General features: G+C 39.4%; 1 protein-coding gene and 1 pseudogene across 3 annotated transcripts; one reads left to right on the top strand and one right to left on the bottom strand.

The window, feature by feature from the left end:
• Positions 1-8033: 8033 nt before the first annotated feature.
• On the bottom strand, positions 8034-8210 carry LOC132424161 (DNA-directed RNA polymerases I, II, and III subunit RPABC4 pseudogene; annotated as a pseudogene).
• A 15944-nt stretch (positions 8211-24154) lies between these two features.
• On the top strand, positions 24155-69147 carry SENP2 (SUMO specific peptidase 2). 3 transcript variants are annotated; one of them, XM_060010991.1, is made up of 18 exons: positions 24463-24477; positions 26665-26720; positions 28647-28841; positions 30191-30324; positions 30978-31044; positions 32868-32958; positions 36203-36371; positions 38479-38582; positions 40270-40364; positions 40944-40995; positions 43477-43540; positions 45312-45488; positions 47242-47373; positions 48814-49017; positions 50013-50092; positions 52165-52249; positions 61799-61894; positions 63393-69147. In XM_060010991.1, exons 4-18 carry the CDS (start codon positions 30274-30276, stop codon positions 63453-63455), a joined length of 1530 nt encoding a protein of 509 aa, XP_059866974.1. In that variant the 5' UTR covers positions 24463-24477; positions 26665-26720; positions 28647-28841; positions 30191-30273; the 3' UTR covers positions 63456-69147. The 3 variants fall into 3 exon arrangements, with proteins under 3 accessions (XP_059866973.2, XP_059866975.1, XP_059866974.1); XM_060010990.2 differs by lacking the exon at positions 28647-28841 and having other exon boundaries at positions 24155-24477; XM_060010992.1 differs by lacking the exons at positions 26665-26720; positions 28647-28841 and having other exon boundaries at positions 24387-24477.
• Positions 69148-72089: the final 2942 nt, after the last annotated feature.

Genomic DNA, 72089 nt, shown 5'->3' with positions numbered 1-72089 from the left:
TAGTTCTTCTTCCTCCTCCCCCTCCCCTTTCTCCCTCTCCCCTTTCTCCCCTCCCCACCCCCTCCCCTCCCCTCTCCCTCCCCTCCCCCTCCCCTCCCCTCCCCTGCCCCTCCCCCTCCCCTCCCTTCTTCCTCCTCCCCTTCTTCTTCTCCTTCTTCTCCTTCTTCTTCAAGGAAAAATAGATGAAAAAGCTTTAAATAGAGAACTAGGCCTGAATCCATCCACCTCAAATTTGGAAATAACTGAATTTGTGCTCCATAGCTACAAGGTAATTTAATTCTCTCTCTGGTAGAAGTACTTGCAACACTTACTCAGGCTTGTGATGGTGGTCCGAAGAACTGAAAAATAGATGAATAAACACAGAAACAACTTAAGAATACATTTTCATAGGCAAAACATAGGCAAAAAGCATAGGCAAAGCATAGGCAAAATTCACTAGTCATTTAACGTTGTTTATGAAGTGACAGCATCTCTCATATAAGTTTATCAGTTTTCTCATATAAGTTTGAGAAATTATATGAGAAATTATACTCATATAATTCTCTGCGCCTGCACCCCATTCCTTGTAGGAAGTGGATTCTAGCAATGCTCTCCAAGTAATCAGTACATCAGTATCACTGGGGGAACTTTTAAAAGTATCGTATATGGATTTCTGTGTCACACCTCAGACCTAATGAATGCCAAGACTCCCTACCAGTGGTCCACTGACCTGTGTTCAAATCCCATGTCTTCTACTCACTAGTTGAGTGGCCTTAACCAAAACATCTAAGTTCTCTAACTCTTCGTTTTCTCCACTGTAGAATGAAGATGATAAAACTACACATCTCACCAGGTTGTTATATGGATTAAATGAGATATTGTAAGTCAAGTTCTTGGCACTGTGCCTACTACCAAGGGTAAGTGCACTCACCACTTGGTAACTATTGTTATTACCTAACTGGTCACACAGTCACCTTTCCCTCCCCTCAGAAGGCCACACAGTTCTAAGAAGGATTAGGTGGACAAGCTTTGTGGGAATGTAGGAATGAAGAGGACCTTTTAGCAGTGATGTTTCAGGTGAATAATTTTAGCCACCACTTGTCTGTTTTGGTATTTTGTCTCCTGCTTGGAGAAATAAATTAAGGATACATAAATAAGAAAACCAAATAGGTGGCCTGTTAGTTTTTCTTTTTCTCCATTTGCAGTAAGCTTTACTAATTTGAAAACAGCTGCCCTCTGGAACAAATGGAGAATTGTTTCACATTCTGTTAGGAACGTGTTATGGAATGCATTGCCCCTGTTGGCTCAGTGTACTTGCCTGATAAAATTTGTTGAATTCCTATCAGTTTTAGTACCATGCCAAATGTTTATCTAGACAGAGCCAATGTACATTTTCCTGGAAACTAGCCAATTATAGGAATAAGAATCATTTCCGTTGGGAGGCCTCTTTGTGTTACTATTAATGATTGTCCTGCTGGGGGCACAGAAAGTCCCCTAACTTCCTAGCTGTGTGCTCTCTTCTACTTCCAGCATTCAGGACAGCACAAGAATCAGTGGGAGAACTCATCCCCTCTTTTTTGGGTAGTGAAAAATATCAAATATAAAAAAACATAAAACATTCTAAAGGATTGGGGGAGGAGTGAGGAAGGGCTGAACAGAAAATGGGTGATAAAGGGTTAGCACAAGGAGTCTTTGAGAGGTAGATTACTTCCTTCCCTTGATTGTAGTGGTGATTACAGGAATCTACACATGTGATAAGGTTGCTTAGAACCCCTCCCCCCCAATACACACACACAAATGAGTGCATACAAAAGTGGTAAAATCTAAGTAAGGTCTATGAATTGTATCAAAGTCGATTTTCTGGCTTTGATAGTGCAATTTCTGATAGTTTTTTGATAGTTTGATTTTCTGGTTTTGTAACTTCTTATATAAGATGTTACAATTGTGGGAAACTGGGTGAGTGTACAAGGGACATGCCTGTACTATTTTTCAACTCCCTATGAACCGATAATTATTTCCAAATAAAAGGTTTTAAAAATTCCAAATGATCTGCCAACTCCTAACCATTTGAATGATAACATTTATTCAAAAGTATTCTAAGGAAAACCATTTCTTCATTTCTCATCAGCTAGATAACAATGAATAATGGTCAGTTTTCTCAGTACTATGACCCTGATAAATGACAACTCAGGAACATTAGAATTTTCCTCATTTCCAGTTTAGTATTATGTACTGGCTTTTTTTTTTTTTAACCTAGAAATCACTTGCTACAAAGAGCACTGTAGAAAGAGGCAGGTAAGCTTCCAAACAGAGGGACAGGAAAAACAGGTATGGAAGTGTAATGGAACAGAGGGGAGGTGGTTTTATAACTCTCCTTGACTTCAACAGTCAGAAAAGTTGAACTGTGTCCCCTCCCACCCTGGTCTAGGGCTCCAAGCTGGTATATGACTCACTATAATGTCCTTTTGTCTTTTCATCTGCATCAGTGGCCCTGCAGTTTCTCACTTGAGGTCCAGGTTTGGAAAGACAAGTCTGTTTCCTTGAGTCATATTCTATAAGGAGATCAGGGTAACTTTCTCCAAATCTATGTATTTGTTTAATTTCATTAAAAAATATACTTATTTGCTTATTTCTTTGGCTGCACTGAGTCTTAGTTACAGCATGCAGGATTTTCGTTGTGGATGTGGGATCTAGTTCCCTGACCAGGGATCAAACCTGGGCCCCCTGCATTGAGAGCATGGAGTCTTAAACGCTGGAACACCAGGGAAGTCCCTGTTTCATTTCTTCATTCCTTCATTTATTGAACATTTCTTGAGCTTCCATTAAAAATATAATAAGGAAAAAGTAGGAGATGGCTCCTTCCCTCAAGGAGACAGACACAGCACTATCACTACTACTACTTCTACTGCTATTACTACTACTGCTGCTGCTGCTGCTACCACTACTACAATGCAATATAATATAGAGATTTGGGTACACATTCCATAGGGGAACTGAGGAGAAAGCAGTGAGGTGCTAGGAATCCCAGGGAGGAGCCACTGGAAAAGTTTCACACAGGAAGAGTCTTTTTTTTTTTTTTTAACATCTTTATTGGGGTATAATTGCTTTACAATGGTGTGTTAGTTTCTGCTTTATAACAAAGTGAATCAGTTATACATATACATATGTTCCCATATCTCTTCCCTCTTGCGTCTCCCTCCCTCCCACCCTCCCTATCCCACCCCTCCAGGCGGTCACAAAGCACCAAGCTGATCTCCCTGTGCTATGCGGCTGCTTCCCGCTAGCTATCCACCTTACGCTTGGTAGTGTATATATTGAGCTGGGTTTCAAAGACTAGGCAGCAGTTTACCAGGTGAAGAAGGAGGAAGCAAGGCATTCCAGGCAGAGGGAATGAACTTGGAGGCATAAAAGAAGTGTGGATTGAGAGTTCGGTGTGTATGAATAAGAAATGATAAAGTAATTTGAAGACAGGTTGTGAAGAACTTTATGTCATGCTTAGGATATTGGCTTTTTATCTTCAAGACAATGGGAACTAGATTTTTTTCTTGTTCACCTATTTATATGTTAATGTATTACTATTACTTAATAATACAAACAAATATAAATATTATATGATCATATATAATAAATGTAATAAATAATATAAATATAAAATAATATATTTATGCTAACTTACTAACATTATTATGTGAATAATTTTTTTGGTAGTTCATTACAAAAAAAGAAAGAAAATGTCTACATACTACTTTTCTGGCCTAAGAAGTATTTTTCATTGAATAGAGCTACTTTGTTTTAGAAAGCATGACTTCCTTACAAACAATGTATTGAACAAAATCAGTGCAAGTCCACTGCTCTCAGTAACCGCTTGTTTTTGGAGTGCTGCTCAGAACATTTCAAAGAGAGACTGCTCTAGCAAGGCCTTGCACAATGGCAAGACAGAGGCAAAATGCTTTTTACTTACTAAAATTTCATTAAGAAAAAAAGATCAACAAAAATTTCAGGGGAATGTTCAATACTTAAAGTCCATTGGTACTATGTTTTTTAGATTTACTTGGACCTTAAACTCTTGTTTTAAAATACTGATATTAGAGTCTGGTTTTTACTTTTTTTTGGGGGGGGGGGTTTACTTTTATTTAGCTGGCTTCCCAAGCATTCGTCTTGAGAATCCTGCACCTTCATTGGACAGTTATTCCCTGGAGCATGCACACAAAGTTCTCTGTACAAGACTCTATGGAAAAGTCTACTCCTGGCATTTGGAAGGTCTATCCTTGTGACTTATGGCTTGGGCATCCATTTGGAACCATTGTGAACCATTTGAGGGGCTCACGCTGTCTAAATTAAGAGAGTACTTCTTACCAGGTGGCTTCCTCCTCTTCTGGCTGCACCTCACTTTCAGCTGCTCCCAGAGATACCTGTCTGTCTTTTTGAGGTTCTCCCTAGGGCCATCCAAAGTAAATTTTAGCATTGCCACATATTTTAAGTCAGACTTACTCCAAACAAACCTCCCAAATTTGGTGAAAGTCAACCAAACCATTTTTAGTGATTCAGTAACAGAAAACTAGAAATGTAACTTATAAATTACTTTCCTTAATAAATACGAACAACAGGGCTTCCCTGGTGGCACAGTAGTTAGGAATCCACCTGCCAATGCAGGGGACATGGGTTCGAGCCCTGGTCCGGGAAGATCCCACATGCCGCGGAGCAGCTAAGCCTGTGAGCCACAACTACTGAGCCTGCGTGCCACAACTACTGAAGCCCGCACGCCTAGAACCCATGCTCCACAACAAGAGAAGCCACTGTAGTGAGAAGCCCGCGCACCGCCAGCGAAGAGTAGCCCCTGCTCGCCAAAACTAGAGAAAGCCCGCGGGCAGCAACGAAGACCCAACGCAGCCAAAAATAAATAAATAAATAGACAAAAAAAAATTAAAAACAATAATATAAATTTACCTTTCTTAACAACAAAAACAAAAAGCAACAAAAGAACAACAATGACAACAAAAGACAGAAAAAGAGAGATCCTGAAAATACATAGAAGGACAGGGTAGGGCTTCCCTGGTGGCGCAGTGGTTGAGAGTCCGCCTGCCGATGCAGGGGACACGGGTTCGTGCCCCGGTCCGGTAAGATCCCACATGCTGCGGAGCGGCTGGGCCCGTGAGCCGTGGCCGCTGAGCCTGCGCGTCCGGAGCCTGTGCTCCGCAACGGGAGAGGCCCCAGCAGTGAGAGGCCTGTGTACCGCAAAAACAAAAAAAAAAGGACAGGGTAGAAGAAGAGGCAGCTATTGCAATGATGTGAGAAATGATCAGGCCCTGAAAGACAGTGATTTTGATGGGTTTGTGTTACTGAGTTGGTCTAATTGATCTCGGAGAGACAGCAGTGAGCAGTCCTGAAGAGAGATCTTAGTTCCCTGCCCAGGAATTGGACCTGGGTAGCCTGGATGAAAATCAGGAATCCTAGCCGCTAGACCACCAGGGACTAGAGGCTAGAAAGAAAGTGGCCCTGGCCCTTTCCCCCAGTTGAAAGCAAGAATGTTTCAAGGAGGCAAAAACTGTAAAAATAGGTACGAAGTTTATTATTAGAGACACAGTACAAGGTATGGCAGAGCACACAGAGCATAAAGTTTGTTTATTTAAGACAGGAACTAGGCAGAAATACATACCCAGAGAGAAAGCTTATGGCCATCCTGAACAAAGAGTGTAGTAACGAGGTGATTTAAATTAATATTTAAATAGGACAGTCCTTCCAGGTCTTTGTTTACCTTTGGCTAATTATCTTGTTTCTTTTTTCACACCTGACTGGTCCTAGGACCCTCCCCAACATGTGTGCGCAACTTTAAAAAAAATTTTATTTATTTATTTTTTTGTATAGAAATGTTTTATTTTTTGAATTTTATTTTATTTTTATTTTTTATACAGCAGGTTCTTATTAGTCATCCATTTTATACATATTAGTGTATACATGTCAATCCCAATCTCCCAATTCATCCCACCACCACCCCCCTGCCGTTTTCCCCCCTTGGTGTCCATACATTTGTTCTCTACATCTGTGTCTCAATTTTTGCCCTGCAAACCGGTTCATCTGTACCATTTTCTAGGTTCCACATATATGCATTAATATACGATATTTGTTTTTCTCTTTCTGACTTACTTCACTCTGTAGGACAGTCTCTAGATGCATCCACGTCTCTACAAATGACCCAATTTCATTCCTTTTTATGGCTGAGTAATATTCTATTGTATATATGTACCACTTCTTCTTTATCCATTTGTCTGTCGATGGGCATTTGGGTTGCTTCCATGACCTGGCTATTGTAAATAGTGCTGCAATGAACATTGGGGTGCATGTGTCTCTCTGAATGGTGGTTTTCTCTGGGTATATGCCCAGTAGTGGGATTGCTGGGTCATATGGTAATTCTATTTTTATTTTTTAGGGAACCTCCACACTGTTCTCCATAGTGGCTGTATCAATTTACATTCCCACCAACAGGGCAAGAGGGTTCCCTTTTCTCCACACCCTCTCCAGCATTTCTTGTTTATAGATTTTCTGATGATGCCCATTCTAACCAGTGTGAGGTGATACCTCATTGTAGTTTTGATTTGCATTGCTCTAATAATTAGTGATGTTGAGCAGCTTTTCATGTGCTTCTTGGGCATCTGTATGTCTTCTTTGGAGAAATGTCTATTTAGGTCTTCTGCCCATTTTTGGATTGGGTTGTTTGGTTTTTTTCATATTGAGCTGCATGAGCTGTTAGTATATTTTGGAGATTAATCCTTTGTCAGTTGCTTCGTTTGTAAATATTTTCTCCCCTTCTGAGGGTTGTCTTTTCGTCTTGTTTACTGTTTCCTTTGCTGTGCAAAAGCTTTTAAGTTTCATTAGGTCCCATTGGTTTATTTTTGTTTTTTATTTCCATTACTCTAGAAGATGGGTCAAAAAAGATCTTGCTGTGATTTATGTCAAAGAGTGTTCTTCCTATGTTTTCCTCTAAGAGTTTTGTTGTTGTTATGGTTGTAAAGAGATATTTACTGGGACTCTTGTATAGAAAGGACAAGCTCAAGAAGGAACATGGCAGAATTACAAGATTATGAAAGCCACGGTCCAGGAAAACCTGGACCAAGGAAGCACTCTTTAAAAATCTTGAGTATGGTAGTACTTCGTATAGCACATAATAAATTTATAGAACTTACTATTTGAGGATGGTAGTAGAAATACCTCTTTTTTTTTTAAATGGTACAGTTAATACTTTGAATGTGAGAGACACACAAAGCTATTAACAAAGTTGAAATATACCTAATCGAATCCTGGAACAGATGGAGTACCTGAGCATCCATATCCCTAAGATCAAGGCAAAAGCTTTAAACAGTCATCCAACAATTCAGTGTAAACCAACACATTTTTTTAATATCCTGAACGCAGAGTTTTTTACCTTAATGGCTGATTACACCTGGGAAATTGTACCTGCCTTAATAGTCTGCTTCATCCACTTTACTTCGGGTTGACTTTGCCTTACAGAAAGCAACCATTAAAGTTTATTTTCCCTTGCCAAAGATTTTAAAAGTAGTCAAGCATTATATACAAATACAGAAAGGCCTATGCCAAGTTAACAAATGAAAATTTTAACTCAAAATGAGCTATGCACACTGACAGTAAGTGCATTGGTATACTCTATACAAAATGATGCTGGAAAGTTTACAAACAATTGGTGATGTAAAACAGTGGTTTCCTAGGAACTTACTTAATCAGACCTTTAGAGGGCCCTAGCAAACTTCATTTTTAACAAGGGTGCCAGATGATTCTAGAATTTGATTAAAGTGTAGTTTGGGGAAGCACTTTAACCTTCATTGTGTGTCAGATTACATATAAAATTAAATTACAAACCATGTAACAGAACAAAAAATAATATCCTTATATAAACTATTAGTAGATACCTAAATACAATAGGGCTTTTAAAATGAAAACATGTGTGTATAGTTGTATTCATAAAGTACACTAATCAAAAGCTATACAATATTAACAGCAAATCCAAATGCAAATGAAGATATTCCTCTGAATTTCGTGTTTCATTGAGCATCAAAAAACACCAATCTTTTAGTCCTTTTCTTGTGCATTATTCTGTATCCACATTCTGTGCATCGGATTGGATCCCTTGATTTTATTTCATTTTCTGTGTGACATTCTCCACAGATATATATCATTGGCTGTTGATTTGGGAGTTGAACGTCCTTCTGGGTGTCCATTGTTGTACCCACATAACTTGGAGAAACTTCTCTGTGCTTGCAAACAGATTCTGACTCACCGCTGTGTCCCCTCTAAGAGTTTTATAGTGTCCGGTCTTACATTTAGGTCCTTCATCCATTTGGAGTTTATTTTTGTGTATGGTGTTAGGGAGTGTTCTAATTTCATTCTTTTACATGTAGCTGTCCAGTTTTCCCAGCACCACTTATTGAAGACTGTCTTTTCTCCATTGTATATCCTTGCCTCCTTTGTCATAGATTAGTTGACCATAGGTGTGTGGCTTTATCTCTGGGCTTTCTATCCTATTCCATTGATCTATATTTCAGTTTTTGTGCCAGTACCACATTGTCTTGATTACTGTAGCATTGTAGTATAGTCTGAAGTCAGGGAGTCTGATTCCTCCAGCTCCGTTTTTTTCCATCAAGATTGCTTTAGCGGGGCTTCCCTGGTGGCGCAGTGGTTAAGAATCTGCCTGCCTATGCAGGGGACATGGGTTCGCACCCTGGCCCAGGAAGATCACACATGCTGCAGAGCAACTAAGCCCATGCAACACAGCTACTAAGCCTGTGCTCTAGAGCTCACGTGACACAACTAGTGAGCCTAGATGCCACAACTACTGAGGCCCGTGTGCCTAGAGCCTCTGCTGTGCAACAAGAGAAGCCACTACAATGAGAAGCCTGCACACTGCAACAAAGAGTAGCCCCCACTCGCCACAACCAGAGAAAGCCCGCGCACAGCAATGAAGATCCAATGCAGCCAAAAATTTAAAAAAATAAAAAATATATTGCTTTGGCTATTCAGGGTCTTTTGCGTCTCCATACAAATTTTAAGACATTTTGTACTAGTTCTGCAGAAAATGCCATTGGTAATTTGATAAGGATTGCATTGAATCTGTAGATTGCTTTGGGTAGTGTATTCATTTTCACAATACTGATTCTTCCAATCCAAGAAAATCCTATATCTCTCCATCTGTGTCATCTTGGATTTCTTTCATCAGTGTCTTCTACTTTTCTGAGTACAGTTCTTTTACCTCCTTAGGAAGGTTTATTCCTAGGTATTTTATTCTTTTTGTTGCAATGGTAAATGGAATTGTTTCCTTAATTTCTCTTTCAGATTTTTCATCATTAGTGTATAGGAATGCAAGAGATTTCTGTGCATTAATTTTGTATCCTTCAACTTTACCAAATTCATTGATTAGCTCTAGTAGTTTTCTGGTGGCACCTTTAGGATTATCTATGTAGAGTACCATGTCATCTGCAAACAGTGACAGTTTCATTTCTTCTTTCCAATTTGTATTCCTTTTATTTCTTTTTCTTCTCTGATTGCCATGGGGAGGAATTCCAAAACTATGTTGAATAATAGTGGTGAGAGTGAACATCATTATCTTGTTCCTGACCTTAGAGGAAATGTTTTCAGTTTTTCACCATTGAGAATGATGGTTGCTGTGGGTTTGTTGTATATGGCCTTTATTATGTTAAGGTAGGTTCTGTCTGTGCCCACTTTCTGGAAAGTTTTTTATCATATATGGGTGTTGAATTTTCTCAAAGCTTTTTCTGCATCTATTGAGATGATCATATATGGTTTTTATTCTTCAATTTGTTAATATGGTGTATCACATTGATTGATTTGCGTATATTGAAGAATCCTTGCATCCCTGGGATAAATCCCAATTGATCATGGTGTATGATCCCTTTTTATGTGTTGTTGGATTCTGTTTGCTAGTATTTTGTTGAGGATTTTTGCATCTGTATTCATCAGTGATACTGGTCTGTAATTTTCTTTTCTTGTGGTATCTTTGTCTGGTTTCGGTATCAGGGTGATGGTGGCCTCATAGAATGAGTTTGGGAGTGTTCCTTCCTCTGCAATTTTTTGGAAGAGTTTGAGAAGGATGGCTGTTAGCCCTTCTCTAAATGTCTAATAGAATTCACCTGTGAAGCCATCTGGTCCTGGACTTTTGTTTGTTGGAAGAATTTTAATCACAGTTTCAATTTCATTACTTGTGATTCATCTGTTCATATTTTCCATTTCTTCCTGGTAGAAATTTATACCTTTCTAAGAATTTGTCCATTTCTTCCAGGTTGTCCATTTCATTGGCATACAGTTGCTTGTAGTAGCCTCTTAGGATGCTTTGTATTTCTGCGGTGTCCACTGTAACTTCTCCTTTTTCATTTCTAATTTTATTGATTTGAGTCCTCTCCCTCTTTTTCTTGATGAGTCTGGCTAAAGGTTTATCAATTTTGTTTATCTTCTCAAAGAACCAGCTTTCAGATTTATTGATCTTTGCTATTGTTTTCGTTGTTTCTATTTCATTTATTTCTGCTCTGATCTTTATGATTTCCTTCCTTCTACTAATTTTGGTTTTTGTTTGTTCTCCTTTCTCTAGTTCCTTTAGGTGTAAGGTTAGATTGTTTATTTGAGATTTTTCTTGTTTCTTGAGGTAAGATTATACTGCTATAAACTTCCCTCTTAGAACTGCTTTTGCTACATCCCATAGGTTTTGGATCATCATATTTTAGTTGTCATTTGTCTTTAGGTGTTTTTTGATTTCCTCTTTGATTTTTTCACTGATCTCTTGGTTATTTAGTAACATATTGTTCAGCCTCCAGGTGTTTGTGTTTTTTATGTTTTTTTCCCTGTAATTTACTTCTAATCTCACAGAGTTGTGGTCGGAAAAGATGCTTGATATGATTTCAATTTTCTTAAATTTACCGAGGCTTTATTTGTGACCCAAGATGTAATCTATCCTGGACAATGGTCCGTGTGCACTTGAGAAGAAAGTGTAATCTGTTGTTTTGCGATGTAATGTCCTATAAATATCAATTAAGTCTATCTGCTCTATTGTGTCATTTAAAGCTTGTGTTTCCTTATTAATTTTCTGACTGGATGATCTGTCCATTGGTGTAAGTGAGGTGTTAAAGTCCCCCACTATTATTGTGTTACTGTTGATTTCCTCTTTTAGAGTTGTTAGCAGTTGCCTTATGTTTTGAGGTGCTCCTATGTTGGGTGCATATATATTTATAATTGTTATATCTTCTTCTTGGATTGATCCCTTGATCATTATGTAGTGTCCCTCCTTGTTTCTTGTAACATTCTTTATGTTAAAGTCTATTTTATCTGATATGAGCATTGCTACTCCAGCTTTCATTTGATTTCCATTTGCATGTAATATCTTTTGCCATCCCCTCACTTTCAGTCTGTATGTGTCCCTAAGTCTGAAGTGTGTCTCTTGTACACAGCATATATATAGTCTTGTTTTTGTATCCATTTAGCAAGCCTGTATCTTTTGGATGGAGCATTTAATCCATTCACATTAAAGGTAATTATTGATATGTATGTTCCTATTACCATTTTCTTAATTGTTTTGGGTTTGTTTTTGTAGGTCCTTTTCTTCTTTCGTGTTTCCCACTTAGAGAAGTTCCTTTAGCATTTGCTGTAGAGCTGAATTTTCTTAGGTTTTTCTTGATTTCTCCGTCGAATCTGAATGAGATCCTTGCTGGGTAGGGTAATCTTTGTTGCAGCTTCTTCACTTTCATCACTTTAAATATATCGTGCCACTCCCTTCTGGCTGGTAGAGTTTCTGCTGAGAAATCAGCTGTTAACCTTATGGGAGTTCTGTTGTATGTTATTTGTCGTTTTTCCCTTGTTGCTTTTAATAATTTTTCTTTGTCTTTAATTTTTGTCAATTTGATTACTATGTGTCTCAGTGTGTCTCTCCTTGGGTTTATCCTGCCTGGGACTGTCTGCACTTCCTGGACTTGGGTGACTATTTCCTTTCCCATGTTAGGGAAGTTTTCGACTATAATCTCTTCAAATATTTTCTTGGGTCCTTTCTCTCTCTCTTCTTCTGGGACCCCTATAATGCGAATGTTGCTGCGTTTAATGTTGTCCCAGAGGGCTCTTAGGCTCTCTTCATTTCTTTCTTTCTTTTTTTTTTTATAATTCTGTATTTTAATTTATTTTTTATTAATTTATTTTTGGCTACATTGGGTCTTCATTGCTGCACGCAAGCTTTCTCTAGTTGCGGCGAGCAGGGGCTACTCTTTGTTGCGGTGCGTGGGCTTCTCATTGCGGTGGCTTCTCTTGTTGCAGAGCACGGGCTCTAGGCACGCGGGCTTCAGTAGTTGTCACACGCGGGCTCAGTAGTTGTGGCTCACAGGCTCTAGAGCGCAGGCTCAGTAGTTGTGGTACATGGGCTTAGTTGCTCCGAGGCATGTGGGATCTTCCCAGACCAGAGCTCAAACCCATGTCCCCTGCACTGGCAGGCGGATTCTTAACCACTGAGCCACCAGGGAAGCCCTGTCTTCATTTCTTTTCATTCTTTTTTCTTTATTCTGTTCCGTGGCAGTGAATTCCACCATTCTGTCTTCCAGGTCACTTATCTGTTCTACTGCCTCAGTTATTCTGCTATTGATTCCTTGTAGTGTATTTTTCATTTCAGTTACTGTACTGTTCATCTCTGTGTGTTTGTTCTTTAATTCTTCTAGGTGTTTTTTATTTAATTCTTCCAGGACTTTGTTAAATATCTCTTGCATCTTCTTGATCTTTGCCTCCATTCTTTTTCCAAGGTCCTGTATCACCTTCGCTATCACTATTCTTAATTCTTTTTCTGGAAGGTTACCTATCGTCACTTCATTTAATTGTTTTTCTGAGGTTTTATCTGTTCCTTCATCTGGTACATAGCCCTCTGCCTTTTCATTTTGTCTCTCTTTCTGTGAATGTGGTTTTCCTTCCACAGGCTGCAGGATTGTCATTCTTCCTGCTTCTGCTGACTGGCCTCTGGTGGATGGGGCTATCTAAGAGGCTTGTGCAAGCTTCCTGATGGGAGGGACTGGTGGTGGGTAGAGCTGGGTATTGTTCTGGTGGGCAGAGCTCAGTAAAACTTTAATCTGTTTGTCTGCTGATGGGTGGGGCTGAGTTCCCTCCCTTTGGTTGTATGGGCTGAGGCAACTCAGCACTGGAGGCTACAGGCTCTTTGGTGGGGCTATATGGCGGACTCCAGCAGGGCTCACGCCAAGGAGTACTTCCCAGAATTTCTGCTGCCAGTATCCTTGTCCTCATGGTGAGAAACAGCTACCCCCCGCCTCTGCAGGAGACCCTCTAACACTAGCAGGTACATCTAGTTCAGTCTCCTGTGGAGTCATTGCTCCTTCCTCTGGGTCCTGATGTGCACATTACTTTGTGTATGCCCTCCAAGAGTGGAGACGCCAGTTTCTCCCAGTCCTGTCAGTCATGCAATCAAATCCTGCTAGCCTTCAAAGTCTGATTCACTGGGAATTCCTCCTCCCATTGCCAGATCCCCAGGTTTGGAAGCCTAACGTGGGGCTCACAACCTTCACTCCAGTGGGTGGACTTCTGTGGTATAATCGTTATCCAGTTTGTGAGTCACCACCCAGTGGTTATGGGATTTGATTTTATTGTGATTGCACCCCTCCTCCCATCTCATTGTGGTTTCTCTTTTGTATTTGGATGTGGGGTGTCTTTTTTGGTGAGTTCCAGCGTCTTCCTGCTGATGATTGTTCAGCAGTTAGTTATGATTCTGGTGCTCTCATAAGAGGGAGTGAGTGCAAGTCCTTCTACTCTGCCATCTTGAACCAATTTACACGTGTGCAATTTTTTGCTAAGATGGATCCCACTGCAGAGGTCTGTGGGTGCATGTCCACACTTATTATGGGGTGGCACCTCCTTCCTTTTTGACCCCCAAGTAGCCTTCCTGCACATGTGCAGACAGGGAAATTTTCTTTGACCTCAGCAGTGGTCATCTTATCTCTTTACTTCAGCAGAGCTCAGCTTCTGCCATTACCTTTGTCCTTGGAGTGTCTGGGTGAGAACAAAGCTTTAATTTTACTCCACTTGACAAACACAGCTGTTTGTCCCAGGGGCCCATCTATCTTCTACCTCACCCCCACTTGGGCCCTAGCCCAGACAAAGCCCCCTGCCTTAGCAGGGAGGGTTCTTTTTCCATTCAGATTTACACAGCCAATAACAAAATGGATGCTAAGACTGAAATAGCACAGGCTTTAATCAATGGCCAGAGAATGGAGAAGTAGGAACTTAGTTTGAAAATCACCTTCTCCTTGCAAGACCACCAGAATCACAACTAACTGCTGAACAACCATTGACAGGGAGACACCGGAACTAACCAAAAAAGATACCCCACATCCAAAGACAAAGGAGAGGCCAGAATGAGACGGTAGGAGTGGCACAATTACAATAAAATCAAATGCCATAACTCCTGGGTGGGTGACTCACAAACTGGAGAACATATACCACAGAAGACCACCCACTGGATTGAAGGTTCTGAGCCCACATCAGCCTTCTGAACTTGGGGGTCTGGCAATGGGAGGAGGAATTCCTAGAGAATCAGACTTTGAAGGCTAGTGGGATTTGATTGCAGGACAACCACAGGACTGGGGGAAACAGAGACTCCACTCTTGGAGGGCACACACAAAGTAATGTGTGCATTGGGACCCAGGGGAAGGAGCAGTGACCCCATAGAGACTGAACCAGACCTACCTCCTAGTGTTGGAGGGTCTCCTGAAGAGGTGGGGTGTGGCTGTGTCTCACAGAGAGGACAGGGACACTGGCAGCAGAAGTTATAGGAAGTACTCCTTGGTGTGAGCCCTCCCAGAGTCCTCAATTAGCCCCACCAAAGAGCCCGGGTAGGCTCCAGTGTTGGGTCACCTCAGGCCAAACAACCAACAGGGAGGGGACCCACCCAGCCCCACCCATCAGCAGACAAGCAGATTAAAGTTTTACTGAGTTCTGCCCACCAGAGCAACAGCCAGCTCTACCCACCACTGTTCCTCCCATCAGGACACTTTCATAAGTCTCTTAGATAGCCTCATCCACCAGAGGGCAGACAGCAGAAGCAAGAAGAACTACAATCCTGCAGCCTGTGGAACAAAAACCACATTCACAAAGAGATAGACAAGATGAAAAGGCAGAGGGCTATGTACCAGATTAAGGAACAAGATAAAACCCCAGAAAAACAACTAAATGAAGTGGAGATAAGCAAACTTCCAGAACAAGAATTCAGAATAGTGATAGTGAAGATGATCCAGGACCTCGGAAAAAGCATGGAGGCAAAGATCGAGAAGATGCAAGAAATGTTTAACAAAGATCTAGAAGAATTAAAGAACAACAAAACAGAGATGAACAATACAATAACAAATGAAAAATACACTAGAAGGAATCAATTGCAGAATAATTGTGGCAGAAGGACGGATAAGTGACCTGGAAGACAGAATGGTGAATTCACTGCTGTGGAACAGCATAAAGAAAAAAGAATGAAAAGAACTGAAGACAGCCTAAGAGACCTCTGGGACAACATTAAATGCAACAACATTCACATAATAGGGGTCCCAGATGGAGAAGAGAGAGAGAAAGGACCTGAGAAATAATTGAAGAGATTATAGTTGAAAATTTCCCTAACATGGGAAAGGAAATAGCCACCCAATTCCAGGAAGCATAGAGAGTCCCATACAGGATAAACCCAAGAAGAAACACACCAAGACACATAGTAATCAAATTGATAAAAATTAAAGAGAAAGAAAAACTATTGAAAGCAGCAAGAGAAAAATGACAAATAACATAGAAGGGAACTCCCTTAAGGGTATCAGCTGATTTCTCAGCAGAAACTCTACAACCCAGAAGGGAGTGGCATGATATACTTAAAGTGATGAAAGTGACGACCCTACAACCAAGATTACCCTACCCAGCAAGGATCTCATTCAGATTCGATGGAGAAAGCAAAAGCTTTACAGACAAGCAAAAGCTAAGAGAATTCAGCACCACCAAACAAGCTCTACGACAATGCTAAAGGAAATTCTCTAAGTGGGAAACACAAAAGAAGAAAAGGACCTACAAAAACAAACCCAAAACAATTAAGAAAATGGTAATAGGAACATATATATCGATAATTACCTTAAACGTGAATGGATTAAATGCTCCAACCAAAAGACACAGGCTCGCTGAATGGATACAAAAACAAGACCCATATATATGCTGTCTACAAGAGACCCACCTCAGACCTACGGACACATACAGACTGAAAGTGAGAGGATGGAAGAAGGTATTCCACACAAATGGAAATCAAAAGAAAACTGGAATAGCAGTACTCATATCCGATAAAATAGACTTTAAAATAGAGAATGTTACAAGAGACAAGGAAGGACACTACATAATGATCAAGGGATCAATCCAAGAAGAAGATATAACAATTATAAATATATATGCACCCAACATAGGAGCACCTCAATACATAAGGCAACTGCTAACAACTCTAAAAGAGGAAATCGACAGTAACACAATAATAATGGGGGACATTGACACCTCACTTACACCAATGGACAGATCATCCAGTCAGAAAATTAATAAGGAAACACAAGCTTTAAATGACACAATAGAGCAGATAGACTTAATTGATATTTATAGGACATTACATCGCAAAACAACAGATTACACTTTCTTCTCAAGTGCACAGGGACCATTGTCCAGGATAGATTACATCTTGGGTCAAAAAAAAAGCCTCGGTAAATTTAAGAAAATTGAAATCATATCAAGCATCTTTTCTGACCACAACTCTGTGAGATTAGAAGTAAATTACCGGGAAAAAAACATAAAAAACACAAACACCTGGAGGCTGAACAATATGTTACTAAATAACCAAGAGATCAGTAAAAAAATCAAAGAGGGAATCAAAAAATACCTAGAGACAAATGACAATGAAAACATGATGATCAAAAACCTATGGGATGTAGCAAAAGCAGTTCTAAGAGGGAAGGTTATCGCTATACAAGACTACCTCAAGAAACAAGAAAAATCTCAAATAAACAATCTAACCTTACACCTAAAGGAACTAGAGAAAGGAGAACAAACAAAAACCAAAATTAGTAGAAGGAAGGAAATCATAAAGATCAGAGCAGAAATAAATGAAATAGAAACAACCAAAACAATAGCAAAGATCAATAAATCTGAAAGCTGGTTCTTTGAGAAGATAAACAAAATTGATAAACCTTTAGCCAGACTCATCAAGAAAAAGAGGGAGAGGACTCAAATCAATAAAATTAGAAATGAAAAAGGAGAAGTTACAATGGACACCGCAGAAATACAAAGCATCCTAAGAGGCTACTACAAGCAACTGTATGCCAATGAAATGGACAACCTGGAAGAAATGGACAAATTCTTAGAAAGGTGTAAATTTCCAAGACTGAACCAGGAAGAAATGGAAAATATGAACAGAGAAATCACAAGTAATGAAATTGAAACTGTGATTAAAATTCTTCCAACAGGGCCTTCCCTGGTGGTGCAGTGGTTGAGAGTCCACCTGCCAATGTGGGGGACGCGGGTTCGTGCCCTAGTCCAGGAAGATCCCACATGCCGCGGAGTGGCAAGGCCCATGAGCCGTGGCCACGGGGCCTGCGCGTCCGGAGCCTGTGCTCCGCAGTGGGATAGGCCACAACAGTGAGAGACCCACGTACCGCAAAAAAAAGAAAATTCTTCCAACAAACAAAAGTCCAGGACCAGAAGGCTTCACAGGTGAATTCTATCAGACATTTAGAGATGAGCTAACACCATCCTTCTCAAACTCTTCCAAAAATTTGCAAAGAAGCAACATTCCCAATCTCATTCTATGAGGCCACCATCACCCTGATACCAAAACCAGACAAAGATACTACAAAAAAAGAAAATTACAGACCAATATCACTGATGAATATAGATTCAAAAATCCTCGACAAAATACTAGCAAACAGAATCCAACAACACATTAAAAGAGATCATACACCATCATCAAGTAGGATTTATCCCAGGGATGCAAGGATTCTTCAATATACGCAAATCAATCAATGTGATACAACATATTAACAAATTGAAGAATAAAAACCATATATGATCATCTCAGTAGATGCAGAAAAAGCTTTTGGCAAAATTCAACACCCATATATGATAAAAACTCTCCAGAAAGTGGGCATAGAGAGAACCCACCTCCACATAATAAAGGCCATATACAACAAACCCACAGCAACCATCATTCTCAATGGTGAATAACTGAAAACATTTCCTCTAAGGTCAGGAACAAGACAAGGATGTTCACTCTCGCCACTATTATTCAACATAATTTTGGAATTCCTCCCCATGGCAATCAGGGAAGAAAAAGTAATAAAAGGAATACAAATTGGAAAAGAAGAAATGAAACTGTCACTGTTTGCACATGACATGATACTATACGTAGATAATCCTAAAGATGCCACCAGAAAACTACTAGAGCTAATCAATGAATTTGGTAAAGTTGCAGGATACAAAATTAATGCACAGAAATCTCTTGCATTCCTATACACTAATGATGAAAAATCTGAAAGAGAAATTAAGGAAACACTCCCATTTACCATTGCAACAAAATGAATAAAATACCTAGGAATAAACCTACCTAGGGAGACAAAAGACCTGTATGCAGAAAACTATAAGACACTGATGAAAGAAATTAAAGATGATACCAACAAATCAAAAGATATACCATGTTTCTGGATTGGAAGACTCAATATTATGAAAATGACTATACTATCCAAAGCAATCTACAGATTCAATGCAATCCCTATCAAATTACCAATGGCATTCTCTATGGAACTAGAACAAAAAATCTTAAAATTAGTGTGGAGACACAAAAGACCCCGAATAGCCAAAACAGTCTTGAGGAAAAAATACGGAGCTGGAGGAATCAGACTCCCTGACTTCAGACTATACTACAAAGCTACAGTAAGCAAGACAATATGGTACTGGCACAAAAACAGAAATATATATCAATGGAACAGGGTAGAAAGCCCAGAGATAAGCCCACGCACCTATGGTCAACTAATCTATGACAAAGGAGGCAAAGATATACAATGGAGAAAAGGCAGTCTCTTCAATAAGTGGTGCTGGGAAAACTGGACAGCTACATGGAAAAGAATTAAATTAGAACACTCCCTAACACCATACACAAAAATAAACTCAAAATGGATTAGACACCTAAATGTAAGACCGGACACTAAAACTCTCAGAGGAAAACATAGGAAGTACACCCTTTGACATAAATCACAGCAAGATCTTTTTTGATCTGCCTGCTAGAGTACTGGAAATAAAAACCAAAATAAACAAATAGGACCTAATGAAACTTAAAAGCTTTTGCACAGCAAAGGAAACAGTAAACAAGATGAAAAGCCAACCCTCTGAATGGGAGAAAATATTTGCAAACAAATCAACAGACAAAGGATTAATCTCCAAAATATATAAACAGCTCATGCAGCTCAATATTAAAAAAACAAACAACCTAATCCAAAAATGGGCAGAAGACCTAAATAGACATTTCTCCAAAGAAGACATACAGATGCCCAAGAAGCACATGAAAAGCTGCTCACCATCATTAATTATTAGAGAAATGCAAATCAAAACTACAATGAGGTATCACCTCACACTGGTTAGAATGGGCATCATCAGAAAATCTACAAACAACAATGCTGGAGATGGTGTGGAGAAAAAGGAACCCTCTTGCACTGTTGGTGGGTATGTAAACTGATACAGCCACTATGGAGAACAGTATGGAGGTTCCTTAAAAAACTAAAAATAGAATTACCATATGACCCAGCAATCCCACTACTGGGCATATACCCAGAGAAAACCATAATTCAGAGAGACACATGCACCCCAATGTTCATTGCAGCACTGTTTACAATAGCCAGGTCATGGAAGCAACCCAAATGCCCATCGACAGACAAATGGATAAAGAAGAAGTGGTACATATATACAATAGAATATTACTCAGCCATAAAAAGGAATGAAACTGGGTCATTTGTAGAGACGTGGATGCATCTAGAGACTGTCATACAGAGTGAAGTATGTCAGAAAGAGAAAAACAAATATCATATATTAACACATATATGTGGAACCTAGAAAAATGGTACAGATGAACAGGTTTGCAGGGCAGAAACTGAGACACAGATGTAGAGAACAAACGTATGGACACCAAGCGGGGAAGTCGGCGGGGGTTGGTGGTGGTGTTGTGATGAATTGGGCGATTGGGATTGACATGTGTACACCGATGTGTATAAAATGGATGACTAATGAAAACCTGCTCTATAAAAAAATAAAATAAAATTCAAAAAAAAAAGAAAAAAAAATAGTAATGTGCCAGTATTACTGTCTTACTTTGATAAATGTACCACAGTTATGTAGTAGAAGCAAATGGGTGAAGAGTATAAGGGAAGTCTGTATTCTCTGTAACTTTTCTGTAAATCTAAAATTACTCCAAAATAATATGTTTATTTAAAAAAAGAAAAGAAAAGAAAATCAAATTCTCAACCTGCTTGAGACACCATATATACAGGAGGGTCGAGGTAAAAGGAGGGAACTGAGTAAAGTGAGGGAGGAGGACTTCTCTGGAGGTCCAGTGCTTAAGACTCCATGCTTCCACTGCAGGGGGCATGGGTTCAATCCCTGTTCAGGGAAGTAAGATCTCGCATGCTGAGCAGCTCAGCAAAAAAAAAAAAAAAAAAAAAAGAGAGAGAGGAATATTTATGACTTATCCGAGAACAGAGGTGCGGTATGCTAGGAACTGGGACAACAATAGTTTTACAACACCCGTTTTCAGTCCTTTTATGGGCTCTTCTGGCTCTTCCAGTGGCAATTGTCAACTATCAGGTGTGTTATTTACCATGCAAATGTATTACAATGAGCATATAATGAGGGTCTACTGAAGGCCAGGTTTTCTACCACCTTGGACGTAGTTGGTTCTAACTGGTTTGGTGGGCTCTTGTTTTTCTATTCTGGTGGTTTCCTGTAAGACTAGGACAACACCTCCCTGCAGCTGAAGGGGGAGGATTAAAGCTCAAGGCTAACAGTCTTGGTAACATTTGGAGAGGGGAACAGGCAGATCTGTAGAAAACATAGGATGCAGAACTAGCAAGTTAAATGACTCATTAGATATGAGAAGGAAAGAGAGGGAAGAGAAACATTAAGCACTTAGCTATGCTGGGCATTGAAGTAGACCCTTCATATACATCAACACATTTAATGTGCCCACAGATCTGAGAGACGGGTTTGGTGAATTATGTTTTGCAGATGAGGAAATAGGCTTAGGTAGGGCCAGATGCTATTATTTCTCTACATGAGGCAACTACAAGCCATTTGTAGTTGATGTGAGCAAATTTTGTAATAAAATCTAGGACATGGAAAGCTATACTTGCTTTTGGCATAATATGGCCAAAGTTATTGGACAGACTGAATAAGATCAAAGTCACATTATTAGAAGGGCTCGCTTTTCTTGAGTACCAGAGGAGCTGGTCCCCAGAAGGAAGTCAATTTTCATGGTGGTGAATTATGTTAGATTTTAGGCACATTAGGCCCAAACCAACAACACCTCATCTATGGGCTCATACCCCGCTTCAGTCGAATGGCCCAGATCTCTCTTCTGACAGGGGTCAGCAAAAACGAAATTGGTAGGAGATCTTTTAACACTTCAAGAATGCAGGCAAAGGGAAAATTTGCAAGACTAAAGAATGGATTGGAGGGCTGGGTCTTCATTGTTCTGTGTGGTAGGTTTTGAGGAAGATGGGGGAGGGGCCATGGAAAGGCTTGAAGGAGAGGATCTCTGAAGGAGGAGGAAGAAGAGGTCTTTTTAGAAAATTAGAGTAACTGGTTAGGATACCCTATGAAAACTAAAGCAATGAGGTTGTGCTCCTCTGGCGGTACATGGGTGCAAGTTATCCAAACCAAGGGCAGAAATCTCAGCATCCTTGTTACTACGTGTGATTTTGGGATTCTCCTCTGGGCCTCCAGTGAAGAGTTCCTGAGTCTGGGAATGGCTCCGTCAGTACTGGACTTGGGGTTAAGGATAATCCCACTCCTTGGTCGGTGGATGGGCAGTGGTCCACGCCTCTACTGTGGACGACAGGACATCGAAGGCACCAACTGGCAGACAAGACGCAGGCAGAAGCGACTGTAAGGCTGAATCCCCTTTCTTTCTCCATTTCAGAGCGTGACTAGAGAACTAGGAGAACACAGAGGTGGTGTATGTGCGCAGAGGGGCTGGCAGAGTTAGTTTGCTGATGAGGTCCAGAGATTCGGACTGAGGTTTGTAATCCCAAAGCCCTCCCACTTTTCATGGCGGGTGACCTGTTTCAGTATTGGGTATGTGAGGGTGCTCTTAATGAGTCCGGAAAAGAAAAAAAAATTGTGTTGTGGTGTCGTAGTAGTCTGTTCTGAGACTTGATGCCAAAGTTTCTTAAATCTTGGTGGCCAGAACCTGGGAGAAGCTGCTCTTCTAACTAAAGCAGCTTGCAGTTTTCTGATTTATGTTTTAATGAAGACCACTCTTTTGTTTTGGAGAATTCCTTCCCAATACTTGAGTGGTCTTCTTGGTTTGGCAAAAGCAAAGACTTACTTCTATAGTGGAATGGGCAGTTGGGACACAGCTGAACTGCCCTGCATAATAATGCCAATGGTAATCTTTTAAGTTAACTTGTGAGTCCAGCCTGAAACGGGTAGATGCAAATGTGGAAGGGAAATTATCTTCTGTTGGTGACATGTAGAAGTTGTTGAGAAGAGTGGAGAGATGACCTTGAGGGGCCCAGAATCCTTTTGGGAGGCAATGGGCTATAGATGCTGTACTTGTAATAGCCACTTCTGAATCTTCTCAGCTTTATATTAATAATTCTCCTATTATTCCCAAACTATCTGTAACAGCCAGGTGTTAGCTAAATTTTAGGGAATTGAGGGAGGAGCCCATGTTCACACTTAGGATTCGCTTCTACCCTCTAGGACCTGCCCCCATCCCCCCAGGCCAGTGCGGTGGTAGCCACAGGTGGGTAGCTGTTTCTTCTGGGGCTCTAGTGGGTGGCTTGCTGCAGAAAGAATCTAGGAAGAATGTCTATTGAGCAAATGATGAGGCTTACTGGGGAGTGCCTGTGTTGAAGTTCAAGCAAATCTAGAAGTCTGACCTTAATTGAATCACAGATTAAGGATCAAGTGCATTCAGGGATGGATTCGTGGGGCATAAAAACATTTCAGGATTCCCAGGAGTGTTGGGCCAGGGGAGTGGATTTTCCTTTAGTAAGAGGGAGGGTCCTTTTCTGTTGTTGATAATTAACCTGAAGTAGGACCTCTAGATAAGAGAGGGAGAATAATTAGCAGCACTCCCTGCCGGCTCGGGGTGGGGGTGGGGGGACTAGTAGCTACTAGTAGGCCACAGGTAGCTTTTCATCCTTAAGTTTCTGTGAAGCCTTCCTTTAGTTGTGCCCTTTCCTTAACTTCCCTAGCCGACGGTTTTCCTTTCTCTGGCTCCTACTGCACTTTCTACCCACCTTTATCACAGCAGCCAATTATCTTTTAAAAAATTTAATTGAAGTATAGTTTACTTACAGCCAATTATCTTGTAATTTGTAATCATGTTTCTGCCGACGGACTTCAAGGGCGAGGGACTGTGGCGCTGTTACAGACTGTGGTTCAAATTCCAGCTGTGCCACTAGCTAGCTTTTTGACAATTACTTAACCGCTCTATGCCTGGATTTCCTTATTAAAAATGGGCACAAGGCTCCGCATCGCCTGCGGTTGCTGGGAGAAATGAAGGTGACTGCGTGTAAAATACCAGACATAAAGTATGTGAAAAGTAAAGGGCGCCTAGCAGGGTAAACGTTTGTTAATTAACCTGACTAACCTTTATTTGGTGCACTCAAACATTTACTGATCACCTACTGTGTTTCAGCGCTGGGAGGAGAACCGGGTGGAGAACCCTCACGTGCGGCCCGAGAGCCTTGTCCCGCGGGCAGTCTCAGGACTGGCTCCGCCGAAGAGAAAACCCCGCCCACAGCCCTTGCGATCTCGTTAGCGATTGGGCCGGGACCATCCCGCGGGCATTCTGGTTGCTAGGCTCGGGAGGTGGGGACCTAGGTTGCGCCTGCGCAGGTTGAGGGCGAAGATGCTTTCCGGTCGGGCGGGAGGAGGTGACGTGAGAAGCGGTGGCAAGCGGAGGCGTCCTGTAGCTCAGGTGACGTTGTATCTGTGGGCCCTAGGACTGCGTCACAAGTCGGCGACTGAGCTTTGGCGTTGGTGGCCGAGGCAGCGAAGGCGGCAGCGGCGGCGACAGCTCTGGGGTTTGCGTCTCGGGGTGTGTCGGCCGCCGCTGCTGCTTGGGCCTGGTATGTACAAATGGCTGGTTAGAATTCTCGGCACCATTTTCCGTTTCTGTGATCGGCCGGTGCCTCCTGCCCGGGCCCTCCTGAAGAGGCGGCGCTCGAACAGGTGAGAGGAGAGGGGCCCGAGCGCCGGCCTGGCTGTTCCCCTCCCCCACCCCGGGCTCGGCCGGCATAGCGCTGATCCGGGCCTGGCAGGCAGGCCGCGCTCGGCAGAAACAGGTAGCTGGGCGGAGGCGGTAGAGGTGCGTGTCGCGGATGCCCTGGTGACGTAGTAGCTCCTCCGCGCTGTGCAGATGCGAATCCTGATGATGGAAGGAGCTACTGGTCGGTGATGGTTAGGATCTCTCTTGTCAGAGTCCAGGCTGGTTGCTGTCAACAAATGGGGCTGTATCATATTTTGCTGCTCTTAGGTTGAAAACTGAAAATTGAAGGAATACTGTCTTTGTGTGGCTCCTGTTTACAAGGCACACTCCCAAGTGTCATCTGTGCGCAATAAGTGCAGTTAAGTGAGACTCACAGCTTGCCCAGAGCCCTTTCGATTACACTTACTGTTCTCTTAGCACCAAGAGACAGCAGCTGTCTTGTTTTGAAACAACTGTCCAACTGTGTGTATGTGTGTGTGTGTGTGTGTTTTGCTGGGGAGGGAGAGTGATTCTGTGCTTTAGAATTAGTGTATGAGAAAAAAAAAGTAGGTACTTCATTCCTTTAAAAAGATCACTAGTCTGTACTCTAAAATTCAGTTAAAATTTTTGGGAAACTAAAAGTTGTTCTCAGCATTTACCTGTTGGTTTGTCCCATTTCATAGTGTCTACCCCCTTCCCTAAGAATTAATCTATAGAATAAAGTACCATACCAATTCTATACATAACCTCCCAACTTTTCACAGCTTTTTTTTTTTTTTTGCGGTACGCGGGCCTCTCACCGTTGTGGCCTCTCCCGTTGCGGAGCACAGGCTCCGGACGCGCAGGCTCAGCGGCCATGCTGAGCCCAGCCGCTCCGCGGCATGTGGGATCTTCCCGGACCAGGGCACGAACCCGCGTCCCCTGCATCGGCAGGCGGACTCTCAACCACTGCGCCACCAGGGAAGCCCAACCTCCCAACTTTTAATGATCAAGTGTTAATTTCATTTTTTTTATTAAGCCTCAAGATCATTGGAGGATGGTTTCTTGGAGCTTGAGAAAACAAGATGATTACTTAATGTATGAGTCTGAGAATTCAGATCATTGATGAATTGGCTGTGAGCTAAATTCCATCATGTGTTCCAGAGAGGGCAAGGTTTTAACGTATTCTTTCTACCTTTCTGTAGGGTTGATATAAGGATCATTTGACAACAAGTTGTAAAGTACCTAGAATGATGCTTAGGGTATATAAGGGTAGTGTTTGTATATTCTGACCCAAGGGCCTTGTGCAGAGGCTGGTGTGTGATAGGCACTTGGTACATATTTATTGAATAAGGAAATGTGAATTTCCTCTCCCCTGTCCTTTATTTTTACTGCGAATCTCTGCTGGTCAGGGAAATAGTGGCTTGTAGGTCAAACTCCTGGTCTTTACCACATCCTTTATCTAAAACAACTCTTTTAAATGTAAGCCATTTTTCAGTCCAGATGAAGATAGGAAGTCTTGTTGGGATGTTTAAAGTTATGAACTGAATGGTATTCTCCTGGGATTTATTCTGTTCATTTTTTTTGTAAATATGATCATTCATAATCATCTTTAGAAGGATGATTATATCATGAACTTTTAACATTCTTGAGGTATAGGTCCAAAAATTTCCTGAATTTCCAAATTCTTTGTTATCACTGTAATATAGTTTCCATGATAAAAATGAGGTTAAATATAACACCTTTTTCTGGCTGAGAACTATCTTTTGGGGCTTCTTGTATTGTCTACTTCTATCTGAAGTAGAAAGTGACTTTTTTTGGGGAGGGTGTCATCTTGCAAAAGGATATTATTTGTTCTTAAATCATTTCTGGCGAGAAAAGGAATAGCATGGTCCTAAGCTTTTACCTATATTCATTTACTAGTTAAGTGATTTCTGACCAGTTTCCTGTTTGTACTTTAGCCAGACTACAGATTATTATATAATAGGGAGTTTTGGATCTCATATAGTTGAAACCATAGTGTTACATCCTCAAATGATAAAGGCCTACTTATAGCATAAACGTTAGTTGGATCTCATTTTATGACAAAGTGAATGGAAGGAGGTGTGTTGCACGAACAGTAAGCCTACTTGTAGGAGTGCATATGTGTGTATATGAATATATGCATATATATCTCTTTTCTCTTTTTTCAGCACTCTGCTTTCTACAGTGGACACTGATGAAATACCAGCCAAAAGACCGAGATTAGGTATTAAATATTAATTTTAAAAGTTAGTTTTTTAAATAAGAAAAGTTTATGTGTGGACAAAATTCAAAAGATAAAAAGTACATACAGTGAAAAGTAAGTCTCTTTCCTGTCCCTCTTCTACTCAGTTATCTTCACTAGAGGTAACCAGTGTTAGCAGAGACGTAAGTATCTTTCCAGATAAATAAGCCTGTATGTTGAAAGTGCATTTCGCATTTTCAAATCTTCCTATAAAGAAAAGGTGCTTTTTAAATTTGGGGGAGAAAACACTGTAAAAACTACTTCAAACTGAGTCGTCTAGTTCAGATAGCTGAGTGAACCACTGTAATCTGTTGCCTCAAATTGTTTACTTCCCTATATCTGAAGGGCTAGGCATTGCTTGGTAGAAAAGAATAAAACTAGATTAGAGTAAAGGGAAAAGGCACAGTGGAATACTATAGTAATATTTTCCTCTTTCTCAAAAATGCATGTGAATTTGAATCTACCTCCGGATGAGGTAGAGTGGACATGTCTGTGTTAAGACTTCATTTAAATCCAATGAGTGCTTATTGAGCCTGTCTTACTGTTGAGCAATGTGTTCTGTTCCACAGGAAATACAAAAATGAGTATGACAGGGTCTCTGTTTTTAAGGACCTTAAAGTTGTAGGGGGTGTATGATTATATAGTGGGGGGTTTTAAGACAAGTACTTAAATAATACTAATGTCTATGAGGATATGATAAGTGATATAAGAAAGGTAGTAACAAAATACTGTCCAATTTTCTTCTGGTTAAGAGTCTCAGTAGGGCTTCCCTGGTGGCGCAGTGGTTGGGGGTCTGCCTGCCGATGCAGGGGACACGGGTTCGCGACCCGGTCCGGGAGGATCCTGCATGCCGCGGAGTGGCTGGGCCCGTGAGCCGTGGCCACTGAGCCTGCGTGTCTGGAGCCTGTGCTCCGCAACGGGAGAGGCCGCAGCAGTGAGAGGCCCGCGTACCACACACACACAAAAAAGAGTCTCAGTAAATATTTGATGAAGGATCTAATATGTGAAATGAGTCTTGAAGGATAGATAGGGTATCGACAGAGAGCAATAGGAAGGAAAAGCATTCTAGGCAGAGGGAACAGTATGGGAAATTGTGTAATTCAGGAAATAGCAAATAGAACTTAGTGAAAAAGTTGACCAAAGAGAGAGTTCAAAATACAGAGGGACTTTGAATGCCAGGAATTTATACTGAATTCATTAGGACAGTATTTCCCAAAGCACAGGATAGATACCAATTCAAGAAATAAATGATTTTAGGAGATACAACATTCATAGCATTAAGTATCATCTGAATTATGTTATAAACTAAAAATGTTGTATCCTTTTCAGTTATTTTAAATTTCTGATTATTTTAAGCAGAAAACATGTTGATTTAATGCTAGTATGTATTTAAAACTTGTCTAATACATGCTAATCTTCCCTTTTTTAACAGGCCCAGCTAGAACTTAATATTGTTGTTTTCATTTCTTCATAAGGCAAATAAGGTTGCTTTACATCAACAGTAGTAATATAAAGTTACCTTTCACAAATACATTTGTTTAGCAAAAAAAAGTGAGTCAATTTTATAGAAAAATATAAATAAACAGCTGTATGTGGTTAAAAACAGAAAGCAAAAAACTTTGATGGTGGTATTAGAGAAGGTTCCTGAAATAATTCTGGTATGTTAAGGTTCTCTCCGTCCATGATTTCCATGAAATATATATTAAGATTTTCTGACTAGAAACTATAGAAGGGAACCTAAGCCAAGGGGGAAGCAGTGGGTAGCAGAGATAATACTTCTGGTAGAGTTTGTAGAGGTCTCTAGCAGTGCTGGCCAATAGAACTCTCTGAGATGATGGCTATTGAGCACCTGAAGTGGGGCTGTGCAATTGAGGAACTGAATTTAATTTTAATTAAATTTAAACTTAGGTAACTACCTGTGGATACTGGCTCCTATATTGGACAGTATGAGTCTGTTGGCTGCTTTGGAGACAAAAAAAGGAAGAGTGAAAAGAAGAAGCAGCTTAGAATTGCAGACTCATGATCTTACAGATGAAAGGGATCTGAAGCGATCTACTTAGTCTCAGCAAAATAAGATGGTCTTATCTTCATTTTACAGATGAGGTGGGCCTTCCTGCCTGCTTTTTTCTTTTAATCAATGAGCTCTTTTGACATAATTTTGGGGCATACTCAGATTTTGACAAAACTTATGGGAAAATAAATATCACAATACTTTTTGTGCGCACTTATGTTATTACGCATTTATGTTATTACGAGTACTTCCTGCCGTTTGGAGTCTGGATGCCAATCTGGATGATAAGCACCAATCCCTAAAGTTCTTTTTCTCCCATTTATAGCACAGTAGAATGTAAGTGATATCCCTCAACATTATTAGAGGGATAACCTGGAATTCTCTCCAGTTCCTAAAATGAGAAACAAGGCATTTGCAAATTTTGGTACTTCTAACTATAGTGACAGATTACTTCAAATTGGATTCTGCTTTACGCATCTTGCACATCTTTCTTGTTGTTTAAGTTATTCCCCTATCTTCCTGGAAAGTATTTTATATCTTATATGTTCTGGAGTGCTTGATGTTTAAAAGCCACCATTGCACTTTCAGGGTATTTTTCTCTAAAGCAGAATATGGTTAAGATGATGACCCTTTTATCTCAAACTAGTGCTTTAGAAAACCTTAATTAGGAAATATAAAGGAAATTGTAGAAAACAAATCAGCAGTGTAGGAAGTGAGAAGTGCGTAGTGTGATAAAAGGAGGAAGTGGGGAAAGCATTGAAATCTACCCCTCCCCCTTATTTATTTGCTTACTTATTTTGTAATCTTTATTTTTGGTGGCAGGGAGGGGTGAGTCTGAGATCTTCCAACACATCTTCTCTAGTAGAGGCATAGCTTTGTTTCCTCCTTAGACGTTTAGGAGCCACATATCTTATACTTCACTAACTTCCATCCTGGATATAGCCAAGGTAGTAAGTAGTTGTTTAGGACAGCTATATTGTTAACCTGCCTGAGAAGTAAGGACAAACCAGTGAGTAAATGGTAATGCTTCCTAGAATTCTGCCATACCTAGTAACTATATGTTCCAGGTTGTCTAAGTTATGCCCTTATGTCTCTGGAAAAGATTTATTTTACAGTATATATTTTGGGGAACTCATTGCTTAAAAGCTGTCATTTCAGGACTTTTTTTTGTGAATCAGTATGTGATTTGCTAAAAGGATGGTTTCATGCTTTTGTAACCTCCTAGATATTTTACTAAAAAAAAACCCTAAAATGCTAATGCTGGAGTTACAGTTATTCAGATATGAGAAAAATTATTTTTACAGGTACCTTTTTCTCTCAATGGTTGAAGATAGGACTTCTAATAAAAATTGAGAGAGGCCTTTTCTAAGATATAATTTTTTTTTTGCTAAAAGTTTAAGTACTCTATATATGTATATGTAATCTATATTACGCTTCCTAGGTTGCTTTATTCACCAAGTGAAAAACAGTCTCTACAATGCTGCCAGCTTATTTGGATTCCCATTCCAGCTGACCACAAAGCCCATGGTGACTTCTGCTTGTAATGGAACACGGAATGTTGTCCCTTCAGGAGAGGTCAGTGGGGATAAGGCTTCACTGGGGCTACTGGTCTTTGTACTTAACCATTAAAGTTAAATTTTAGAAATATTCTCTTTTTAGGAATTAATATGTAGAATGACTTCTTTCCGAAATGTTCATATCTTAATTAGCCTTGATATAGAGATCAAAACAATGAAAGATTAAGAAATTGCACATTTAAAAAATATTTATAAGGAGCCTAATTACTAATACAGTTGACCTCTGAACAATGCTTGGGTTATGGGCCCCAACTCTCCACACAGTCAAAAACTCACGTAGTTGGCCCTCCAGATCCTTGGTTCTGCATATCTGAGGTTCTGCATCTGTGGATTCCCAACCAGTAATCATGTAGTACACTAGTATTTACTGTTGAAAAAAATCCGCATTTAATTGGATCCACAGAGGTCAGACCCTTGTTGTTCAAGAGTCAACTCTACATCTGGTTTTCTTGTTTAAGTATGTGTGAAGAATCTGGAATTGTTACTTTTTACATCATTTTGTGAGTTTTCACAAATTAAACCTTTGGTCTTATTGATGAAGTTTCTTCTGTGAGGTAACTAAATCATCACCAATAGAGTGATTTTTTTTTCATATTAAGACTTATTTAAATTCTAAGCGTGAATACAGAGATGATTCTTTTTGATTTTAAGGTATTTTCGAACTCTTCATCTTCTGAACTGACAGATTCCGGATCCTGGAACAACATGCTGAAACTGGGTGAGGTGGTCAAGAACATTTCTGCTTCCCTACCTCCTCCTGCCTGTGTTCTCTGAGTTTTGGGAATGTGAAAGGAAAACACTGATTTGGCTTCAGATGAGAACACAGATATATTCTCCCTACCATTCTAAAAAGCAAATAGCTTTCCTTTAGTATTGTCTTTGAATTTACTGTTACATTTCCTGTTTGCTTTATCAGTGTCTTTAATGTGACTTAGATCAGGGTTTATTTATTAAAAAGAAAAAAAAAAAAGTGTTACCTGAGAGCTTACTCTGTCAGACACTGTGCTAAGTTATCAGGAATAACAAAATAATAAAACCTTTAGTAGCAAAATAACAAAACAAAATAATAGAATAATAAAACCTTTAATAACAAAATAGCAAAATAACAACATAATAAAATAACAAACTCATAAAACCTTGCCTTTGAGGGACATCATCTGATGGGGGAGCAACCTTAGGTTCCCAGTTCTCATGGTTTTGTGGATTAGGAACCTCTATATCATCCTTAGACCCCGAAATTGAATTGTAATTATTATATATACTATATAAAATGCTCTGGTGGGGAAAAATAGGAAGAAGCCAGAGTCCTGAAAATGATTGTGATCTCTGCCACACAGATAAGCTTGTAAAGTTTGAGAGGAAGGGGGAAAAAGAGCTTTTAGAGAAGTTGTGGGTTCAGAAAATTGACATATAGAGAGGATGGTAGATTTATCTTGTGCCTGAAGTACCAGCACTATATTTCTGTGGGTTTGTGTAGCCTAGTCAGAGAAGCATGGGTATTCCTAGGGCAGATTTCTTATATAAAGAAATCCACAATCTCAAATCGGAAATGCTTGGAGATATGTTTGGGAATTCCACATTTTTTAGTTGTTTATTGAATATTATTTAAAAAACCCCAACAGGATTGAACATTGATTCAAGTCAGGTTTTACAAACAAATGAATGCAGGTCAGTTCATGTTTTGCTGCTACTGACTTAAGAAAAAACTTTGAGCTTTAGACCTCTTTGCATTTTGGAGTCCTCAGGGACTCCAAACCCCTGTAGTAGCTCCAGCAGATAATGTGGCTGACGAAAATTTTGTTACCCTTTTTTGAGGTATAGTAACCATCTCACAGGTAGGTATTAGAAGCTTCCAGGGAAATGTAGTAACAAAGCAGATTTTCATTTAAAAATACTTCTGTTTTCTTGAGAAGAAGAAACAGTTTGAAAAATTTACTCAATTTGATTAGATTACAGAGTTTATAATCATTGAGTTCTTCATGCCTTTTGTTGGCCCCAGCAAGCAAAACTAGTAAAGCTTTCCTGTGAATTGTTACTACTTACCTGAGAGCAAAGACAGACTAAGCTTTTCCTTTAACTTTTACAAAATGTGTGCTAGAAAGTAATAGAATTTGAAAAAATAAGATATTTAGTTCTACAGTATAGACTGCTCACAGATTTTCTTTTTTTTTAATTTAATTTATTTGTGGCTGCGTTGGGTCTTTGTTGCTGCAAGCAGGCTTTCTCTAGTTGCGGCGAGTGGGGGCTATTCTTTGTTGTGCTGTGTGGGCTTCTCATTTTGGTGGCTGTTCTTGTTGCAGAGCATGGGCTCTAGGTGCGTGGGCTTCAGTAGTTGTGGCACACGGGCTTAGCTGCTCCACAGCATGTGGGATCTTCCCGGACCAGGGCTCCAACCTGTGTCCCCTCCATTGGCAGATGGATTCTTAACCACTGTGCCACCAGGGAAGTCCAGATTTTCTTTTCTAATGCAGACTGTTCACAGGTTTTTTTGTGTGTGTTTTTTGTTTTTCTTTTACAATTACAAATGGTTTTCAAAAATAGGTAATAAATCTCCTAATGGAATAAGTGACTATCCAAAGATCAGAGTGACAGTAACTCGAGATCAGCCACGCAGAGTCCTGCCTTCCTTTGGGTAAGTGTTAAGTTCTGCCTTTCTGTAAATGGAAACTTAGTAATTTTTAGGTCCTCACTCTTGCTAGGCATTCTTACTTTTATTCTATTATGTAATCTTGTTAAGTAACTACTCTGAGGTTAGTAACTTGCCAAATAGCATACAGCTGGTGAGAGACGTACTCAAGTGTGTGTTACTTTTTCTATCATATGCCTATATATCATATGCCTATATAATCTGATTTTGAAAACCTTTAATTTTTAAAATTATTTTTAATTTTTATTTTTTTGGCCTCACCATGTGGCTTGCGGGATCTTAGTTCCCCGACCAGGGGTTGAACCCAGGCCCTCGACAGTGAAAGCACTGGACTGCCAGGGAATGCCCTTTAAAACCTTTTAAAAAAGAATTGTCACTCACTTCTAAACTTTTTTTTGAAGTATAATATGCATTCAGAACAGTGCAGAAATCATGTATACAATGAACTGTTATTATTTTATTAGTAATTTTCTTCTCTCTGTGTTCCCACTTTCTGGAACTTCTGTTGCTTGGATATTGGACCCTATGGATTGATCTAATTTAATTTTTGTATATATTCTCTTTTGTTTTTGTCCTTACCCTTTTTTTAAAAAATTCTTCTACCACTGAGATAAACATATATGTATACTTTTGTGGGTTTTTTTGGCTTCATAGTTTTTAAGTTGTAAGCATCCTCCCACTTCCTATTCCCCATGGCTTTTTCTTTCTCCAACCATCGAATTCTTATTATAGAGATACAATATCTTTTCTTATCTCTCTAAAGCTGTTAATTATTTTAAAATTTCTTCTCCTCCTTGCTTTGTCTGCTTCCTTTGAGTTACTCTTCCCCCTTCGGTTTATTTTGGTTTTATCTTTCTTATGAGTTCTTATTCAAATACCTGGTAATCCTTGGCTGTCCACTCATGTTTGAAAATGAGACACTAACTATAAAAAGTAAGGCTCCCTGGAGGTGGCTAAATGGCTGATTGTAGGATTAGGAGAGATAAAGTAAAAAATGATTGTGGAACGTCCTGTGCCAGCAATTAAAGGAGCCCTAAAAACCTGGGGACATTATCAACATGACACAGGAGGAAACTTGAAGGGGCTTTCACTGGCCAGTTGGGGACAATTTAAGCATCAGATGAATAAAGACAAGAATACACATGTTAATAAATAAATACATAGTGTGGGAGGAAAAGGTCTTTATAGTAGAATGCCAGCTAGTAAGTGTAGAAGGAATGATGGAATTAGAAAATCACCATCTTTTAACTGTCTCAGTAATAACTGATATATACAGGAATTGTCAGTTGAGCTAAAACTAGTAAGTAAAAGTTTGATGAAGTATGGAATATTTACATAAACTCAGAATTTTTCCCCACAAATGACTTACTAATTATAAAGGGAAAAATAGTAACTTCAGAGTGGAGAAACCTGCCTGACGCCACCTTAACCAAAGGATCAAAGTTTAAATCACCCAGAGTGGGCAAACTCACATCCTGGCCTCCAGATACATTGCACTGAACAGGACATCATCACCTAATGTAGTATTTCTGAAAAGATCAATAATCTGAATGTAATTATGAGAAAACTGGTTAAGCTGAAACTAAGGTTAATTCTACAATCAGGCTTATACTCTTCATTTTACTCTTCATTCATACTCCTCTTTAACCTGTGATTATTTAGAAGGGTAGAATTATATTGTTTAATTTCCAGATACTTGGGGGTTTCCAGATATCTTTCTGTTACTGATTTCTAGTTTAATTTCATTATGGTCAGAGAATATACTTAGTACGATTTCAGTCCTTTTAAATTTGTTAACATTTGTTTATGTCCTAGAATATATTCAGTCTGGATATTCCATGTTCGTTGAAAAGAATGTGTATTCTGCTATTGTTGGGTGGAGTGTTCTGTAAATATCTTATTAATAGTTTGCTGATAATGTTTTACAGATCTTATTGATTTTCTGTCTACTTTTTTATTGATTGATGAGTATAGAGTGTTGATGTTTCCTACTGTAATTGTGGACTTGACTATTTCTCTCATCCAGTTATGTCAGTTTTTGCTTCATGTACAGTATTTTGAAACTCTGTAGGTGAATACATTTGACCTAGATTCACCAGTTGTTATCATTTTTCCAGTTTGCTTCATCATTCTCTGTTATATGTACATAATATTTTTTTCTGAATCATTTGAGAGTAAGTCTTAGACTCATGCCCCTTTAATCATAAGTACTTGAGTGTGTTTATTTCTCAGAATGAGGACATTCACTTACATAATCACAGATTACCAAAATCAGAAAATTTAACATTGATATAGTACTATTATATAATCTTATTTAAATTTCTCTATTATAGAGATTCTTTTTTTCTGGCCCACAATTCAGGGCAGGATCATGTATTACATTTAATTTTCATGTCTCTTTGATCTCCTTTAATCTGGAACAACGCCTCAGCCTCTCTTTGTCTGTAATAGCATGAATATTTTTAAAGAGTACAAAGCATTGCTTTTGTAGAATCCCTTAATTTTGTCTGATGTTTACTCATGATTTATTTTAGATTATGCAAATTTTTTGGTAAAAATACTGCATATGTGATGTGTCCTTTCTTAAACCTCACATCAAGAGAGGTATGATGTCAGTTTGTTCCATTATCGGTAATGGCAAGAGAGGCAGGCTCTATCAACCAGCAACAGTGACTAGGTGAGGGCTTCATGGCTTCGCATTCTTTAGCATTTATTAATTTAGTATTCATTAATTTAGTATTCAGCAGATACTGATTGAGTGCCTTTTGGCTTAGATCATGTACCAGGATACGGTGGTGGAACGATGAAATCTCTGTTTTCATGGACTTTAAAGTTTAGTGTGGGATGCAGTCCCACAGTGGCACCAATAATTAATCAATCACACCAATAGTTAATTTCAATGGTGCCAAATGACTAAAGGAAAAGTGTAGTACCAGAGGAGGGTATGTTGTGTAATAGCGAGCTAAGCCAGGGTTGGAGTTGGAAAATTGGGCATGAGGAAAAAGGCAAAGGCTTTCATGTGGAAGCCCTGGTGACTGGGAATAGACATTCCATAGCAGAATTCTGGGGTGCCCTCTGCTCTAGAGATCTAATTTTTGTGAATGGTGGTTGTCTGATTTGCCAGGAGCAAGCTTAACCTGAGACAGCTTAATCACAGGATTGTCTGGAGCTTAAATTCCAGCAATTGAAGCCGTTTGGGAATAACTTTTTCTTTTTTTTTTCCTCTCAGTTTTACTTTGAGCTCAGAAGCCTATAATAGAAGACCAGGTGGCCGTCGTCATAGCAAAGGCAATCTGGAGAGTTCCTTAACGTGGAAGCCTCAGGAACAGGTTGTAACAGAGATGATTTCTGAAGAGGGTGGCAAGGGTCTGAGGCGTCCCCGTTGTACTGTGGAGGAGGTAAGCCCTTTTAGCCTGATCTCTTTTAAAAGCAATTTTAGGAATTTGGGTGGGGTGGGGATAAATAGTATATGTTCTGTGGTACAAAATACAAAAGGTATAAATGGGTGTACAGGGACTGTAAATTTCCCGTCTCCCTTCTATATCTGGCCCCTATTTGACTCCAATGCTTATATGTATTCTTCTGTATATATGTAGTCAATTTTCAGGTAAAGGAAAGAAAAAGGAATCATATTAGGAAAAGGTACAATTATAGATTCTTTCTCTTTGGGTGCCTGAATTATTCTAACTTGTTTCTTGTATAAGCTGTAATAACTGTGACTAAGTAAGGGAAGTAAATGGTGTACATGTCTGCTTTTTCCTTCCATTTTTAGGGCACCTAGCATGATGTCTTCATCAACAATCTTCCCTTCCCTCTTGAAGTCTTCACTTATTCCAGGAGAATTTAGAACTATTCCTGTCTCTGGCATTTCCCCCGGACCATCACCTATTGCAATTTGCTAGATGGTTTTCTGAGCCACTTGGCTTAGTTCATCAAAGAAATGTTTATTTGGGTCCCAGGTGCTCTGCCAGTTTTCAGCAATTCAGAATTGAATAAAATATGGTCCCTGTTCTCTAGGAGCTTATACATTAATTGTTGTAATCAGCAAGCAAGTAGGCAGAGAAAGGAATGGACTGCAGCCCTGGAGGGGATTTTAAGCAGAGGTATTAAAGTAGGCTTCAGTACCTCCTAGATAAGAAATAAGGGATGGGACTGAGCAGATATGTATGGGGTATACACAGGCCATATTCTAGAAACATTAGAAGGTAGTATTAGCAAGGACATACTTACTGGTTAAGTGTGATATAAGGTTAGATGGAAGAGCCTGAGTCCCAGATTTCAATCTTGGATAAATATGTGTCACTGACCAGGATACCCTATGTGTTTAGGGGAAGGTGATGACTTCAGTTATGTACATTGTTTAAAGTGCCTGTGAAACACGCAAGAAGACCTGTCCCGTAGACTTTTGGATATATGGGAGTTTTGAGAAGAAGGCAAGCTTAGGGACACATTGCTGAATCTTCTGCATATTGGTGTTAGATAAATCAAGGGAGCTGAAGAGATTATTCAGGGAGAGTATGTACTGTGAGAAAAGATAATGGGCAGAACCATCGACATTTACAGTGAGGCAGAAGAAATAATCTTCAGTGGAGACTGAGAAGATACGAAGAAGTTAGGAGAGGGGCTTCCCTGGTGGTCCAGTAGTAAAGAATCCGCCTTCCAATGCAGGGGATGCAGGTTCGATCCCTGGTTGGGGAACTAAGAACCCACATCCTGCGGGGCAACTAAACCCATGCACCACAACTACTGAGCTTTTGCGCCTCAATGGGAGCACCTGTGTGCTACAAACTACAGAGTCCACGCGCCCTGGAGCCCACACGCCAGGGCTAGAGAGAAGCTTGCGTGCCGCAACAAAAGATCCCATGTGCCTCATGAAAGATCTCGCGTGCCACAACTAAGATCCGACACAGCTAAAAAAATAAAGAAAATAAATAAATATTAAAAAAAAAAAAGAAATCAGGAAAGTGTATTGTCCAGGAAGGCAAGGCGAGGTTAGCAGGGTGAGATGCTGGAGAGAGAGGTCAATTGACAGAAGAGCTGAAAATGTGTCCATTGGATCTGGCCATAGAGGGTCGTTAGTGACTTTGGTAAGACCAGTTCTGTTTCGGAAGCTGAATGTTCTGAATATGCAAGTGGATTATTTCTGCTGAGTTTTTTGTGGTTTACCCAGTTTCACTGTCAAAAACTCAGATGCTATCAAGGTCTAGCAGATAATGTAAATGAGTGAAATGGGCTGGAGTGAATAGGTGACCAAAGGGAATAAATAGTCTTACATAGCTCCAGATTGTTGATACAGTGTTTCAAAAGAGACCAGATGTTACTGGATTTTTCTTTTTAATTTATAAAGTTGGTAATTAAAGGAATTAAAAGAACACTAAAATACAAAAACACTGTGCTGGCGAATGAAACACATCTATGAGCTGCATTTGACCTCTTAGTCTTTGTTTATGATTTAATTATAGGTTTGATGTGCTGGTAGTTATCTAAACGCTTTCTTTTATTTAGGGTGTTCAAAAAGAGGAGAGAGAGAAATACCGAAGGTTATTGGAGCGACTTAAAGAAGGTGGTCATGGAAACACTGTTCCTCCTGTTACTTCAACTCATCATAGGTAAAGATGCGTTACCAAGATCAATGCTTTGCCAGACATCTTTTTCCTTATTTTTGGAGAAGGGATTGGTGGGAAGGGCTTTGTTGAAAAAAGAGATTAATATTGAGAGAGTGAGCCCTGTAATTTGTCTGTACTGATGGATTATATAGAACAGTGGTTTTACAAAATAGAATTTTCTGTTAGCTTTTGTTCAAGTGAACTCTTACATAAAACTCTGACACAGAAAAGTGGATTCACTGGTTGAAGTCAGGTTCCCAGGGAGCAGAGAGTTTTTTCAACCTCCCCAACACAAGTTTCTCATGACCTCTGTCTTCCTCTCTTTTTCCCCCTCATCTCCCCCGCTCTTCCCTCCCTTCATCTCCTCCCACCCAGCCCCCACCCCCACCCCTGCCACGTACACATAGTCTCTGAGGCGTCCTAGTGGATGCATCTTAGCACAGTCGGAAATCTTCCACTCTAGAGACAAGATTAAACTCATCCCAGGTCATAAGAAGTTTTCCTTACAAGACTGCTTGTTAATTAACTGTGCTGAGTTGACCAAACAGATGAGAATGGCAGAAGGAATTGATGTCTGGGCTTTTATTTCCCTGTAAACAAGGGGACAAAAAATATGTGAGCTCAGGTCTGAGGTCTACTTGATAATTCTAACAAGCGGTGTGAGAATACACAGAGGGGAGTCCCAGAAATTATGTAACAGTAAGTTGAAGGTGAAGAAGTCACGAGACTATCTAGCTTGTTGAATGCAGAAATAACAAGAATTTTAACTTTGGGAATTTTCACTTTGGTTGTGAACTTTAAAAAGAAATTCAGGGACTTCCCTGGTGGCGTAGTGGTTAAGAATCTGCCTGCCAATGCAGGGAACATGGGTTCAAGCCCTGGTCCGGGAAGATCCCACATGCCGTGGAGCAACTAAGCCCGTGCGCCACAACTACTGAGCCTGTGCTCTAGAGTCCGTGAGCCACAACTACTGAGCCCTTGTGCCACAACTACTGAAGCCCGCGTGCCTAGAGCCTGTGCTCCGCAACAAGAGAAGCCACCGCAATGAGAAGCCCGTGCACTGCATTGAAGAGTAGCCCCTGCTCACTGCAACTAGAGAAAGCCCACGCCCAGCAACGAAAACCAAACACAGCCAAAAAATAGATAAAGAAATTTATTTAAAAAGAAATTCAGTTTAGTCAATCAGAATGTTCATATTTTTTTCCATTTTGACTAGCCACTGTTGGAAGCAGCAGTATACTTCATGAACTATTGGTTTTGTCATGTCAGCAAAATCCTCAAACTATTTTGCTTATTATGTTTTTTTGGTTGTTGTTCTTTTTCTTCTTATGTTCTTTTAATGTGTTGTTTTGGGATCCATTTCAGTATATCGTTTAAAATTTTTCATCTTTTAACTTGGGTGTTATCATGCTGAGATTTTTTCAGTCAAGGTGGTGCTGGGGATCGAGAACATCCACTTTTATAATGGAGAAACTGGAGGTTAGGTAACTTGGCTGGAATATTAGAATCAGGATTAGACTCCTTTTATCCTAGTCCCAGATGATGCTATGTTGCACCCTTTCTCTTGTAATTTGACGTTTCTGGGTTATCAATAACTCCTGTTTGGAGAAGCTTACCAGAAAGAGATAATGAATACTTATAATAGATTTTCCTTTTGTATCTGATCTTCTTCACTTTTTGTGTTTCTAAGTTCTCAAAGAAGTCAGATGGACACATTAAAGACCAAAGGCTGGGGGCAAGAGCAAAGTCATGGAGTCAGAACAACTCAGTTTGTTCCAAAACAATGTGAGTTCCCAGATTTAGCTCTATCTTAATAGTCTTAATATATTGAACTTAGTTCAAGTGCATATAAAATTGAAAAATGACATACTAGTAAAAGATGGTGTACCAAACTTTAAAACATTATCAGACCCCAGGGCATTGATGGGATACTACCAGTACCAGTAGTTTATTAAAAATGCTATTTCAAAATAAAGCCAATTTATAAAATACCTCTTGATTATTATTCCTAGCTTCTATATCGTAGTGTATATTTTGTGAGCCTAAAATTAATTTCTTTGTATTCCTTATATTAATTTCCTTGTATTTCTCCACTTGCTGTTCACTAAATGACACTAAATGATAGCTTACCAGATGAGCAGATATTAGTCAGTTTACACTAAAGATAATACTTAAAGGAGAAAGAGATTTATGCGTTTTTAAGCAAATTAATTTGTATGGAGGCTAATGTCTTTGGAACCCATTTTAGCATTTCAGTGTAAATTAATATCTTGATACTTTGGAAACCATAAATTGAAATTCCAGCTATATGATTGATTAATAAAGGAAATGCTTTTTTTTCTTTTTTTTTTATCATCCTCACAGATAGAGTTGTTGAAACAAGGGGACCTCTATGTTCAGTGAGAAGTGAAAAGAGGTACATGGTTCAGTTTATTCTAAGTTTTCTTTGACATATTATTTTCTTTCTTTTTTTTAACATCTTTATTGGGGTATAATTGCTTTACTATGGTGTGTTAGTTTCTGCTTTATAACAAAGTGAATCAGTTATACATATACATATGCTCCCATATCTCTTCCCTCTTGCGTCTCCCTCCCTCCCACCCTCCCTATCCCACCCCTCCGGGCGGTCACAAAGCACCAAGCTGATCTCCCTGTGCTATGCGGCTGCTTCCCACTAGCTATCTACCTTACATTTGGTAGTGTATATATGTCCATGCCTCTCTCTCGCTTTGTCACAGCTCACCCTTCCCCCTCCCCATATCCTCAAGTCCGTTCTCTAGTAGGTCTGTGTCTTTATTCCTGTCTTACCCCTAGGTTCTTCATGACATTTCTTTTTTCTTAAATTACATATATATGTGTTAGCATACGGTATTTGTCTCTCTCTTTCTGACTTACTTCACTCTGTATGACAGACTCTAGGTCTATCCACCTCATTACAAATAGCTCAATTTCGTTTCTTTTTATGGCTGAGTAATATTCCATTGTATATATGTGCCACATCTTTATCCATTCATCTGATGATGGACACTTAGGTTGTTTCCACCTCCGGGCTATTGTAAATAGAGCTGCAATGAACATTTTGGTACATGACTCTTTTTGAATTTTGGTTTTCTCGGTATATGCCCAGTAGTGGGTTTGCTGGGTCATATGGTAGTTCTATTTGTAGTTTTTTAAGGAACCTCCATACTGTTCTCCACAGTGGCTGTACCAATTCACATTCCCACCAGCAGTGCAAGAGTGTTCCCTTTTCTCCACACCCTCTCCAGCATTGTTTCTAGATTTTTTGATGATGGCCATTCTGATTGGTGTGAGATGATATCTCATTGTAGTTTTGATTTGCATTTCTCTAATGATTAATGATGTTGAGCATTCTTTCATGTGTTTGTTGGCAGTCTGTATATCTTCTTTGGAGAAATGTCTATTTAGGTCTTCTGCCCATTTTTGGATTGGGTTGTTTGTTTTTTTGTTATTGAGCTGCATGAGCTGCTTGTAAATTTTGGAAATAAATCCTTTGTCAGTTGCTTCATTTGCAAATATTTTCTCCCATTCTGAGGGTTGTCTTTTGGTCTTGTTTATGGTTTCCTTTGCTGTGCAAAAGCTTTTAAGTTTCATTAGGTCCCATTTGTTTATTTTTGTTTTTATTTCCATTTCTCTAGGAGGTGGGTCAAAAAGGATCTTGCTGTGATTTATGTCATAGAGTGTTCTGCCTATGTTTTCCTCTAAGAGTTTGATAGTGTCTGGCCTTACATTTAGGTCTTTAATCCATTTTGAGCTTATTTTTGTGTACGGTGTTAGGGAGTGATCTAATCTCATACTTTTATATGTACCTGTCCAGTTTCCCCAGCACCACTTATTGAAGAGGCTGTCCTTTCTCCACCGTACATTCCTGCCTCCTTTATCAAAGATGAGGTGACCATATGTGCGTGGGTTTATCTCTGGGCTTTCTATCCTGTTCCATTGATCTTTCTGTTTTTGTGCCAGTACCATACTGTCTTGATTACTGTAGCTTTGTAGTATAGTCTGAAGTCAGGGAGCCTGATTCCTCCAGCTCCATTTTTCGTACTCAGGATTGCTTTGGCTATTCGGGGTCTTTTGTGTTTCCATACAAATTGTGAAATTTTTTGTTCTAGTTCTGTGAAAAATGCCAGTGGTAGTTTGATAGGGATTGCATTGAATCTGTAGATTGCTTTGGGTAGTAGAGTCATTTTCACAATGTTGATTATTCCAATCCAAGAACATGGTATATCTCTCCATCTATTGACATATTATAAACTATATTTATGAGTAACCATGTCTGAGGAATTGTGAACTCTTCTCAGCTCTGGTAGCTGGTCAGCATATGTGGGTACATAGGTAGCTCTTGTGTCAGATGTCCACCCTAGCTTGGGAGGGTGCCCTTCTCCCCTAGGCATTAGAGGTTGGGAGGCATAGGTACTGCTTAGATAAGAGCGTGGGTGTAGTGGGCATCTCTGGTGGTCAGCATCTCTAGTATATGAACAGTGAAGGCAGTTCTGTGTGCCTTAGGATTTTGGATGTTGGTTCATTTATAGTAGAGTTTGGTAAACTATGGCCCATGGACCAAATCTGGTCCACCTGCCTGTTTTTGTAAGTAAAGTTTTATTGGACACAGTCATACTCATTCATTTACATACTACTTTTGGCCACTTTTAAACTACAATGCAAGTTGAGAAGATGTGACAAAAACCATAAGACCTGCAAAGCTAAGATATTTACTATCTGATCCTTTTTAGAAAAATTTTGCTAACCTTTGGTTTAGAGGACTATATAAACTCAAGGCAATATTTGTTTACAATTATTAAATCTTCTTTCTGAAACTAGTTTAATATGTATCAGATTATAGTCATCCAGTCTGTAATCTCTCACTTTTTTTCCTCAGGTGTTCAAAGGGGAAACTTTCTGATACAGAGAAGACACTTGGAATCAGACTAGAAAATGAAGGTGTAAGTAGAAACCCTAGTTAAATTTTATGTCTTTTACTCTTTCACCTGACTTATGTTAAAATTTTGGGCCCATGAAAAATAAGGTACGATATACGTTACTTTGATTTCTAATTCCGTTGTTTTCTTTGAAGAAGCAGCAGGCATTGAGGATACACACCTTTGGCTTTCTTCTGAGTTGCAAGATTTTTATCTCTGTGCTATCGCGACCTTTGTAAGAGAGACTAACTTGCCTCCATCCCAACCCTTATCTGTGTTGCCTGGCTTCTTTTGGAGAATTTTTTAAAACCATACATCTTTAGGGAAAATGGTTGTTCGGCACTTTTCAGATTCAAGATTTCATATTTATTTGAAAATATTACCAATCTTCTGCTTAATTGGATTTTACATTTTCTATATAAGTATCAGAATAAGAAGTGTCCCAGTGATCTCCATAGCAATACCAACATTTTAAGTAATAGTGGCAAAGTGTTTACTAAGCACTCCACATCCAAAAGAATTATATTCCTAAACTAAATGCAAACTTGAAGTTTTAGATTATTTCATATTTTAGGTAATAGAAATACCAAAGTTTAGGGAACTGCTTTGTGTTAAGTATCAGTCTGATCAAGATTCTCTTTTCCCATTTGATATCTTCATAAGAACTAGTCTTAAGGCTAAGTCATAGTCTTAAGTCATGATCTTAAGTCCTAAGTCTTAGATTGTTCCCTTCTCTAATGTATTTGTTACCTGGCTAAAGACTACATCCTGCTTCTATCCTTGCTGAACCTGAAGGCATTGCGATCTGGGACCATGTGGAAGGGCCAGCAGCTACTGGTTTCCTAGGACCAGTATACCTGGCAGTTAGCTAGAGTAAAGAGCACTGGCTACGTGTGTTGAGAGTGTAGCTCTAGTCCAATGCTCTATTTCTTTCTTTTTTTTTTGGTACGCGGGCCTCTCATTGTTGTGGCCTCTCCCGTTGCGGAGCACAGGCTCCGGACACGCAGGCTCAGCAGCCATGGCTCATGGGCCCAGCCGCTCCGCGGCATGTGGGATCTTCCCGGACCGGGGCACGAACCCATGTCCCCTGCATTGGCAGGCGGACTCTCAACCACTGCTCCACCAGGGAAGCCCCCAGTGCTCTATTTCTAAATAAATTTCCTAATTTTAGATAAATTTGCCTACCAGATGACTTAAGTTCAGTATTAACAGTTATGTAGAGTCATGATAAGGAAAGATTCTTATCAGAGTTTCTGGGATGCTGGCAAAATTCTGTTTATTGACCTGAATGGTGGTTACATAGGTGTTAATATTACAAAAATTAAGTGGCACATTAATGTTTTGTGCATTTTTCTATAATATATAATTACTTTTTTAAAAGGATGAAGTAGAACAAGTTTACTTGGTATAAGGATAGAAGTGGTTTATTTTGAGTGGTGGGATTATGGGTCATATTTTTTGCTTTTTTAAAGCTTTTCAAAATGTCTTTTAACTATATTATTTTTAATTGAAATAAGAAAACTGAAAATACTTTTCTTGCTACCTCCAGGGAAAACAAATGTTCTGCTTCATGGTTTATAACTGAGGTGTCCTGTTGTGAGCCTTAGGTCTTGAACCATTTTTGTTCCTTCTTCCAGGGACAGGCAGATATGCTTAATCTACTTTACTCATTTGGGGATTTACTAATTCTCTTTTCTTTCAAGATAATGGTGCTGTTTTATATTTCATGTGTTACGTATGTTTATACGTGCAAGTATCAAACATGTCAGTAGAATATGGGAACTTTTTTGATCAGAGGAGGGGACTCCAGCTGGAACCTGACTTATCTGAAGAAGTGTCAGCCCGACTGCGCCTGGGCAGTGGAAGCAATGGCTTACTCAGGAGGAAGATGTCAATACTTGAGACAAAAGAAAAAAATTGCTCAAGCAAAGAGAGGGATAAAAGGACAGATGATCTTCTTGAACTTACAGAGGTATTGTTTCTTGTTTCTTGTGTTGATCAGAATAAGGGGCATGTTTTTAAATAACCTCAGTTATTTAAGACTTGAGTGAATGTTTTGTTTTGAAGAGTTTCTCCAGGCTAGGGAATGTATGTATGAAGGAAATCATGCCCAAGGGCTGGTCAGTCACTGGCTACACTGATCATTAGTGATCTGTGAAAGTGGCCTAAGGAATTAGATTAATTTCAGCAAATGTGAGTAGACAGGATTGTCACATATCTTGGAATATAATGGGTTCTTTGTAGATTCTTTTTCTAAACTTAAAATATTTTGAGTTACACTGTATGGGTTGACATTAGGAAGGAGTTCATTGCAGTTCTTTTTTTTTTTTTAAACATTTAATTTTATTTGTTTATTTTTGGCCAAGATGCATGGCCTGTGGGATCCCAGTTCCCCAACCAGGGATCGAACCCAGGCCCAGGCAGTGAAAGCACCAAGTCCCAACCACTGGACTGCCAGGGAACTCCCCTTCATTGAGGTTTTTGTTAAGCGATTATGGTTCACTAAAATGTCCCTTTCAGTGATTACTGTATTTGAAACGTTTCTGTAAGTAAAAACTTATAGAAAACAAGGAAATGAAGGTAGTTAAAAATTCTCATTTTAAAGGTGAGCCCACATCTTGACTCCTCCATTGTTGTGGTAGTCAGTCCTATTCAGTGAATATTTATTGAGCACTTACTATATGTTGGACATGCAGGTGGAGAGAGAGAGATCCATAAAATTACAAAATTGTGTTTAGTGGGGGGGAGCAGTATTGAAAATATTTGGATGAAATAACTTCTATTTGGTTTATAGATTCAGGCTTATAGCTTAAATATGCATCTCTTTGTAATTCTTCAGAATGATGCCATCTATTCAATAAGGTCTCAGTTGCTAGACTGCTGCCTAGTTTTCTAGTTTCTGCTTACTCTCTTCATGTCAAAAGTAGATAGAATGATCTCTTTGATTCCTAATTTTATTACTTTGATGTTTTAAAATAAAAGTTCAGGAGGTAGATAAGGAAAGTATGAAAATGCTTTTATAGTATTGTGAAAGGAGCAAAGGCTAAGGAGTGAGACACTCCGGTGTTCAAATCTTGGCTCTGCCTTTTAATCATTATATGACTTTGACCATGTAACCAAAATTCTCTGAGCTTTACCTCTTCTATAAAATGGTGATAATACTTTCCCCACAAGCAGGGATTAATGGTGTGCTTCAAGCATCTGGTACATGTTTGGCTCATGTATCCCACATGGTAGTGGGATAATTGAGAGTATACTTTAAATATTATTATCAAATTATTGTTTTCAGAAGTTAATAATTGAACTAGCATTTTTTATAACCATTAGTAGTAAGATTGCTTTGTGCTCCTAAATTGAAATTCTTTCCTACTTCAATTTAGTAGGTCTTTGATGATCTGTTTTTCTTAAGGGTCAGGTATTACAGAGATGAAAAGCTTTTTTTTTTTTTTGCGGTACGTGGGCCTCTCACTGTTGCAGCCCCTCCTGTCGCGGAGCACAGGCCCCGGACGCGCAGGTGCAGTGGCCACGGCCCACGGGCCCAGCTGCTCCGTGGCATGTGGGATCTTCCCGGACCGGGGCACGAACCCGTGTCCCCTGAATCGGCAGGCGGACTCCCAACCACTGCACCACCAGGGAAGCCCTGAAAAGCTTTTTTCAATCTCAGACTTTCAGTATCTGATAGTGGTTCCATATTAAAGTAGCAACCTCTGGACTTTGTAATTCAGGACATGGAAAAGGAAATCAGTAATGCTCTAGGCCATGGCCCACAGGATGAGATCCTAAGTAGTGCTTTCAAATTACGAATCACTCGAGGAGATATCCAGACCTTGAAGAACTATCACTGGCTCAATGATGAAGTAAGTTGTCTTTTTTTCCCCCTTTGACTATCATTATGCTTAGTCATTTTCTGTCTGTAACCATAGTGGTTTCTACACAATTAAAAGGGGCTGGTAAAGCAGCTTTAGTTTTTCTAAAACAAAAACATCTTAAACCTTAAAAACATGATTAATTCTGATTGTTTGCTGCCTTTAATTAGCAATGTTTCCCTCTTCTGCATTTGTGCTTTGTTTCATCCACCACTTACTAGCCTTAAGTGAGATTTTTATAAATCCTGGGTGCAAGTGATAAATGGAAGGAAGCAAGCGATACTTTATTTTAGATGAATTCTTATAGGAGCCAGTTTATTTTTTCAATAATAAAGGAATATATTGATCACTGTATGTACACTATGTGATTTTTTTCTTTATTTCATTTGAGTGATAACTGTAAAATTTGTCCAATTGTCATCTTGTATCCTTATGTATTTAGCTAAAGGTAGCTCTTGGTTCTTGCCAATTTCCCAGTTGGTTCTTTACCCAGCTGCTCAGCCCCTGCATTTTCTCCCTTTGCCTTCCTTCCTCCCCGCTATGACTAGTGACATATAAACACATTCTTGTAAAATTAGCATGTTTCTGTTTCACATTATAAATGTAATATGTTTATTATAGAAAATTTAGAAAATACAGGAAAAGTGAAGGAAAAACATTATCGTTTGAAAGTGGCACAACTCAAAAGTAAACAAAATACTAATGTTTTGGTGTATTTCCTTCCATTTAATTTTTTTTAATTGAGGTGTAATTTATATATAGTAAAATTCACTTCCAGTTAATATTTTTGCATATTTTGTGTGTGATATAGTTACATATACATTTTCATTGTTGCAGACTTTCTCCTTGAGTTCTTTCTCTTGTCTCTCTTACTCACATGCCTCAAAAGTACAGTCTCATTCCTTCTTAATCCCTCCCATTTTGCACTGATCATTTTTTTTTAATACATTTATTTTATTTATTTTATTTTTGGCTGCTTTGGGTCTTTGTTGCTGCGTGCGGGCTTTCTCTAGTTGCGGTGAGCGGGGGCTACTCTTTGTTGCGGTGTGCTGGCTTCTCACTGCGGTGGCTTCTCTTGTTGCGGAGCACGGGCTCTAGGTTCGTGGGCTTCAGTAGTTGTGGCATGCAGGCTCAGTAGTTGTGGCACACAGGCTTATTTGCTCTGCGGCTTATGGGATCTTCCCGGACCAGGGATCGAACCGTGTCCCCTGCATTGGCAGGTGGATTCTTAACCACTGCGCCACCAGGGAAGTCCCTGCACTGATCATTTTTTGTTTTCCATCTTCTGTCATAGACAGCCCTTTTATCCCCTTCCTTAGTGCCTTCCCTTCCCTCAGCTTATTTTCTAATTCATCCTAATTGAGTTAGGTAGAAATCTAGTTTTGATAATATACTTGCCATATTCTAACATTTACTCTCTTGATATTACAGGTCATTAATTTTTACATGAATCTCCTGGTGGAAAGAAATAAAAAACAAGGGTATCCAGCACTTTATGCATTCAGTACTTTCTTCTATCCAAAATTAAAGTCTGGGGGTTACCAAGCAGTGAAAAGATGGACCAAAGGGGTCAATCTCTTTGAACAGGAACTTATTCTGGTGCCTATTCATCGGAAGGTACATTGGAGCCTGGTGGTAAGTCGAGAGGTTTAATTGTTGGAGTTTGGATAATGACTGTTTTGTTAAATGCAGGCATAGTAACCACCGCTGTAAAGCAAATATCGCAATAAAGAGAGTGACATCAATTTCTTGGTTTCCCAGTGCATATAAAAGTTATGTTTACACTACACTGTAGTCTATTAAGTCTGCAATAACACTATATCTAAAAAACAATCTACATACCTTAATTAAAAAATACTTATTGCTAAATACTTTTTATGCTAACCATCATCTGAGCCTTCAGTGAGCTGTAATCTTTTCACAATAGCATCAACGGTCACTGATCACAGATCACCATAACAAGTATATTAATAATGAAAAAGTTTGAAATGTTGTGAAGAATTACCAAGATATGACACACAGACATGAAGTGAGCAAACACTGTTAGAAAAATGACGCTGATAGACTTGCTTAATGCAGGGTTGCCACAGACCTTCAATTTGTGAAAAATACAGTGTCTGCAAAGCACAATAAAATGAAGTGTGCTGGTAATGAAGGCGACTCTTCTGTCTAGTGAGAGTCCTGTAGTATATGTTAAAGGCATACTCTGCAGAGTCCCTTCTTAGTTCTTGAGTTGAACGACTTAGAAAGCTACAAGACAGTCTGTAGTGGAGGAGCTTTGATTTTTAATAGGAATTTTAATACATGTGGGTTATTTTATTACTTTTGTTTACGAGATGAAAACGGGTTTATTGTAGTAAAGGTATAAAGAAAAAGGCAAAAAAAAAGTCTCATCACTCTGAGAGGACCACTAATGTTTTAAGGAATAAGTTTCTATGCCTTTCTCTAGGAATAGAAAAATATAATTTTATAGACATGGAGCTCATATCATCTGTGATGTTTTATGAAAAATGTGTCTTAGAAATCCATTCATGTTGGTACATATATTTTTTTAAATGCTTATCTTTTTAGAAATAAAATTCTCATTTTTTTTGATGGTTGTTTCTGGATGTTGCATTTTTCCATTATAGGTGATAGACCTAAGAAAAAAGTGTCTTAAATATCTGGATTCTATGGGACAAAAGGGCCACAGGATCTGTGAGATTCTCCTGTAAGTAAAGGCTTAAAAACTTCAGTGTTGCCTCAGTGTGCCCTTTGTTAAGTGGTCTTTCTTTCCATCCTCTGGTGGATGGTAGTCTAATGTGTAGTGAGAGCTCTCTTCCTAGTTGTTCACAACTTGACCTGAATCCATCTTTTTGTCTAAAAATAACCCCAAAATCTGATCTTAACTGAGAAATCTTATTTAATAGCATCACTGAAAACAAGTTTGTCATATGTCATAATGTAAAATATATTCGATGAGAATCCCGTGATTTGAATTAGATTTCTCTGGGATTGATACATTAGTTCTCTGAATTCTTAAGCCCACTCACTGATGTCTCTGTGCTTTCCATGATGGTTTGGTTCATCTCATAGAACCTGGAGGTAATTTTTAAGTTAAAACATGGTTTGTAGGTAACTGTTTTAATAGTAATTGCTAGAAACCTGCCTTTAAAGCATAGCCGTCTATTAGCTATGTAAAGTGATGAGAAGAATTTCACAGAGAGGAAGCGAATCAGTGAAATAAGTCTATTTTGAAACACTTATGACCACTGGAAGCAATTGCAGGTTCCAGTTTTTAATTTTAGTAAGGATACTTGGATAATTTTAATAAGGATACTTTAGTAAGGAACTCTTGTTGAATGATGTGAAGAAAAGTTAACAATAATTCAGTTCTTTCTTTTTTGATGTTGTTTTAGTGTAAAAGATCCTTTTTATTTATGGGTGTTTATCTTGAATAAAAAATGTAGAGAAGAAATTTTTTAAAATCATAAGATACAAATTGTTTATAAAGCAGTTATCTCCTAGTCTTTTCTGCTTAAGATGTATGTAAAATGTGCATACATACATACGTGTGCACATACACGTACATATAATCACATACTTACGAATGTTTTCATTGGAATCATACAGCAAAATTTTGTCTGTTGCTTATAATAGGATACCAAAAAACCATACTTTTATAACATTCATACTTTTCTTTCCCCCCCCCTCTCTTTTTTAATATATGAAGAGTTCAGCTTCTTTGGGTATCTGAGGCCCCCTCCCTTTCCTGATGCCCCTAGTCCAACTTTTCTCAATTTTTTTCATTATCACCTCCCCACTACAAATTTTTTTTTAATTTAATTTCTCCATGACAAGAGAAAATAGTATTAAGGAAGAGACTTTGTTTGTTTGTTGGGTTGAGCTTTAGAGGGCTACAAACCATTGAAATATCTAAGATTTTTGCCTTCTAAGAACCAGTTTTCACCTCTCTGGGGGTGATATTGCTGCTCCCGTTGTGAGCGCATGCCCTAGCATAGCACTGGTTTCCCTTTTATGTAGGTTAGGATGAGAACTGAGATGCCTTTGTTAAATTTGATAACCCTCTGGAGATTTGGATAAAATTAAATCACTCTCAATACTTAAGTATATATCACCTAGGAATGAGGAAATTCTCTTACATAACCACAATGCCATTATCACACTTAAGAAAGTTGACAACCACTAATGTGTAATAATATATGATTCATGTTCTGATATCGTCAGGTATCTTTTATAGCTTTTTTTCCTAATCCAGGAAGTTAGTCAGGGTTCATGCATGTAAGTAATGTCTCTTTAGTCTCCCTTAGTTTAGAATAGCCTCCTACATTTTTTTTTGTTTTCCATGGCAGTGCCTTTTCTTTTTAAGACTCCAGGCCAGATGTCTTGTTTTCTATCTATTTTTAAGTGAGAAAAAGCAAGTAATAGAATGAAGTACTTTTTTAATAGAATAAAATGTGTGTTTTAAAATGGGGTGGAGTAGAGAACTAGACGAACAAACAGCAAACCATTAATAGTAAATATTTCCATAGTGGTTATTATGGGGTCTTTTGCATTTTACATATTATGTTTTAATTTTTAAAATATAACCATATATAATTTTTGTAATCAGAAAAAACACAAAATAAAATGTAAAAAGCCAAAAACAATCATATTTAAAAAAATCTAACAGAGATGGCTTTGAGAATGGCAGGTCTATTAAACATCATGATGTCTTTGTAGTCATAATGCTAAGTCTCCACAGGGATTCATCAGTATATTCCTTCTTTGCTGTTTTTTCAGTCAGTATTTACAGGATGAAAGTAAGACCAAAAGAAATATTGACCTGAATGTTTTAGAGTGGACCCACTACAGCATGAAGCCACATGTAAGTGGTGATCATCTGTATTTCAAATACTTTGTTGCATTTCCTGTCAGTAGCGTATTATTTAGACTTGGCTTCCTTCCTCCCCTTACTCACTCATCCTTAGGCATGCATTCTCCTGAGGTGTACATCGTTAGAATGATCACTTCTAAATCTTCAGAAATTCATTTAACCAAGTTGTTTGCTTTTTTTTTTTTAAGTTGTTTGCTTTTAAGCCTTTATCTTGTTTCTTAAACTATAAATGTTAAATATCTGCATATCTCAAAAAATTGAGAAAAAAACACAACACAATAAATTCAAGCCAGCTACTTTTATTGGTTGGCATTAATGGAAATTTTAAAGCTCCTGTTCAAAACTTATCTGAGAAATTTGTATATTTAGATCTTAAGCATCCGATACTGTGAGTCCTCAACAGTCAGGTGTGCTATTTGTGAATGTGCTTTGGATCTTGCCAGATTTGAATCTCATTCAGAGTTTAAAAATGCATACATCTGGGACTTCCCTAGTGGCACAGTGGTTAAGAATCCTCCTGCCAATGCAGGGAACACGGGTTCGAGCCTTGGTCCGGGAAGATCCCACATGCCGCGGAGCAACTAAGCCCGTGCACCACAACTACGGGGCCTGCACTCTAGAGCCTGCGAGCCACAACTACTGAGCTCGTGCACCACAACTACTGAAGCCCGAGCACTTAGAGCCTGTGCTCCACAACAAGAGAAGGCACCACAGTGAAAAGGCTGCGCACTGCAACGAAGAGTAGCACCCGCTCGTTGCAACTAGAGAAAGCCTGCTTGCAGAAACAAAGACCCAATGCAGCCAAAAAATAATTAATTAATTAAAAAACGCAGGGCTTCCCTGGTGGCGCAGTGGTTGAGAGTCCGCCTGCCGACGCAGGGGACACGGGTTCGTGCCCCGGTCCGGGAGGATCCCACATGCCGCGGAGCGGCTGGGCCCGTGAACCATGGCCGCTGAGCCTGCGCCTCCGGAGCCTGTGCTCCGCAGCGGGAGAGGCCACAACCGTGAGAGGCCCGCGTACCGGGAAAAAAAATAAAATAAAATAAAAGCATACATCTTTTAGCCCTAATGGCTCCTTTTCTTTAAAAAAAAAAAAAATTTATTGGGCAGTGTTGGGTCTTAGTTGCGTCACGTGGGATCTTTATTGCCGCATGCTGGATCTTGTTTTTTTTTTTTTCCCACAGTTTACCCTTCCCCCTCCCCATATCCTCAAGTCCATCTCTAGTAAGTCTGTGTCTTTATTCCTGTTTCACCCCTAGGTTCTTCATGACATTTCTTTTCCTTAAATTCCATATATATGTGTTAGCATACGGTATTTGTCTCTCTCTTTCTGACTTACTTCACTCTGTATGACAGACTCTAGGTCCATCCACCTCATTACAAATAGCTCAATTTCGTTTCTTTTTATGGCTGAGTAATATTCCATTGTATATATGTGCCACATCTTCTTTATCCATTCATCCGATGATGGACACGTAGGTTGTTTCCATCTCCGGGCTGTTGTAAATAGAGCTGCAATGAACATTTTGGTACATGACTCTTTTTGAATTATGGTTTTCTCAGGGTATATGCCCAGTAGTGGGATTGCTGGGTCATATGGTAGTTCTATTTGTAGTTTTTTAAGTAACCTCCATACTGTTCTCCACAGTGGCTGTATCAATTTACATTCCCACCAAGAGGGTTCCCTTTTCTCCACACCCTCTCCAGCATTTACTGTTTCTAGATTTTTTGATGATGGCCATTCTGACTGGTGTGAGATGATATCTCGTTGTAGTTTTGATTTGCATTTCTCTAATGATTAGTGATGTTGAGCATTCTTTCATGTGTTTGTTGGCAGTCTGTATATCTTCTTTGGAGAAATGTCTATTTAGGTCTTCTGCCCATTTTTGGATTGGGTTGTTTGTTTTTTTGTTATTGAGCTGCATGAGCTGCTTGTAAATTTCGGAGATTAATCCTTTGTCAGTTGCTTCATTTGCAAATATTTTCTCCCATTCTGAGGGTTGTCTTTTGGTCTTGTTTATGGTTTCCTTTGCTGCGCAAAAGCTTTTAAGTTTCATTAGGTCCCATTTATTTTTGTTTTTATTTCCATTTCTCTAGGAGGTGGGTCAAAAAGGACCTTGCTGTGATTTATGTCATAGAGTGTCCTGCCTATGTTTTCCTCTAAGAGTTTGATAGTTTCTGGCCTTACATTTAGGTCTTTAATCCATTTTGAGTTTATTTTTGTGTATGGTGTTAGGGAGTGATCTAATCTCATACTTTTACATGTAGCTGTCCAGTTTTCCCAGCACCACTTATTGAAGAGGCTGTCCTTTCTCCACTGTACATTCCTGCCTCCTTTATCAAAGATAAGGTGACCATATGTGCGTGGGTTTATCTCTGGGCTTTCTATCCTGTTCCATTGATCTATATTTCTGTTTTTGTGCCAGTACCATACTGTCTTGATTACTGTAGCTTTGTAATATAGTCTGAAGTCAGGGAGCCTGATTCCTCCAGCTCTGTTTTTCGTTCTCAAGATTGCTTTGGCTATTCGGGGTCTTTCGTGTTTCCATACAAATTGTGAAATTTTTTGTTCTAGTTGTGTGAAAAATGCCAGTGGTAGTTTGTTAGGGATTGCCTTGAATCTGTAGATTGCTTTGGGTAGTAGAGTCATTTTCACAATGTTGATTCTTCCAATCCAAGAACATGGTGTATCTCTCCATCTATTTGTATCATCTTTAATTTCTTTCATCAGTGTCTTATAATTTTCTGCATGCAGGTCTTTTGTCTCCTTAGGTAGGTTTATTCCTAGATATTTTATTCTTTTTGTTGCAATGGTAAATGGGAGTGTTTTCTAGATTTCACTTTCAGATTTTTCATCCTTAGTGTATAGGAATGCCAGAGATATCTGTGCATTAATTTTGTATCCTGCTGCTTTACCAAATTCATTGGTTAGCTCTAGTAGCTTTCTGGTAGCATCCTTGGGATTCTCTATGTACAGTATCATGTCATCTGCAAACAGTGATAGCTTTACTTCTTCTTTTCTGATTTGGATTCCTTTTATTTCCTTTTCTTCTCCTATTGCTGTGGCTAAAACTTCCAAAACTATGTTGAATAAGAGTGGTGAGAGTGGGCAACCTTGTCTTGTTCCTGATCTTAGTGGAAATGCTTTCAGTTTTTCACCATTGAGGATGATGTTGGCTGTGGGTTTGTCATATATGGCCTTTATTATGTTGAGGAAAGTTCCCTCTATGCCTACTTTCTGCAGGGTTTTTATCATAAATGGGTGTTGAATTTTGTCAAAAGCTTTCTCTGCATCTATAGAGATGATCATATGGTTTTTCTCCTTCAATTTGTTAATATGGTGTATCACGTTGATTGATTTGCGTATACTGAAGAATCCTTGCATTCCTGGAATAAACCCCACTTGATCATGGTGTATGATCTGTTTAATGTGCTGTTGGATTCTGTTTGCTAGTATTTTGTTGAGGATTTTTGCATCTATGTTCATCAGTGATATTGGCCTGTAGTTTTCTTTCTTTGTGACATCCTTGTCTGATTTTGGTATCAGGGTGATGGTGGCCTCGTAGAATGAGTTGGGGAGTGTTCCTCCCTCTGGTATATTTTGGAAGAGTTTGAGAAGGATAGGTGATAGCTCTTCTCTAACTGTTTGATAGAATTCGCCTGTGAAGCCATCTGGTCCTGGGCTTTTGTTTGTTGGAAGATTTTTAATCACAGGTTCAATTTCAGTGCTTGTGATTGGTCTGTTCATATTTTCTATTTCTTCCTGATTCAGTCTTGGCAGGTTGTGCCTTTCTAAGAATTTGTCCATTTCTTCCAGGTTGTCCATTTTATTGGCATAGAGTTGCTTGTAGTACTCTCTCATGATCTTTTGTATTTCTGCAGTGTCAGTTGTTACTTCTCCTTTTTCACTTCTAATTCTATTGATTTGAGTCTTCTCCCTTTTTTTCTTGATGAGTCTGGCTAATTGTTTATCAATTTTGTTAATCCTTTCAAAGAACCAGCTTTTAGTTTTATTGATCTTTGCTATTGTTTCCTTCATTTCTTTTTCATTTATTTCTGATCTGATTTTTATGATTTCTTTCCTTCTGCTAACTTTGGGGTTTTTTTGTTCTTCTTTCTCTAATTGCTTTAGGTGCAAGGTTAGGTTGTTTATTCGAGATGTTTCCTGTTTCTTAAGGTAGGATTGTATTGCTATAAACTTCCCTCTTAGAACTGCTTTTGCTGCATCCCATAGATTTTGAGTCGTTGTGTCTCCATTGTCATTTGTTTCTAGGTATTTTTTGATTTCCTCTTTGATTTCTTCAGTGATCACTTCGTTATTAAGTAGTGTATTGTTTAGCCTCCATGTGTTTGTATTTTTTACAGATCTTTTCCTGTAATTGATATCTAGTCTCATAGCATTGTGGTCCGAAAAGATACTTGATACAATTTCAATTTTCTTAAATTTACCAAGGCTTGATTTGTGACCCAAGATATGATCTATCCTGGAGAATGTCCCATGAGCACTTGAGAAAAATGTGTATTCTGTTGTTTTTGGATGGAATGTCCTATAAATATCAATTAAGTCCATCTCGTTTAATGTATCATTTAAAGCCTGTGTTTCCTTATTTATTTTCATTTTGGATGATCTGTCCATGGGTGAAAGTGGGGTGTTAAAGTCCCCTACTATGAATGTGTTACTATCGATTTCCCCTTTTATGGCTGTTAGTATTTGCCTTATGTATTGAGGTGCTCCTATGTTGGGTGCATAAATATTTACAATTGTTATATCTTCTTCTTGGATTGATCCCTTCTTGGATTGATCATTATATAGTGTCCTTCTTTGTCTCTTCTAATAGTCTTTATTTTAAAGTCTATTTTGTCTTATATGAGAATTGCTACTCCAGCTTTCTTTTGGTTTCCATTTGCATGAAATACCTTTTTCCATCTGCTTACTTTCAGTCTGTATGTGTCTCTAGGTCTGAAGTGGGTCTCTTGTAGACAGCAGATACATGCGTCTTGTTTTTGTATCCATTCAGCCATTCTGTGTCTTTTGGTGGGAGCATTTAGTCTATTTACATTTAAGGTAATTATCGATATGTATGTTCCCATTCCCATTTTCTTAATTGTTTTGGGTTTGTTATTGTAGGTCTTTTCCTTCTCTTGTGTTTCTTGCCTAGAGAAGTTCCTTTAGCAGTTGTTGTAGAGCTGGTTTGGTGGTGCTGAACTCTCTCAGCTTTTGCTTGTCTGTGAAGGTTTTAATTTCTCCATCAAATCTCAATGAGATCCTTGCTGGGTAGAGTAATCTTGGTTGCAGGTTTTTCTCCTTCATCACTTTCAATATGTCGTGCCACTCCCTTCTGGCTTGCAGAGTTTCTGCTGAAAGATCAGCTGTTAACCTTATGGGGATTCCCTTGTGTGTTATGTGTTGTTTTTCCCTTGCTGCTTTTAATACGTTTTCTTTGTATTTAATTTTTGACAGTTTGATTAATATGTGTCTTGGCATATTTCTCCTTGGATTTATCCTGTATGGGACTCTCTGTGCTTCCTGGACTTGATTAACTATTTCCTTTCCCATATTAGGGAAGTTTTCAACTATAATCTCTTCAAATATTTTCTCAGTCCCTTTCTTTTTCTCTTCTTCTTCTGGAACCCCTATAATTCGAATGTTGGTGCGTTTAATGTTGTCCCAGAGGTCTCTGAGACTGTCCTCAGTTCTTTTCATTCTTTTTTCTTTATTCTGCTCTGCAGTAGTTATTTCCACTATTTTATCTTCCAGGTCACTTATCCGTTCTTCTGCCTCAGTTATTCTGCTATTGATCCCATCTAGAGTATTTTTCATTTCATTTATTGTGTTGTTCATCATTGTTTGTTTCGTCTTTAGTTCTTCTAGGTCCTTGTTAAATGTTTCTTGAATTTTGTCTATTCTGTTTCCAAGATTTTGGATCATCTTTACTATCATTATTCTAAATTCTTTTTCAGGTAGACTGCCTTTTTCCTCTTCATTTGTTAGGTCTGGTGGGTTTTTATCTTGCTCCTTCATCTGCTGTGTGTTTTTCTGTCTTTTCATTTTGCTTATCTTACTGTGTTTGGGGTCTCCTTTTTGCAGGCTGCAGGTTTGTAGGTCTCATTGTTTTTGGTCTGTCCCCAGTGGCTAAGGTTGGTTCAGTGGGTTGTGTAGGCTTCTTGGTGGAGGGTACTAGTGCCTGTGTTCTGGTGGATGAGGCTGGATCTTGTCTTTCTGGTGGGCAGGTCCACGTCTGGGGGTTTGTTTTGGGGTGTCTGTAGACTTATTATGATTTTGGGCAGCCTCTCTGCTAATGGGTGGGGTTGTGTTCCTGTCTCACTAGTTGTTTGGCATAGGATGTCCAGCACTGTAGCTTGCTGGTCGTTGAGTGAAGCTGTGTGTTGGTGTTGAGATGGAGATCTTTGGGAGATTTTCGCCGTTTGATATTATGTGCAGCTGGGAGGCGTCTTGTGGACCAGTGTCCTGAAGTTGGCTCTCCCACCTCAGAGGCATAGCACTAACTCCTGGCTGCAGCACCAAGAGCCTTTCATCCACACGGCTCAGAAGAAAAGGGAGAAAAAGTAGAAAGAAAGAATTAGTAGAAGTAGAAAGAAAGAAAGGAGCGAGGGAGGGAGGGAGCAAGGAAGGAAGGAGGGAAGGCAGGAAAAAAAGAAAGAAGACAAAGTAAAATAAAGTAAGATAAAATATAATGAAGTTATTAAAATAAAAAAATAATTATTAAGAGGAAAAAACAACAAAAAAATGGATGGGTAGAACCCGGAACAAATGGTGGAAGCAAAGCTATACAGACAAAATCTCGCACAGAAGCATACACATACACACTCAGAAAAAGAGGAAAAGAGGAAAAAATCATAAATCTTGCTCTCAAAGTCCACCTCCTCAATTTGGGATGATTCGTTGTCTATTCATGTATTCCACAGATGCAGGGTACATCAAGTTGATTGTGGAGCTTTAATCCGCTGCTCCTGAGGCTGCTGGGAGAGATTTCCCTTTCTCTACTTTGTTCTCACAGCTCCCGGGGCTCAGCTTTGGATTTGGCCCCGCCTCTGCGTGTAGGTCGCCGGAGGGCGTCTGTTCTTTGCTCAGACAGGATGGGGTTAAAGGAGCCGCTGATTCGGAGGCTCTGTCTCACTCAGGCCGGGGGGGGGGAGGGAGGGGCACGGAGTGCGGGGCGAGCCTGCGGCGGCAGAGGACCCTGGCAGTGGCGGGCTGCACAGGCTCCCCGGAAGGGGGGTGTGGATAATGACCTGTGTTCGCACACAGGCTTCTTGGTGGCGGCAGAAGCAGCCCCAGCGTCTCATGCCCGTCTCTGGGGTCCGCGCTGTTAGCCGCGGCTCGCGCCCGTCTCTGGAGCTCCTTTAAGCAGCACGCTGAATCCCCTGTCCTCGCGCATGAGGAAATAAAGAGGGAAGAAAAAGTCTCTTGCCTCTTCGGCAGGTCCAGACTTTTGCCTGGACTCCCTCCCGGCTAGCCGTGGTGCACTAACCCCTTCAGGCTGTGTTCACGCTGCCAGTCCTCTGCCTGCGATCCGACCGAAGCCCCAGCCTCAGCTCCCAGCTCCCGCCCGCCCCAGCGGGTGAGCAGTCAAGCCTCTCGGGCTGGTGAGTGCCGGTCGGCTCGGATCCTCTGTGCGGAAATCTCTCCGCTTTGCCCTCCGCACCCCGGTGGCTGTGCTCTCCTCCGTGGCACCGAAGCTTACCCCCTCCGCCCCCCGCAGTCTCCGCCCGCGAAGGGGCTTCCTAGTGTGTGGTCACTTTTCCTCCTTCACAGCTCCCTCCCGCTGGTGCAGGACCCATCCCTATCCTTTTGTCTCTGTTTATTCTTTTTTCTTTTGCCCTACCCAGGTACGTGGGGGGTTTCTTGCCTTTAGGGAGGTCTGAGGTCTTCTGCCAGCGTTCCGTAGGTGTTCTGTAGGAGTTGTTCCACATGTAGATAGATGTATTTCTGGTGTATCTGTGGGGAGGAAGGTGATCTCCGCGTCTTACTCTTCCGCCATCTTCCCGGAAGTCCCCTGCTGGATCTTTAGTTGCGGCAAGTGGGATCTTTTGTTGCAGCATGTGAACTCTTTTTTTTTTTTTTTTTTTTTTTGCGGTACGCGGGCCTCTCACTGTTGTGACCTCTCCCATTGCGGACAGGCTCAGGACGTGCAGGCTCAGCAGCCACGGCTCACGGGCCCAGCCGCTCTGCGGCATGTGGGATCTTCCCGGACCGGGGCACGAACCCGTGTCCCCTGCATCGGCAGGTGGACTCTCAACCACTGCGCCACCAGGGAAGCCCATGTGAACTCTTAGTTGCGGCATGTGGGATCTAGTTCCCGGACCAGGGTTTGAACCCATGTCCCCTGCATTGGGAGCATGGAGTCTTTGCCACTGGACCACCAGGGAAGTCCCCTAATGGCTCCTTTTTAAAGTAAGCTACATTAGTTCAATTTTAGCCCTAACCTCTATATAATGGCTTGACTATCTTTATCCAAAAGCATTTTCATTTCTAAGCTGAATAATTAGAAGAGTAAGTGTTGAGATTTCCTGAGGAAAGCACAGATAAAAGAAGAGTTTGTTAGGATGAGGAACTGTGTTCTGGAATGGGAAATGTAATAAAGAAGACAAATTCTCTTCATTTGTGTGGTGGAGTCTAAAGTTCTTTCCACTCTGTGATTGATGCTGGGCTCAGGAGTGAAGTTCGAGGTACCTACCATATGTATGGGTGGTGTGCATTTTCAATCTTTTCCTTTTTACAATAATCATGTGTATTTTTTGAATAAAAATTGAGTTGTTGTCATCTAGTATGTTTTCCAGCAGTGGAATTAGACTCTCCTATTCCCCTTATAACTGACAGCCAAAGTGTGTAAGGGGCTGGCCAAGATTAGTGCAACACGGGCTTGGGGAATGTGTGAGTTTACTTCACCTGGGCTTGGAATCCACCACCTTTGGTTTATGGTGCCTTTAAGTGCTGCTTGCAAGCAGTAGTGGTTTTTTTTTTCAGGACAGAACTGAACATCATGGCAAGATTTCCTAACTGGTTAAACCCTATAAAGAGTCTTTTTTCTCTCTCCTGCTTGCAGCTGTGGGGGTCCAAAGCAGTAGTCTTAGTTTTCCGGCTAGGGAAGACAAGTCAGACTCTGCAGTTAGGAAATAGTTTAGTTGTATTGTAAGCATATCTCTGGTTGAACCACACTTAGCCATTTTCAAAATTTATGAATGCCTTTGAAACAATTCTGACTAGAATTCCTGTTCCTGGTAATAAACCTTCTTTCAGTTTGCTTTATATGAGAGCTGAGAGATTGAACTCTCACTTTGCTTTTCTCTTTCCTTCTAAAAAACATTTTCCATGAGGCTCACATACTCCATTGTCATGGGTTGGGTTTTTATGCCACATAAAGACTAATTGTGTTTGTGTTTGTGTGTTTGTGTAATACCAGATTTAACATTTACCTTTATAATATTGTTTGTCCACAGTAATATTTAGAAAAAGTCAAAGGAGTTTGTATTTGATGAAATTTCACCCCTTCCTCTCTTCTTTTTTTGTAATTTTAGGAGATTCCTCAACAGTTGAATGGGAGTGATTGTGGAATGTTTACTTGTAAATATGCAGATTATATCTCTAGGGACAAACCTATCACATTTACTCAGGTGAGTGGAGACCCCTCCTCATCCTTTTACTTGTTATTAAACAAGATAAACTCAGAGCATGTTACCAGTGCCTGGCACACATTAAACTGTTAATAATGGTAGTTGTGCTACTATTATTGCTGTAAACCTTGGCCATAGCCCTACTCTTGCTAGTATTCAGGGTTTGTCACTGTATCTGCTCTCACGTTTATCCTAGTCTTTGGTGACCAGTGGGGCAATTTGCATATCTCTGAACTCCAGTGTTCACTGGTTCTTGAGTGTTACTAATATTTTTAGCCAAAGAAGGAGGCACATCAGAATATGTAACAGCATGGGGAAATCAGGCCTTGTGAGAACTTAAGCTGCAGGTCTAAGATGTAACTATGAATGCTGATTTTCCCTTCTGTTCTGATTATTTTTGGTTCTCCATAGCTCTGCATTTGAGTGGAAATTCAAATATGTTGAGAACTCTTGAGTATTTATGTTTGTAATAGTGGATTCTCAGTCTTTTTACAACCAAGGACAACCTCCTTTAAAAAATAGTTTGCTTTAACAGACCTCATTTTGATAGCTACCAAATTGTACATATTGAATAGTAGGACTAATAATAACCCATTCTAAGCTTTTGAACAACATGAACTAACTAGGGCTCCCATGCTGAATTAATAAAATTGGTTAGCTTCAGCAGTTTTACTAAGAATAAATATGTAATTTTTTACTACAAGTTTTGAGCTATTTAAAATAATTTATGAATCCATGTGTTAAGACTTTTTAGGCCTCTTCACACTAGCTTATAGTAAAATGGTATATCCAACTATTTATAAGGAAACTCCAGGAGTACCTCAAGGGTATCTGACTTCATCAAAAAGAGTTACAGGTGATTTTGGATTTGTCTTGCATGTTGTTGCTTTGAAAATTGGACCATGTAGTGATTATCAGTTAAAGCAGAATAATATATTAAGAAAAGCCTCTAATTCTTTGATGCTTCTAAAGAAGGAGTTATTAATTCTCTGAACCTAATCACATGAGATTTGAAGGGGGGATGTTGCTATTTGAACAGAATTGGCCATGGACAACATTTGGTATAGCACAGAGTAATTTGCAGGTTTGTTTTTTTCTTTATTTAAATAGACTTCATGTTTTTCTCATAAGAGAGCAGAATATGTTAATTTTAGAATGTTTTGAAATACAGGTAAGTAGAAAAGTTACTTTTTGTGCCGCCACTTAGCTATTTCCCTTTTTGGTACACGTTTTTGTTATGAAGTTGTTGTTGGACTCTATTGTATAATTCTGCATCCTGCTTTGATTTTCCTTAACACGGAAAAATGCTTATGATACATATAATAATACAAATAACCTCCTTTTTTTATGGCTTTGTAAGTCTGTACCATGATGTGGAAAAGTCAAGGCTTACACAAAGGACATTGACATCCTACTTTATTTACATGCTACAACTAAAGGTTGTTGACGCTGGGCACTTTCATGTGTGATGTATGTGTTACTTGTGGATTCTCTGCAGCACCAGATGCCTCTGTTCCGGAAGAAGATGGTGTGGGAAATCCTTCATCAGCAGTTGCTGTGAGAACACCCTGCCGCAGTCCCTCCCGCTGCTGGTGGTTCTTTCACAGATGGACGTTTCCATATACCTCATGCATTGTGGGTTAAAAAGTCCCTGCATCACCTCTGTTCTCTCACAGGTACTGAGCTGTTAGAAGTGCATGAAGGCCCCTCTCTGCACCCTAGTCCTGACTTGGTGTGTGGAGGGCTGCTTGCAACCCTGTTTATAAGGCCATGCCTGCTCAGAGCCCTGGACTATCAACCCACACAAGAACAAACACTAATTAATACTTTTTTAAGATTTTTTTTTTTCCCCTGTGAATGTGGGAAATGCAGGATTTAGTCTATGATTTTTCTGTGTGTTTGTTCATGTGTATTCATTCACTCACTCATTTGCAAACATAATGGGCAGTGGCTGTTTTCTGCTGCTCTTTTGAAGTTAACTCTAAATTTCTCATTTGAACTATTTATTTCTGAAAGGAATGTTAAGCTGCCCCTGCTGAAGATCAGGAGGGAAATCAGTGGGGGGCGGAAGGGTTAATTAACTTCTTTAGCTGGAGCAGTAACTGCCAACTTGAAGCAGGAGGTCTTCTTTCTTTTGAGGCTTGAAAATGCCAGGAGAAGCACTGTGGTGTAGGGCTCTGGTTGCCTTTCAGAGGAAGTTCCACACTACAGCATTGGCACGGTGTCGTGGAAAAGTGGAACTGTGGCCAAGGAACTCTGGCTATCCAAGTGTCTTCAGAAGAGTGTCATGGTCATCCTAAAGAGACTTCCCTTTCTGGAAATGAGGTGACTTAGCTACTCTTAAAACTGGATTTGAAGTCACTGTAAACCCTAAATCTTCATTTTCATCCCAGATCTGGTTGAGTATAAGCCTCAGATATGTAAGGGCTGGCCTGAGCTGTTTATTTCAAAAGATACTATTCAGTTTAAAGCTATTTTCCTCAAAGTTTTTTTTTCTATATATAAAGCCAAAATTAAGTTTTGTACTCATTAGTATTTACATCTCCCCATTCCACCGCCACTGAAACCTGTGCAAGAAAATTTAGTACTTGGCTCTGAGGTTGCCAGTTATACAGTAGTCTATTTTGCCTATGAAAGTTTGTATTTAACTGTTTTGTTCATTAAAAACCTTACAGTGGTTATGCATATTTAATTTCAGAAAGTTTAGAGTTGGTCAGAACATATTTTGCAAGATCTAGTGCCTAGTGTTGCTTTTCTGATGTAATAAAAGGTTGTCTGGCAGAACCTGAAAAGTATACGCTGATTTCTAACCCTTTCCCTACTTAAACCTCCCACACTTCTCCTCGTTCACAAAAGTAAGAGGTCAAACCAGAAAAACTGGGCATCTGTTAGCTATGAATCAACATGTCTGCCATCTGGAGGCCCTGGCTTCTGGTCGCAGAGGCATACTCTTTCTTTTTTTTTTTTTTTAATTTATTTATTTAATTTTAGCTGCATTGGGTCTTTGTTGCTGTGTGTGGGCTTTGTTGCGGTGAGCAGGGGCTGTTCTTCGTTGAAGTGCGTGGGCTCTAGGCGTGCAGGCTTCAGTAATTGTGGCACATGGGCTTAGTAGTTGTGGCTCGCAGGCTCTAGAGCGCAGGCTCAGTAGTTGTGGTGCACGGGCTTAGTTGCTCCACGGCATGTGGGATTTTCCCGGACCAGGGCTCGAACCCGTGTCCCCTGCATTGGCAGGCGGATTCTTAACCACTGCGCCACCAGGGAAGCCCTACAGAGGCATACTCTTGCAGGCAGTTTTCCCTGAGATGTGTAAAAGTCTTGGTATAAGACCTGGGGCCTCTGGTGAGGATTGAAACTGCTGGGCCTACTTGATGGTCAAACCAGAGGACGTGTGCTTAGGTGATGATTAAAGAGTGAGCCAGTTGGGCTGAGTCTCCCTCAAGCTTAGGCTGTACAGAGAACCCTGCCTGCAGCCTCCGTTCCTTTCTTGAGGCTTCTGGAGCTGTGCCAGTGAGTACTGGGTTCAGGCAGCGGGCACAGCCAAGAAAGGCCAGAGATTTACTGGGTCAGCAATGCACTGAATGCCTGGTTCCCACTTGGCACTATAGGTTTCACCTGAGAATTTAGAACCTTGGTTAAGATTTGTTCCATGTGGGGTAAATCCTTTTAGGAATGGCAGCCCAAATGAGTGATGCTGGGGGTTAATGTATTTATATTACAAGTATTTGGAGGGGCTTCTTAGAGCAGCATTCACTGAGCTTTCCACTAATGTGATTCTTCAGGATAGCTCTTAATAATCTTCTAGGACATAATGAATTGATGAGAACAGAGAGTCAAGTTGGAGAATGCCATTCTACTTAACCCTGAGTTTCTGAATTTAATAGGAGATAACACAGCCATGCTTCTGTAGGCACTGACATTTCTCTGTACAGATACTTGTTGGTAATAGAATTTTAATACCTAAACAGTTTATGAGAAAAGCCGCCAGCTACTGATAATTTGCTAATTATCAGTAGCAAATTATTAACATTAAAGCCAGTGAGAAAGATATCTGTATCTCTATTGCAGTAGTTTGGGGGTCTGAAAAAAAGGTGGAGTGAACCATTGTTCTTTTTTTAGTAGGCAGTCTCTCCTAAAGATTGATGAAGAAGAAAAAAAACCCCACAACTGTTGGTGAGCAAATGACTTTCTCATTTTTGACCTTTGAGCCAGGAGGAGGGTGGGAGGGAAACAGACTTGGGGCATATGGAAGATGTCTGGAGAGCCCCTTATTCTACCTCAGTTACCTAAGGCTGTTAGAACTTCTGATCTTTTCCTCCTAAGCACAGCTTGGGGAATGCCATGTTGAATGGTGGATGTTTGCCTGCACTGTGAGGCGTTGCTTGGTGCTGGGACCAAGGTGTGGGTGCAGGGAGAATGTGTCCTTGAAGATATATTGAACTTCAGATATAAATAAATAAATATGGTGGAGAAATTTAAGTTTGTAACAACCTTAGTACTATAGTTAAGCTACACAGTTTAAATTGGCTTTTGTGAGGGAATTCCCTGGTGGTCCAGTGGTTAGGACTCTGTGCTTTCACTGCCGAGGGCATGGGTTCAATCCCTGGCTGGGGAACTAAGATCCCACAAGCCGAGCAGCACAGCCAAAAAAATAAATAAAATTTTTTTTTAAAAATTGGCTTTTGTGAACTAATTGGGAACCTAATCTCTTTATGATAGTTTCTTTAAGAAAAGCTCTAGGTACCCATATTCAAACAAATTTTTGGTAATTGTTTGTAAGTTGGGGATCTAGGTGTCTATTGCTTTGGTGATTTTTTTTTTTTTAATTTATCTAATATATACAAGGAAGGGTTTGGGTGTTTGAAATAGGTGTTGATTTTATCTATTTATCAATAAATTGATCTCTTTAATTCAGTGGCTTTCAAATATTTTTGATTGCAACTCATAGTAATAAATGTATTGTGACCAATACATACATGCATATATTATGTGATTATATATGGACACAAAAGTTTTACAAAAAATATTACTTATCCTTACTACATTGATAGTTTTCTTTAAACAAAAATTTTTTTAAGGTGAGTTGTGACCACCACATTGATTTCTCAACCCACTAATGGATAGAAATCCAGTTTGAAAAACACTGCTCTAAATGAACTGACAGCAAAATGCAATTATGTTCAAAACTATAATGCTTGAGACCACAAAAATACAACAAATGTGGGGTTGTTTTGAAATGAATCAATCTAAATCTAGGAAAACAGGCCAGAAGTTTTCAGACCTTCAATGGAAATACGTGGTTAAACAATCCTTGTTCTTCAGGTTTTTACATTGGAATTTCATGAAATATGTTCAGTAGAAGTCCTATTACTTCTACGTAGGATGTAAAACAAAGAGTTCTATGGCCCAGTGAATGTGTGTACCATGTCTTTTCCTCCTGGGGAGGCATGGCAAATGTAATAAATTACTGTCTTATGGACGTTGAGCCCTCTGTGTTGACACCTGTGGAACTGTTTTGTGAAATACAGTTTGGCACGTGCCAGGAGAAGCAACATAGAGCTCTTGGAAGCATATGCTTCAAATATACATTGGGGAAGTATCCCCTCTCCCCATCTCAGCCCCCCCGCCAAGCACACACACTGCCTCCTTAAGGGCATGTGGTGATCATAGTCTGTGGTGCCACTTATATTTTTCTTTAATTGTATCAGTAATAGGTGTTCATAGTAGAAAAATAAAATACTGATAGAAGTTAAAGATAAGAGTTCTGTAAACTCACCACCCAGAGTTAATAACTCTTAACATTAACATTCTGGTATATATCCTAGCTTTTGGTATATACTCTGTCACGTGTGTATTAATAAGTGTGTGTGTTGTGCACGCTTGTGCAAGTATATATATATTTTTTGTTATTAACAAATATGGAATCACACTATGTGACTATATAACCCCCTTTCCACTTAATTTATGTTGAACATATTTTCACGGCAATAAATATTGACATCTTAATTGCCGTGTAGTGTTCCAGCATATGGTTATAACATAATTTATTTAATCAGTATTGTTAGACATACTGTCTTGCAGTGTTTTCAGTTATTCTCTTAGGAGAAGTTCTTAGAATTAAAATTTCTAAATTAGAGTTACATGTATTTTTTTAAAAATCAGAGATAAAAATCGACCCATTAGTATTTTGACTGGCACAGGCTGATGACTTCTACCTGTATTGATTTAAGTTTTATAATATTTTTCATGTGTAGGTCTTCTGGATAAGTTCATTCTGAAGGACTTAATGTCTCATTTTAGTGGACAATTTTATCTTTATTCAACTACTTTACAAAAAACTTTATTATGGAAATTTTAAGACATAAACAATCATCACCACCTTTCCGCAGTTATACTAAAATGTGGCTAATCTTGATTCACCTTTTTTTCATGGGAGGGGGAGAGTCTGGAGTATATTAAAGCAAAATCCAGACATGTCTTTCTACCTAAATACTTAAGAATGTCTCCCTAACATATAATAACTTAAAAAAAAGCCTTTGTCATTTTTACACATAACAAAATTAGTAAGAATTTGCCAGTACCATCTAATAGTTCACATTCAAGTTTCCCTGATGATTAAAACATTTTATTACATTCTTCTAATAAGGATATATAGTGGGTTGAATGGTGGCCCCCCAAAACATATGTCCGCATCCTTATCCTTGGAACCTGTATAACTTTCTTTGGCAAAAGATGTGATTAAAGATCTTGAGAAAAGGAATTTATCCTGGATTGTCTGGGTGCGCCGTAAATGCAATCACATGACATATAAGAAAGAAGCAGACAGTTTTGAGATGGATAAGGCGGAGGCGTTGAAATGGGCCTAGGCAGTGTTTATTTTTATACCCAGTTTTAGGTATAACCAAAATCTGGAAAAAGACACCCAAATGTTAATGATTGGCTGGACAGGCTCTGTTGCTTTCTTTTTTTTTTTTTTTGCGGTACGCGGGCCTCTCACTGTTATGGCCTCTCCCGTTGCGGAGCACAGGCTCTGGACGCGCAGGCTCAGCGGCCATGGCTCACGGGCCTAGTCGCTCCGTGGCATGTGGGATCTTCCCAGACTGGGGGACGAACCTGTGTCCCCTGCATCGGCAGGTGGACTCTCAACCATTGCACCACCAGGGAAGCCCTGTTGCTTTCTAATTTATAAATTTGTGTTTGGAGTTAAAAAAAAAAAAAAGGAAGAGGCAATGAGACTACAGAAGCAAGACTGGAGTGATGCTACCACAAGCCAAGGAAGCCTGGAGCCACCAGAGCTGGAAGAGCCTTCAGAGGGAACCTGGCCCTGATGACACCTTGAGTTCAGGCTTCTGGCTCCAAAACTGTGAGAGAATAAATTTCTACTGTTTAAGTCCATCAAATCTGTGGTAGTTACAGCAGTCTCAGAACAGTAATATGGGATCCAGTAAAATGTACACGTTGCCATTGGTTATTATATCTCTTGAGTCTCTTTTATTCAACAGTAGTCTCCTTCCTTGTACTATTATTTATTAGAGAAACCGGGTGTTCCTGCGGAAAATCCCACTTCTAAATTTGGCTTACAACTCCTTGGTGGTTTTTAACTACTTCCTCTATCCCTTGTATTTCATGTAAACTGGTAAGCTTGATCTAGAGGCTTGATCAGATTCAGGTTGAATTTATTAGGCAAGGATACTTCATTAGTGGTCATACTGTATTGTATCACATGACGCATAATGTCTACTTGTTCCACTTACTGGTGCTAAGATTGATCTGTAATTCAGGCTGTCAGAGTTCCTATTCATCTTTCTCTTCTTGGTTTTAAATTTAATTGATGATCCATTATTAAGAGGTACAAAATGGTGATTTTCTAATTCTATCATTTCTCTATGTTAATTACCTTGAATTCTTCTATAAAAGAAAAACTTCTTTTCAACTAATTTGGTTACCCTGAAATGCACTGCAACTAGGAAAAAATATGACTTTTAAAAATTTATTTTATTGAAATATAGTTGATTTACAATATTATATTAGTTTCAAGTGTATAACACAGTGATTTAAAATTTTTATAGATTATACTGCATTTAAAATTATTATATAAAATATTGGCTATTCCCTGTGCTGTACAATACATCCTTGTAGCTTATTTATTTTATACATAGTAATTTGTAAGTCTTAATCCCCTACCCCTATCTTGTCCCTCTCCCCCCCTTCCCTCTCCCCACTGGTTTGTTCTTTATATCTCAGTCTGTATCTGTTATATTCATTTGTTTTATTTTTTAGATTCCACATATGAGTGATAACATGGAGTATTTGTCTTTCTCTGACTTACTTCACTAAGCATGATACCCTCCAGGTCCATCCATGTTGTTGCAAATGGCAAAATTTCATTCTTTTTTTAAATGGCTGAGTAATATTCCTGTGTGTGTGTGTGTGTGTGTCTTCTTTATCCCTTTATCTGTTGATGGACTTAGGTTGCTTCCATGTCTTGGCTATTGTAAATAATGCCGTGAACATTGTGGTGTATGTATCTTTTTGAATTAGTGTTCTCTTTTATTCCAGAGTGGAGTTCCTGGGTCATATGGCAGTTCTATTTTTAGTTCTTTTAGGAACCTCCATACTGTTTTCCACAGTGGTTGCACCAGTTTACATTCGTGGCAATAGAGTATGAGGGTTCCCTTTTCTCCACATCCTCACCAACATTTGTTATTTGTGTTCTTTTTGATGATAGCCATTCTGACAGGTGTGAGGTGATATCTCATTATGGTTCTGATTCACATTTCTCTGATGTTGAGCTTTTCATGTGCCCATTGGCCATCTGTATGTCTTCTTTGCAGAAGTGTCTATTCAGGTCTTCTGCCCATTTTTTAATCAGCTTATCTGTTTTTTTGATGTGAGTTGTTTGAGCTGTTTATGTATTTTGGATATTAGCCCCTTATCAGTCATATCATTAGCAAATATATTCTCCCATTATGTAGGTTGTCTTTTTTGTTTTGTTGATGGTTTCCTTTGCTGTGCAAAAGCTTTTAAGTTTAATTAGGTCCTATTTGTTTATTTTTGCTTTTGTTTCCTTTGCCTTAGGAGGCAGATCCAAAGTAACACTGCTCTGATTTATGTCAAAGAGTGTTCTGCCTATGTTTTCTTTTGGGAGTTTTATGGTTTCCAGTCTTACATTTAGGTCTTCAATCAATTTTGAGTTTATTTTTATATATGGTGTGAGAAAATGTTCTAATTTCGTTCTTTTACATTTAGCTGTCCAGTTTTCGCAGCACCATTTATTGAAGAGATTGTCTTTTCTCCATTGTATACTCTTGCCTCCTTTGTTGTAGTTTAATTGACCATAGGTGTGTGGGTTTATTTCTGGGCTCTCTTTTCTGTTCCACTGGTCTATGTGTCTGGTTTTGTGCCAGTACCATACTGCTTTGATTACCGTAGCTTTGTGTATAGTCTGAAGTCAGGGAGCAAGTTACCTCCAGCTCTGTTCTTCTTTCTCAAGATTGTTTTGCCTTTTTGGGGTTTCCATATAAATTTAAAATTATTTGCTTGTTCTGTGAACAGTGCTGTGGGTATTTTGATAGGGACTGCATTGATTCTGAAGATTGCCTTGGGTAGTATAGTCATTTCAACAATATTGATTCTTCCAATCCAAGAACATGGTATATCTCTCCATCTGTTTGTGTCATCTTTGATTTCTTTCATCAGTGTCTTAAGTTCTCTGAGTACAGGTCTTTTACCTCCTTAGTTAGTTTTATTCCTAGGTATTTTATTCTAGGAATAAAATGTGATGGTAAATGGAATTGTTTTCTTAATTTGTTTCTGATAGTTCATTGTTAGTGTATACAAATGCATCAGATTTCTGTATATTAATTTTGTATTCTGCAACTTTACTGAATTCATTGATGAGCTCTAGTAGTTTTTTAGTGGCATCTTTAGGATTTTCCATGTATAGTGGCATGTCATCTTGCAAACAGTGACAGTTTTATTTCTTCCTTTCCAGTTTGGATTCCTTTATTTCTTTTTCTTGTCTGATTGCTGTGGCTAAAACTTCCAATATTATATTGAATAAAAGTGATGAGAGTGGACATCCCTGTCTTGTTCTTGATCTTAGAGGAAATGCTTTCAGCTTTTCACTGTTGAGTATGATGTTAGCTGTAGGTTTGTCATATATGGCCTTTATTGAGGTATGTTCCCTCTATACCCA

The sequence above is a fragment of the Delphinus delphis genome, chromosome 4 (assembly GCF_949987515.2).
Source record: "Delphinus delphis chromosome 4, mDelDel1.2, whole genome shotgun sequence".
In the NCBI taxonomy this organism is placed as follows: Eukaryota; Metazoa; Chordata; class Mammalia; order Artiodactyla; family Delphinidae; genus Delphinus; species Delphinus delphis.
Note: the sequence above shows the minus strand (reverse complement) of the source record. Positions and strands in the feature narration are given on the sequence as shown.

Coding starts and splice junctions, on each gene's coding strand:
- SENP2 (XM_060010990.2), top strand. CDS start 24,155: ATGCTTTCCGGTCGGGCGGGAGGAGGTGACGTGAGAAGCGGTGGCAAG. Junction 31,045..32,867: donor GAACAACATGCTGAAACTGG/GTGAGGTGGTCA, acceptor TTTCAAAAATAG/GTAATAAATCTCCTAATGGA. Junction 47,374..48,813: donor ATCACTGGCTCAATGATGAA/GTAAGTTGTCTT, acceptor TTGATATTACAG/GTCATTAATTTTTACATGAA.